We start from the raw sequence: 60948 nt of genomic DNA, 5'->3' as shown, positions 1-60948 counted from the left end.
GCACTCGACAAAACATCAAAAATTAGTTGAAACTTTCAGGGTGCGTTTGATCTGCTAAAAAATAAGGGATTAAATAATACAACAGGACAATTTTTTGTCCTCTAATCAATTTGCCTCTAAAATACCAAAATAACACTTATTCAATATCTTCTTAACCGTTTGTCATATGTTGTTATGTTTTGCACAGTACTTACCTTTTGCAAAAGGGATCCTCAGGTTTAGCTTCCTAGCCTACTGGGTCATCACAAGTTCACAACTATGGAAGTTCAATTCTTTGTCTATTCATACAAAACTAGTAAAACAAAACTTGCCAGCGCGACGTATGTCACATTGTCTCCGATTTAATTATTAAAAAAACTGCCTGAACCTCGAGGTCTGCTCATTTTAATATTTTCTTCTACTGAAAGAATGAAATGACACTAAACATGCAAATATTTAAACACAAATCAAGAACGGAAAATCCCAATTAACCACATAGAGAGATGATTAATTTCTCACATTGCCATGTTAATAGCTTCTAAAAAATTCAAAAAAGGATCAAGGAAGTCATTTTTATCCTTTACATCTACCCTAGGGGTCCCTTCTTTCCCCCTCTTTCCCAATTTCTGTGTCAACAAGCTTCTGCACATACAAGGTCAACCAAAAAATATAGTCTGGAATGAAGATAGAATATACAGCATGCTGACAATTACTAGGTATTCCTGTACTTCAAAATTCTGCTCAAAAAAGTCATTTTGATTTTACACGAAGATGGCCGTTCAGCATATGGAATAAGAAACTTCTACGACCCCATCTCCACCACATCGGTGGTATAACTCGGCGTCTCTTTTTGGTGGGTTTGCCTACAAAAATAATAATCATAATTGTAATCAGGTATTTCAGAGATTCACCAAAAAGGGTAATTCTACTCTCTATTGCCAGTCAGGTGCACAGAATATTTTGTAAAGCAGGGGATGAGATAGCAAATTTCCCCTCCCACAGGTAATCCCGCCAGGTGAAATATATCAAAATAAAACTATTTCAAAACATATAAGAATGCAAAATTTAATGAATACAAATCAAAGACAGTTCCTTACTTTTTTTCCCAAGACAGTACATTTTCCAAAGTGACATCACATTCATAAAGATAGGTTTCAAGGAAGGCCAAAAATTATTCTGAATGTCGAGGACTTCGAAAACAGTTTGCAGGCCAGATTTGGAAGGGAAACTGTTTTCCAGTTCACATACATGACTATCACCCAGTAATACCTGTTCCATTAGAACCCCAGTCAGAAACCAAAAATTATCAACAATAAAAATAGCTCTGATTTATTATTCTCACAAGTCACAATCATGCAAAAGATTACATATATACATGAAAAATCTAAATGCCTAGTCAACTACACCAGTGTTCCTAAAGGGGTAAAACAAAGGAAATGAAAGAGGCACACCCAAGCAGGGATATCACTATAGATAATGAACGGCAGAGGAATTCACCTTGATTACTGCAGTTGCAGAAGATGATATAGAACGAAGATTATAGCTGCAATAAAATGTAATTACATCAGCTTGAAGCAAAATGCAGAGCCTAATTCAATACTGAACAGTTAAGAAAGGTATGAGCCACAAACCCCCCCTCAAGAATAACAAGCATTTTTCCACCAGAAAGGGCATTCAACATGTGTGTCATCTGTGCATAGCCAGAAGGAGTAATCTGCATGATCGATGAAAATCTCAATGTGAACGCAATAGCATGCTGATTTATTATGGACACATTAGGTTGTTTCAATTTTGGTGAATTTTTTAATCCTCAGTAAAACTAAGCAGAAGATTATGCCAAAAAATATCAAACAGGAGATTAAGTTCTGTATATGGTGAATTGATGTAATTTATTGCATAGTCCTGCCGACAATTTTATTTCAGTGAAGTGATTCAAAAAAAGGCCACTAAGAAGATAAAGATCGAGTTAAAATTCTTACATCACAGCCTCCTAGGGGATCACCTCTAGCAGCATCAAATCCTGCTGATATTATGGTAAAATCTGGAGCAAATTCGGAAGCTGAAAAGGAATAACATTCAATAAAAATGTTTCAAGCAGAGAATATCTTGCCTATATTAAAAAATACAACCAAAAAGGAGAATAGACAATCATATGAAACAAACGCATTATATAATTTATTCCTCTACTTTTTTGGTGAAATTATTTATTCCTCTTAGATGTCGCATTTTGATTTCAACAGCTGATGTTATACTCGTGCAAAAATTTGTTTTATGTGTTCCCAAGGAATAAATGAAAAACAAAATGTCTGAACTTGAAGTTGTTTTAATTGATCATTTACTCACTTCCTAAAAGGCATGGTTCTGAAATTATTGATCAACATATTCTTAGGACATTTAGATTACAATTGATCAACATAGTCTAGCACTAGAAATAAAATACAAACATCAGTAGCCACAATACATACTAACCTATAGGAAGTACAACATGCTGAAATGCAAAAATGTAATCATTATCACCAACACCACCTCGACTCCACGGAATATTCACACAGAAACCTTCTGCACCCATATAACCAACCTGAAAAGACAGATGAACTTATGAGTACTATTAGTTATCAGAATTTAAATATGTTCGACAGAATTCCTTCTGCACCCAAGATAGAAGTGCTGCAACCAAACTGCAGAATAGCAAAAGATAGAAGAGACGAACTAAATACCCATTTGACCAAAAGTACATGGCAATAAGTCAATAACAACTAAACCATCACCCGGACATAAGTTCGAATCTTCAATAGTAAGCATCTCAGAGAAAAAGTATAGACATATCTTCCAGTAGTTTACACATGATACTAAACTCTATTTGGCCAATTCCTGCCTATGAAACTCTTAAATCATATCTACACAGGACAAAACTAAAGCATAACCCAAGCCCTTTTTGTCAAGATAACCCAAGCTAAATTCCTCGATGAAATATTTATCTCTACCTGTTTTAGTTTCTTTAAAAAATCACCCTTTAAAAAATATTTCCAGTAATACCAGACCAAAATGCTGGCTGAGTTGGCCATCAGCAGCAGTTTAATTTGAAAATCTGCAATCAAATACCTCATGAGCACCTCCAGTACCAGGATAAAACGCTCCACCCTCATGCCTATGCAATGATATATACAAGACCTACAGAATAGACAATACTCGTAAGCATCATTAAATTGGAGAGAAAGTAGCTTAGCCTCATAAAAGCTTAAACTAATTAAAAAATATAAAAAAAATAAGGAGAGCAAAATAAATGCAGCTCACTGAATTGTTTTGCTCAAATATTTCCTGTGTGCCATTTCCATGATGAACATCCTGCAATGATCAGGAAGTATAATCAACTACTACTTAAATACATAGTGAACGATTTGCTGATTTTTTTTTTAAAAAAAAAAACATAGTGAATGTCTTGGTCAACACTGCCTTCAGAAATCGCATGATTACAGAGATAGATGAGTAAAGACATTACCCAATCTAAAATGAGCACCTTCTTAGCCCCTGCAGCCTGAGCCGCCAATGCTGCCACTGCAGCATTATTGTGAAGGCAAAACCCCATCACATCTTTTACACCGGCATGATGACCAGGAGGTCTAACCTGTTTTAGTTAGGAACAAAAATTAACTACAGCAAACCTTAAATTGTTTGAATTTTAATGATAGTTATCAATGGCAACTCAATGATTCGTACCAAAGCAAATCCATTTTTGGCACGTCCAGAAACAATTGCCGATGCCAGATCAGCACATAACCCAGCTGCCAACCTAGCAGCACATGCTGAATGCTCATTGGCGTATGTGTCAGAAGTGAAGTAACTGAAATCGTACAAGGACCATTGATCATGATAAAGATATATTGCCAATGTAAAACAATAGTATTAAAATCTAAAAACTGAAGCATTTCATGAAATCCAGTAAACAGGACCGGCCAGAATAAAGGATGTATTAAAAACAACATATCTATTAAAAATGTATCTGTACAAAAGGAAGATAAAACAAAATATAATTAGAAATAGATTTACACACCTAGACATTAACTTGCTTGTAACTTCCACAGATTCAATATGCTCCGAAGAATGAACCTTCAATTCCAATATCTTAAATGGTTAGAATTGTGTGATGATCCAACAGTTACCTTTGCGATCTATAAAAGGAAAACTAGACAAAGGCAGAAACTGGAAAGTGGTGACAAAAGTTGTCCTAGCAGCATAATCACCTAATGACAAGATGCAGCTGGAACTGGATGAACTACCAATACTAAAACAGTGATTATTGATGTTTAATAAAAAAAAAAAGGGCATGACGCATTCGTGTTTTATAACATATTTAAGTAAAAGAAAAAAGTCAGTTTTGCCTCCTAAAACAATGTTCAGTATATATCATTAGTAAGTATGTGCCATTGACCTACATTTGTTTGGGGATCTCTCATTAAAAAAGCAATGAAATAGGTGGAAATCTGTGTGCGCGACACAAATTTATACAAAGTATAGGGAATTCAATTACCATCATAAGTTCTTCTTGAGTGATTTCTCTAGCAGGAATTGAACAGCATCTTCCTGGAAATATACCTACATGACTCAAATTTTACGAATTAATGCACTTGATCAATATGACTATTTATCAAAGAAAAATGAAAATGGGAAGGATATCAGTAGTAGGGCTAAGTGGTAAATTTTGATAATCACCAAAAATGAATGAAAATATCAAATATTAGGATAGAAATATACCAGCTCTGGCAAGACTGGCAGCAATTGCTCGAAGTCGATCTGGCCTTTCAGGGTGCGGATGCGGTTTCATTTCAACCTACTCAAACCAACAACCACGAGAATATATATTATCTCACATAAACAATCTTGAAATTCCTACCAAAGAAAAACACAGATCACAGTGCATGCATAAGACGCATCAAAATTAAAAGCTACAGAGGTTGCTAGTGGCTACAGTAGTGAAACTGTTGTAGTGTGTAGCGAAGACCATGGACCAAGCAAACGAGCCTTTTCTGATTTGGAAAAGACAAAGAAAAAAAAAAGAACAGAGCTGAATAACGGATGGTATCCATACACAGGTTATGAGAAGACCCAGGTCGATGTTAGTCAAAAGTTATAATATAAGGAAATAATTTTGCAACACATACAGAAACGTGTCAAAAGAATGATTAAAGTTTACAGCAAAAGTGGTATAATCTTGAAACACTTAAATAATTACTACAAAACAATTCATATACAAATTTAAAAGATAATACATACAAAACATGCTACTTTGGGAATGTTTAAAACGGAAATTAGTTGCGAGTATTAAAATTCCCCACGCTGCCCATAAATGCACTAGTGTAGGTGGGTGAGTACTGGATGTTCCTCTTTTCCAGTTCAACATTTTCAAAGCATACAAAATAAAGACATGAAAACACTGGTATTTCATTGAAAATAAAAAAATTATTTGTGATTGGATATTTTGCCGAAACGAAAATGCTTATATGTGCTAGTATGATAGTAATAATGAATAGCATCAATTTTGAAAGGGGGTAGGTATAAAGGGAATCAACAAAACAAGTAGAACCATACTTCTGCATGCAACAACATTCTTTCATCAAAGCCAATTGCCGTAGAACTGTTTGCTGCAGATTCCAGTGGGTCAATATCTACAAAATAAAAGGTAAAACTGAAATAATTTTGAAGTTTGATACCACACTGGGGAAAAATCAAAGTACAACAATATGAGAATGTTTGCTGTAAAAATCTGACTAAGAAGCTACAGATAAAAATCTGACTAGTATTGTTCTGAGCATTTTCATACATTGTAATTTCTTAAATTGATGTTTGCTGTAATACTAAAAAAAAGTCATATGAATCTATATAAAGTTGCTAGGGTCAAGAGTTTTCTGATAAACAAATGGTTTACTACAAGGAGACCAGTCCTTTGAAAGCTGAGTACCAAACCTCCTTGTTTGTTCTTTTCTCTACTAATTTAATTTGAGTGCTACTGAAAAATAAATAAATAGGGTTGAGCAATCGCAGAGTGATTATAAATTTTAATGAATCAACATATAAAATTAACATCTATCTATCCCTGATTCTGACAGTTTAAAATTAACATTCAGACGTAATGAAGACATCCAATTGACAAGATTCATCTTTGAAAGTAATATTAATTATAAAATCTAAAATATGTACGGAATACCATTGAGTCGACTATAACTATATGACACAATCCTTCTTCAAAAAAAAACTATATGACAGAATCATTAGCAGGCAAATTCACCTCTCAGTCCTTTTATGGTTGGCCGGATCTCATTGAGATCTTCATCTGGTGCAAAGGGAGATGCAAAATGCCCAAGGCTCAGGATTTTAGAATCTTTATGCTCCCCACATATCTGTAAATAGAAGATATCACTAAATAATTATTCACAAAATTAAAGAATAATGTGTAATAATGATACGAGATGAATAATACCACCAAATCCAGTTTACACCCATATATCACGATTGATAACTATCCATAAAAGAATAAGATTTCATAAATAAAAAATCAAAATTTAAGCATACAATGCTAAAGGAAAATTACAAACATACTCTGCAACAAACATCATCGTTTATGTTATCCACAGTACAATTTTTACACAACCACTTGATGACTTCGAGACACTTCTGCAACTGAGACGGATCCCAATCACCGTCCTCGTCATCATCCTCATCAAACAGCTCTTGGTTTTCATACAAGTCCTGAAAAGTTAGTTCCTTCTGCAACCTGGCCCTTTTCTGCAGCTAAGCAAACAACACTGTCAATCTCAGTCAAGGTTCTACAAAATGGTCCATGACCACAATTGTGGACACAACCCGAGGGTTGCGAAGCTTAAACAACTACTCCCTCCAGAATGAAATATAGCAAAAAGAGTATCTGAATTTTAAACCAGATGCATCAAGTTTTCAGATACCGTTTTACTTATATTTAATTCCAAGCATTAGCTGCAATACAATTGACAACAATTTTCCACAACATCAAAGATTGTGATCCAATTACATTGCAATTTAAACCTAGGTCTCGTTCACAATCACACATCAAAACAGCATATATATAACCATCATATCGTACAATATACACAAAACCAATAATTAAGCGTTTGAGCGGAAACATGCGGCATTAGGCTGTACCTTGGCCTCAGCAACTTCATCACTAGCATCTGAAACCGAGCTCTCACCAACTTCATAAGCTTGATTGTGAACACTTATCTCAGCTTCCCTACTCTTTACAGAATTCATTTCAACAACTACAACAACCATGAGAACAGTCAAAAACCCTAGAAATTTGAAGAAATTCGTCAATGTGAGTCAACGTCACCACAATTTTTCACAGCGATTCAAATTCAGTTCACACATTTTTGGGGGGAAACGCAGCATTTTATTTTTTTTTTGTGCTTATTTATTATCGAACTGGAGCTATAACAGAAAAATTTAATCAAGAAATCAAGAAAAAGAAAAGAGTACTTTAATATTAATTAATAATCAAGATAATCAAGAAGCATAAGAAAGCGATTGCAAGTGTGTGGAAAATGGAGAGAGAAAGTGGTTAGTGAAAAAACAGTTGATAACGAGATCTATCCATAATTGTTGCTCGGAGAGAGAGAGAGATAGAGAGAGAGAGTTACCGGTTAACGGTGTGTAGGCCACACCAAGCAGAGACGGAGTGTGGAAAAGTCACCGGAGAACGTTTAGGGGTCGAAATGGGGTTTTGTTTTGGTTTTTGGTCGAAATATAACGGGATTGTAAACTCTTTTATAGTAGTAATTTAGTAACTTACAGCTCAGCAAAACAAGGTGCAAAGAAATTAAGGACAGCTAGGGCCTAGGGGTTCCCGATCATGACCCAGCCCGTTTAACCCATTAATTTTTTAGATTTACTTTTATCACTTTATTTATTTATTTTCTCGCGTATCATGTGAATTTACTAAAATATCTTTATTCGTTACTTAGGTAGTACATCCCCGAAAAAATATCATACCTTTATAATATCCGCTATTCGGACGGTATTTTTTAAAAAATTCTCATTTTTATAACGTCATTTATTTAAGTAACGAAAGGGTAAAATGGGAAACGCGTAGGGCGTCATTTACTTAACACCCGACCTTTATTTATTTTTTACGGATTGAGTTGAGATTTTTAATTTAATGCTTTAAGTTGGTTATCTTGTCTAATCTGCCTAAAAAACAGGACGGAGAGGGCAGAGTTTGCCCATGGGTATTTTAGATTTTTTTTCCTTACGCTTGAGATGAAAATGGAGGAAAGGGTTAAATTTTACGGGGGAGTTCAATCCAACTTTTTTTCTCTTTACATTTTAGAACAAAAAAAAAAGAAAGAGTTAAACTATATATATATTGATAATAGAGTTAAACTATATTTCCTTTGTGTTGTTTTCATTCTCAATCAAATTTACTTTTGACACTTATTAAATAATTGAATTTATTTTGATATTTTTTTAATGTTGGTGTTTGATTTTATTTTGAGACTTGTTTAGTGTTGTTGAACTTTATTTTGAAGAGTAACAATTTTCTTACATGTTTTGAAGAATAACATTGATATTGGGATAATGTAGCGAAATCAAATCAAATCAACTAACAATAGTTTACATGAAGCAATTTGGTTTCATGTTGATTTTTTTTTAATCATTACTCTTCACTATGTTATTTGTGTTCTTAATTTTTATACTATAAGTAGTAAACGGAGTAGTTTTTTTCTATTATGCGTTGTTCAAAAATATTTTTTTCATAAAAAAATAAAATATTGTAAATAATACGGTAAATCTATAAGTAGTAAAGGGAGCGGCTTGACTTTTGAACTCGAACACCTAAATTGACCACCCCATCCCACCCTGCTTTTGTACGGGCTTGAACGAGATGAAACTATATATACAGGGCGGGCTGCCCGCTTTGCCACACCTAACAGCCTCCAAATTACTTCGCTTACCCCTTCACTCCTTCTATACTCGCATTTTGTAAACATGTCTAAATCAATGTTACGGATGATGGATTGATTCAAGTGGTAAGAGATTTAAGAGTTATAATCATCTCTATTATTCTCTGTAAAGGAGAATATCTTGATTTGAGATTTAGACCCTTTAAGTGAGTGGGTGACAATCTCGAACTTTGACTCTTTTAGTATGAAGAAAATTTAATAAGGAGAAAAAAAACTTTTTTGTGTCCCAAATTTTTTTCCATGAAAATTAATTATTGTTAAATGGTCGTTCATACTTCATACTAACCTAAAAAAAATTAAATCAATGTTTTTATAATAACAGTTTTAATATTTGTAGTTTAATTACTTGATCTGGTTGTATTTGACTTGAGATTTAGGAGTGTGCTCATTTTTAGGGCCCGATTGGTTCGAGGTAGATAGAGGGGAGGAGAGGTGAGAGGGGTAATCTTGACAAAAAAATTTCTTTTTATTAAATCATTTTTTTTTTTAAAAAAAAAACGTTTTTTATTCTTGAAAAAAAGAAATAAAATTTAAAAACAATTTTTTTAAAAATGTTCCCTCACAATTTAAAATGTTCTATGAATTTAAAATATTCATTTTGCCAATTTAAAACGTTTTTTTAACCAATCAAATTTCTCTAATAATTGAGATTTTTTGTTTTTGTTTTTTAATTTTTTTTTCAAAAATATTATTATTTTTTTTTTAAAATGATTTAATAAGAAATATTTTTTGTCAAAATTACCTTCATCACCTCCCCTCTATCTATCTCGAACCAATCGAGCCCTTAAGATTTCAGGTTTGATTCTCTCCGGTGTTAATTTATATGAGCTAATTTAGTTTTTTTAAAAAAATCTAAAATATAACTTTAGACTAAAATTTTATTCGTAAAATATTTGTAGTTTATAGATTCGTGGATTTTTAAATTTGAAAACCAATTTTTAAAATGAAAAGAATCTAAATTTTTTTTTTTTGGTAGAAGAAAAGAATCTAAATTTAATTAATGATAAAAATAATTCCTGATCTTTACCATCTTTACCCTTTTCCCTCTCGTTACTTCTCTCAACTGCGGCTGCTCCATTCCCTCCTCCGTTCTGCTTCTTCTCCTCACCGCACTCTGTTTCAGAGCTCGCCTCCGTTTCAGGTAACTGCCTTCGACTCAAAAATCCTTCACTGAACGTTTTCATTACTGGAAACTTATTTTTTGGCGTGTATCAATCGTGTATAAACAAGATTTTAATACGAAAACGAAAAAGGGGGTGCAAAGTTAAAATGGGATGGGGCCTTGGTTTGGCAGAGCAATAACTGATCATGACGGGGAAGTGTGTGTTTGGTTGTTATAATTATTATGTGCACTCACCAGGTGTTTGTGAAAATGCCTCAATGAGGTTAATTCTTGATTGGAATTTTCATTTTCAACTTTTGCTCCATAACTATATAAATAATAACTATATGTATTGATTTTGTTAGTGTTAGAATAATGTGACTTTAAGTGGTTAATAAACTCCACTAAAAGATGAATTGTTTGGGAGAATGTGAGTTTACTTCTGCAAATGGGGATCCCCACAGGGGCGAGGGAGAAAATTCCCCCTAGACTAGAGGTAGTTCGGGGCGGCAATCATACCCCGTTCCTTAGTTTGTTACTAAAATATAACTTACCTGTGTGTGTGTATTATTTTATTTATATCTTTACACTCTTATTTTTAAAAAAAGAAAAATACATAATCGGTATGTATGTAATTTTAGTACGAGATTGAACTTGAAACCCTAGAGTAGACACACTTGCAGCACCGCACACACCTCCTCCATTCGCAACATATGTGTATAATAGTAGAATACGTAACAGTGCTGAAGCAAGTAAAGGATCTTTGGAGAAAACTCGAGAACAACTACTATTTGCTCTAGTCCAATCCATCACAACTAACAACATCAATTTTTCTGTGTACCTGTCTTTCAAATCCCAGCTCTGCTACCTATTGCTAAGTGCTAATGCATAGTAGTAAGGCTGATCCATTTTACTTTGTTCTCTGTTTTTCTACTGCTCAGTACCATTGCTAATACTGTTGCTACTTTTTTTTAGAGCTATTGTTTTGGGTTTTACTTCATTCTCTGTTTCATTGTATATCAATGCTATTAACTTATTTGTATACCGGCTTATTTTCAATTCTCTTATGAATCATGATGATGGGTTCTCAGTTTCCACGGGGATCCGTGGGGATCTGCAGGGAGGAAAAACTCCCCATGGGGGGAGCGGGGACAGGGATTGGTAATGGTACTTGTTTGGGTGGCAGGGGAGTACTCCCCTCCCCCGCCCCGTTGATATCCCTAACTTATTTTTGTCTACTTTCTTTTCTATTTCTCTGAAACCTTACTATATAAAACATCCACTCTCTTTCTCACATTTTACATTCTCTTAAATCTCTTTCTCACCTGTCACCTCTGTTCTCTTCTTCCTTTTTGTCTCACCAACCCAACATAGTGGCAATGTTGTTGGACGAGAGCAAGTTCGACGTGCAATTGAAACTGTGGGCCCTTCGAATACCCTGCCAACTTTGCAGGGTTGCCACTCGAATCCTAAACGGGTATCTCTCTCTATCTCTATCTCTCCCCATTCTTTCCATGCTATTAGCTGCGCCATTTTTTTTAATTTCACTCTTCTTGATTGTGCAGTTACGTGCTTGATAAGCCCCGAGTTAAACCTATCACTGATGACCCAACTTGTGACAAAAACCGCTACCTTATACTCTCTGAGAAAGTTCAGAATCAGGGTAATGATTATTTTGCTTCTTTGGAGTTTTTTTTTTTTTCTTTTTCTTTTTTTCTCATTATAATATAATAATGCATTATAGTTTCATTGGACTTTCTTATCTGTGAATTGATTTTGGTTTCGGTATGTTTCAGATTTATCTGATATTCCCAAGCAAAAGCTTGATGAGCTTAAGGACTTGTGTGAGATTGAAGTTTTGCCCTATTCGTTGACACTGGGTTATTCATACTGGAATGCAGGTGTGTTCCATTGTTTTCTTGAAGTACACTGAAGAAACTGTCTTTTAACATTATTTCTGGAAGCTGACTAAGCACCTATCTTTTTCCTGTGTCATAATCATCAGACTCTTACCCATAACTGCGTGCTTAATTGCCTATTACAACACACACACACACACACACATGTGGTGGCACTTAGAGTACACCCATTTTTTATTGGTGTATTGGGGCTCAACATGTTTTAAGTTACAACTGGAGCATCAGCACACCAATACAAATAGGTGTATTGTAAGTGGACTCTGATTCACCCAATACTTTCCACCTCCTTGGTACACAAATAGAGATGCATTGCTTCTTTCTGGTCTGATTTGTTATTGAACCCTGATTTCTCCATGTTTTGTTAATGTTTTATTGCAACATTCATATGTCAGTTTAGGTAGATGCATTCTTTTCCAATAATTCATTTGTTTCTCACATTATGCTTTCCTCTGCCCTACAAATGTTTACAACTGTCTGGCAAATTATGTCTGTAGATCATGTGCTGAAGCAGATACTGCCTGATGGAGTGGAAGTGCCTTCATCTTTTGAAACAATAGTTAAGTATTTAGAAGTTAAATAATTATTTTGAGTGGTACTGAGTCTGGTATATGACCTGTATTGTTTTATTTTATTCGTTCTGGTTTCACTTTTGATAACTGCTATAATCCGTTTTACACAGTTTCATTGATTTGATGCATATGCTCCATTAATCGTTAATATTGATTCCTTCAGAGAAAAGTATTGAGCTTTTCAATTTTGTTAACAATTGAATGTTTGGTCCGCTACTGATTATGAACTCACATCTGTCCTACTTACACAGGTCACATTGCCCACTTAAACCTACATGATGAATTACTTCCCTTCAAGGATGTTATTGCGAAGGTTATTTATGATGTATGTATGACTACTTTAAGTGTTTGAATTTTATCTCCTTATTCCCAAAAAGAGCTGTTACTGTATTGTTAGTGGCTTGCTGGTACTTGGTGGTGTTGTTTAATTGCTAATGCTAGATACAAAGATGTGATGAATGATGATAGTCTTCACTAAACAGTGTCTTTTTAATTTTTGTTAGTTTGGAACAGTCAGCATTTCATCATCTTTTGTTTGGCATATGAATATAATTATTGGCACAACATGAAAAAAAAAATCTTTACATCACTGCTTATGACTTTTCTTACTGACCTGGCTTTGTTAATGCTATATAAACTCTGAAATTTAGTCAATGAAATCTTTGATCATGTTAGACCTCACACAACTACTACGTTGAGGGGGAAGGAGAGGAATTTAGACTATAAAGGGTTGTAGGAAACTTGCCTATGTGACAAGGAGTGTGGGAAAAGGAGTTTAATTCTTTAGGAATAAGGATAGAAGGGAGAGAGTTAGGGAAAAATTGAGTAAGGTGGATAAGTTTCCAATGGGTTAAGAATTAAGATATTTGAGCATCCACTTTTAGAACCCAGTAAAATCAGAAAGTAAAATATAGCAGAGAATTGAGACAATGATGGTGCAAGACTGATTTATTTGATATTGCAATAAATTTATAGCAGGATTACAATCTTAACTGCCACAGAACTGGGCTTCTATGGAGGGCTAATGATCTCCATTCATAATTCTAGATGATCCCTTCTTGGATACCCTACACAGTTCTCTCTCTGTTTATTCATGCATCACAGCCTAACAGAATTAGTTACATCAGTTATCTCTCCTAGTTGCCAGCTTATATTCCCTTTACGACCCTTTAGTGGCTTGGCTACTTTGCCTCTCCTTGAATACACCTTCCATGTTCTTGGGCCGTGGCGCAGTGTTTAGGCCATTAGACACTCATTGGACTCAATCCCATGAGATGGGTCGCTGACATCGACAGAATTTCCTCAGTCTTTTTGCTGTATTTTTAGAGGGCTACCTTTGCCTGTAAGGAGTTTAGTCACCCTATTTTCTACTCTTAACTCTGAGTTTCTGTTTGCTCCATTTGATGCTGACGCCTTATTTTAGTACTGTTGTTCTGGTATTCAATTAAATCACGTTTGAAACTAAATGAATGAGGGTATGTTATTATGTATGTATTTATGTTTGAATGCACTTTGCTACAAAAGTGCCCATTGCAAGATTAATTCACAAATTCTATCATTTTACTGTTGAACATACACTTTTATACATGTTTTGCCTAGTAATTTTAATGTTTTTCCCTATTATGCAGAAAAATTACCCAAGAATCAAAACTATTGTTAACAAAGTTGGAAACATCACAAATGAATTCCGCGTTCCAGAATTTGAAATTTTAGCAGGAGAGCATGATATGATTACAGAAGTGAAGCAATATGGTGCCACTTTTAAGCTTGATTACAGTCTGGTTTATTGGAATTCCAGATTGGAACATGAACACAAAAGGTTGGTTTCAATGTTCCAAGCGGGAGAAATCATATGTGACATGTTTGCTGGTATAGGTCCTTTTGCCATTCCTGCCGCACAGAAAGGATGCTTAGTCTATGCAAATGATTTAAATCCAAATAGCATTCACTATCTGAGGATTAATGCCAAAATCAATAAGGTTGATGATCAAATTTGTTCTTACAACATGGATGCTAGAAAGTTCATATCCCAGCTAATGGAAGTGCCAAATTCTGGGAATAAAACAGAAAATGATGTTCCCATTTCCGACGCTTGTTACACATGCAAGATACAAGACAACACTGAGCCAAATTCAGAAGATATACAAGGTTCAGCAGAGAATGCTGCTAAGTCTACAATTCCCGTCAAAAGATCTTGTGGCAGTTCTCATGAAGGTATTCTACTGACTACAATAACACATCAGGCTGCTACCTGATCTTTTAGCTTGTAATAGTATCCTACAATTCAGTTCTGGATTTGAAAGACAAAAAACCTTTTGTCTACCATGCAAAAATGAATACAACTTTGATAATGATACTCTCGAAGGTTGAAAGTAAAACTTACTATTATTTTTGTTTGACAGGAAATGAAAAGGGGCATGGTACTGACATCCTTGAAGGTGGTGGCAAAAAAGGAAGCAAAAACAAGAGAAGGAAAGAGTCTGAAATCTCTGTCACAAAAACTTGGGAACATATTGACCATGTAGTGATGAACCTACCAGCATCTGCTATTCAGTTTCTAGGTACAATGCCATTAGATTTGGTGTTACTAATTTCTTTTACAAATTATTTGGCCATTTATTACCTAGGCGAGACTGTTATTTTCTTAGGATTTAAACATGTTCTCTACCTGCTTTTTGGGTTAACGGGTGACTATGTTTTAATCAAGTTTGTGAGAGGGATGGATCCATTTGCCGTTTCTCTGAGGTCTAACATTTTTTAATGAACCGGCTATTATAATCTAAACCATGATTCATTCAGGACATTATTTGTTCACATGGTTAAATGCATGAATATAGTCTTTTACTGACTCTTTTGCTATTTTTAAGATATATACATAGATATCTGACACGTATATGCCCTGTCAGATGCATTCAGGGGACTGATCCAGAGGAAATATTGGAAAGGACATCTACCATTGATCCACTGCTATTGCTTCATCAGGGCAACTGAAACTCCTGAATCTATAATAGCTGTGAGTTCATTCTGCTGACGGTGTTTCATTTTTTGTTTTATTTTTCCTGTTATGGTTAGAATATACTTTACTAACTTCTGGCATTAGTTTATTATAAAACTTCCGTGCAAGCTATTTGGATATGAATTGGATACTGATAAATTGTGTACTTTATTTGTTCATACTTTATTTGTTCAGTTTCAGCAATTAACTGTTCTTTATCTTGCAGGTAGCAGAATCTGCTTTAAAAGCTACTATACTAGACTCAAAATTTCATAGGGTTAGGGATGTAGCTCCAAATAAGGTATCATCAGTAACTCAATTTAATATTTAGATCGCTTTGGCAACTCTTATTATTCTTTTAGTTGATTTGTAGAACATGTATAATTAACTATTTATGGCTCTTGCTTTTTATTTACTGTGCAGGCAATGTTTTGTTTAAGCTTCAGGTTGCCAGAAGCATGCTTTTGCGAAGAAGATAGTCAATAATATTATCCTTAGTGATGCTGCTGAAGAGAAATGACCTTTTTTCTTCATTCTTCAACCTTTATTTTCATGTGTCTTAACAGGTATTCATTGTTCTTCAGGTGTAATTGGATACTTAGTTAGATCAACCGAAAACAGTTATGCATGTTCCTTTGGATATGAACTTTTTCTTTTTGTTAAATCTATTTTCCTTTTTATTATAAGATAAATTTATAAATGTTTAACAACTAGTTTGTAATATTTTGAAAAAATGAGTGGTGGAGTAATCTATAATGACGTCACATTCTTTTTTTCGGCAAAAAGGAACATACTATAATAGTATATCACAAATACTAAAATCTCACAGTTATAAATATGGATATGATTTTGAACAGTGTCCTCAAAATGGTGTAATTTTGGTTGGTTTAGAAATAAAGTGTTGTTAAAAGAAAGGATAAAAAGGTGACAGGACATGGTGGATTACTACGATTTACAACTAGATTAGTAGTTTATGTTGTGGTTTATCTATTTTACTTATTTAATCAATAGTAGTACTAGGTAGTAACACCAATCAAAGTTTAATAGGGAAACTTAGAATACCTTATTTGATGATTTTCTTTGTGATCCCTTCATATGAGAGTAATGAAGCTTTACAATTAAATTTCCTATATTTGGGAAATGGATGGTGATGAGAGGTACTATTAAGTGCTTTTATTAAAGCAAAAAGCTATGCTTTGCAATTTGCATATAAAGGCATTAAGAAAGGATAAAGATACACGTAAATTGAAGGTGGAAAGTTACAGTTTTGACGACTCATGTCCTTCTTCTATTCTTAGTCAATTAGAGTCAATGCTTTGTCTACGACCTAAGTTTTCTGTGTTCCCATTTTGCATACATTTATTTACAAGCTTCCACTTTGAAAGCAATGGCACTACATTTGAGTACGTGAGCAGATAAAAACACAAATAATACGAATGCTAAATTGGACTGTTCAGCCAAATTACTCATGTCTTAGTCAATTCAACTTTGCCACAATATGAGAATGAAAATTGTAGCTTTGAAATCGACATTTCATATTATTTATTTTGGTATGAAATCGAAGTATTTGAATAACTTCTCATATTAGTATATTACTCCCTCCGATCGTATATATAAAGAACATTTTGAAGCAAAAAAATTGGTCATTTTTATAAGAAATACTCTTTAAATTTATTCTTTATTAAATAGATAACACCTTGTATACCCTTATTAAATTGTACTACAAAATGCAGCCTATTACAATGTTATGCATTAATTACACAAACACAAACACATTCTCAAGGTTAGTTTTGGAATAACATATAACATTTTTTTATTTTTAATAAAAAAAATAAGTCTCCTTAATATTTGTGTTTTTCTCAATGTGTTCCTTATATATAAGACCGGAGGGAGTATCTTAGTCCCTAACTTGGGAGATATACCTTTCAACCGATGTTGAAGTTTAACTTTAGTATATGAGTTTATCTTCTGTACAATTTCAGTTAAAAATGAATGGAGGTAGTATTATTTAATAAAATTTGAAATGAATATGATTTTTCATATTCATTAAATAACATGACAATACATTATCAAATTAATGTATTGTTCTTTTTTTTTTTTGCGTAAAAAAAACTAACTTGCTTAAACCGTAAATTAATATTTGGATTTCACACGGTTACACTCACTCACTCACAAAACTATGATACAAGAGAATAACCAAAAATTTGTAATACTAATTTAGTTTTTCACCTAATAATAAGTTCAAAATTTGTTATAATATAATATTGGTCTGAATTTAATAATTGAAATAATCAAATATACTACTTTATCTTTGATTAGATCATTAATCATTCACTTTATTTTCAAAAGATCATTCATTCATTTTCAATCAGTCAACTTGTTATAAAATACTATCGTATGTTTATCTGAACAGAATTTAATTATTTATGGCCTAAATGCCTTCTGATGTACTAGCAAAAACTCCTTTTACTTAAGATTAAGCAGTTCACAAAAAAAAAACTAATTAAGACTAAGATTATGATGATGATAATACAAGAGCTTAACACTAATGCAAAACAATGCTGTCATTGCCTGTCATATATAACTGAACTAAGGAACGAATCTTTGTGTCAATCTTCTGCTTTTTATGTTTTTTTATTATTTAATTTATATATACTTTTTATCTTTCTTTTTTTTTTTTTTGACTAAATATATACTTTTTATCTTATTATTCTTAAAAAGAAAAAAAAAAGAGTCCAATTTTAAGTCCTTGTTTTTTATTTTTTATTTTCCTTATTTGTGTAAGACATGCACTCAGAAAAGATAACAAACTCTAGCATCTATAAATTCTTGTTCCACAAATCACACATTCCCTTTTCTTTTCCTTCCATTGTTTTTGTTCACTCCCATTTCTTTGGATTCTGTTCTTTCACTATTCTTGAAACTTAGAAAGAAAAAAAATGGCACAAGAAAATGCAAGTCATCATCATCTAATGACATTATTCTTCATCATTATCTTCTTAAGTATGGCTTCATGTTGTTATGGAGTTGGAATCAATTGGGGAAACATGGCAACTCACCAACTTCCTCCAAAGAAAGTTGTTAACATGCTTCAAGAGAATGGTTTTGATAAACTCAAACTTTTTGATGCTGATGAATGGGTTATGGCAGCTTTATTAGGGACTGATATTGAGGTTATGTTAGCAATTCCAAATAATATGTTGCAAGAATTTAGCATGAATCCTAAAGCTGCTGAATCTTGGGTTTATGAAAATGTCACCACTTATTTGTACCCTGGTGGATTAAATATCAAGTTAAGCACTTTTTTATTCATTTTTCACATTATATTACATGCACATTATATCTTGCATTTTCTTTGGTACTGTCTTTCATATTTCTTGGTCAAATTCTTGATCATATTCCAAAGTTTTCATGCAAATCATCATTAATCACCACTTTGTGTCAATGATTTTTTTACTTTTTATGTTGATACTATACTTTTTTCAATGCCATATTCTTTCTATAACGTTGTGCATCTATTTAGCTTTTTGATACTATACTTTTTGAATATCACTTTTAATTCCTTGTTTTTTCTAAGATTTTGAAAATTTTGAATATCACTTCTAAGATTTTGAAAATGTTTGACTTTTAATTTCTTGTTTTTGATACGACGATGATTGATTTTTTTACACTGTCGATATATGAGTCAAATTGTTGTTCTATAAGTACTTGATATTTTCGATGTATATCACTGACGATGATTGTTTATGATATCAATTTTGCAGATACATTGCTGTTGGTAATGAACCTTTCCTTAAGGAATATAATGGAACCTATCTACTATACACTCTACCAGCTCTAAAGAATATACAAACATCTCTCAACAAAGCAGGACTTGGTTTAAGCATCAAAGCAACAGTTCCATTCAATGCTGATGTTTATTATTCACCAGAGACAAATCTAGTTCCATCCGCTGGCGATTTCAGGCCAGAAGTCCGCGACTTAACCATCGAAATAATTAATTACTTATACACAAACAACGCGCCATTTACAGTCAACATATATCCATTCTTAAGTCTATATGGAAATGATCATTTCCCTTTTGATTTCGCGTTTTTCGATGGAAACAATAAGCCTTTAATGGATGGTAATTTACTTTACACAAATGTATTTGATGCAAATCTTGATACACTTTTATATGCTTTAGAAAAAGCAGGATATCCTGATATGAAAATTGTGATTGGAGAAGTCGGTTGGCCAACAGATGGTGACAAAAATGCAAATATTCAAAATGCAAAAAGATTCAACAATGGTTTACTTAAACATTGTTTAAGTGGTAACGGTACACCGAAAAGGAAAGGTATAATCGACGTTTATTTATTCAGTTTAATCGACGAAAATGCTAAAAGTATTGCTCCTGGCAACTTTGAAAGACATTGGGGAATTTTCGAGTTTGACGGAAAACCAAAATATGAATTGGATTTAAAAGGTTTGGAAAGTGATAAAGGTCTAGTAGCTGTTGAAGGTGTGAAATATTTGGAAAAACAATGGTGTATATTAGATCCTGATGTTACTGATTTGCATTATTTGGCTAATAGTATTGATTATGCATGTAGCTTATCAGATTGTACTGCATTAGGATATGGTTCATCTTGTAATGGTTTAAGTCTTCAAGGGAATGCTTCTTATGCATTTAATATGTATTATCAAGTGCATAATCAGAAGGATTGGGATTGTGATTTTTCTGGTTTAGCTATTTTGACAGATCAGGATCCATCAGAAAAAGGGTGTCAATTTCCTATCATGATTTCTCATGGTACTTGTTTGGTGCTTCACAAAGGACTTTTATTAGCCTTTGGTGTAATTATTTTTGTTGTATTTTTTTTACTATAGTTGACAGATAATTCATGAGTACTAAAAATTGTGTCATGGTAGATTTGTAGTATATATTTTTTTGGAAAGAAAAAAGATTAGATCCATAATCCATGTTGTAAAGTTTTTGCTACTTTTTTCTTGCTTTTAATTTTTTAGCATATAATACTTTGACTTAGGACTCTACTTAACTTAGCTAGGTGAGTTAAGTTCAAGTGGCTTTTGTTTAGATTAATATATGTTGCTTGCAGCTGATGTAATGTTCCAAACTGTCAATACAATAACTTATGAAAATGCTAATGAGGTTCCATTTCATAGTCTAAAATTGAAATACTTGATAAATAATTTCTTTATTTAGACTTCTTAAACAGTGATTTTAGTTATGTTCAACGGTTCGGAAAAATCCAAATCACCGCGCAATTCAAAAGTAGTTTGGGTTGGGAGGTTTTCTTTGTTCGGTCTCAATCCGTATAAATCCAAACAAGTTTGGTTTGGACAATGGCTATATTACAATATGAACCTGCACGCGTTACATATAGCTGCGAATTTCGTGTTTCACAAACAAACCAAATATTTGGAGATCAATTGTCATCTTGTTCGCGAAAAGGCTCAAGCGAATATGATGTATCATCTTCTGACCATTTTCTTCAGCAAAGCTTTGTATCCAAAGCCTTTCTCTATATTAACTTCCAAGTTGGGCATGGTTGACATATACCAAGCTCCAACTTGAAGGAACTGAGTCGCATTCAATCACTTTCAACTCAAAATGTGCTTAATCATAGTTACAAGGACAATCCCTTAATTGTGCATTGTTATTTTTAACCCTCTAAGCTAGATTCCTACTATTTTCAGCAACAAAAGAAATCACTCTTATATTCCTCTTGGTGTTACTTGTCCACTACTTTAGATTTGTTCTATATTACCGACGAGAGACATTCTTACCTGGACACAAAGTTATAGGTATAAGATTTGGGCACACACACATCACTCAAAAAATTAAAAGAAAAATAAAAATAAAATAGTCACATCAATTAATATAATTTTAATCATTTTTCATTAATTTTTTTTCTTCATGTTTGTGTGACTAACACCTCAAATTTATGATTGTGCTTAATTAAATATTTCGCTACGGATGAAATGTAAGTGTAGCTTTATTGGCCTTTAAAAAAAAATGTAGCTATTGTTAATTTACATCTTGTGTAAGTGTATCTTACTAAGCTAAGTTAATAATGTGTGCATTTTGTGTCACTTGTAGGTTGAGGAAATAGTTGAGAAGCTATGTGAATCAACTACAAGTTTTTAAGCAAAAAGTTGGCTTCATTCATTTACAAGAATATCTCTGTCAAATGACAGTAATTAGGATCAAAATATCTTGAGAGTTTGTTGTTATGCCCCTTTTCATGAAAAGCAACTGAAATATATTTACTTATTCATCAATAGTGAATACTACTAATAATTTATGGGGACAACTGATTTCTTCTTAAGTGGTTATCAGTTAACATTAGGGATGAAAAAATACAAAAAGTAATGTATGAATATATTCTTATATAAAATTCGCCAAGGGCATAGACAAATAGTTTAATGCACCAACTATTTTAAAAGTTGGACCGATGATTGAAATCACTCTTATATTTTAACAGTTGGACAATGATTGAGATCACTCTTATCTTCCTCTTGGTACTTGCCCACTACTTCGGATTTGTTTTTTATGGTTGATGAAATGTAAGTGTAGCATTATGGAAATGGATTCCCTGCAGTCATTATTTGACTGCAGGTTAATCTCAGTCATTCATTTTAAAATTTGGACCACCAAAATTTTGATCTAAAGGCTAGAAATGCATGACTGCATGGTCATTTGAATGCATAGAATTCAGATCCGTACCTTTATTGTTAATTTATATCTTGTTATTGATGGAAATATTCACTTATCCACATGCAACATATTGTTAGTAATCATTAAAATAAAATAAAATGACTATATCAAAAAATAAAATAAAATAAAATAAAATGTAACTATCAACATTTTATTTCCTCAAGGAATCTTGTTAATGAATGGAGACAATCTATTCCCCATTATAATAGATCTCAATCGTTGATATGAGATCAGACAGTTCAAAGTTTAAACTCAATTTCACATAATAAAACAATCTCAATCATCAATTTGAAATCGATACTCAAATTTATTACACCGTAATACCGTAACGAGAAATTTAATTCAATTATTATGTGTACTAAAGAAAACTTTCAACTAAGAGCTTAAACAAAAAAAAAATATGATTACATTATTTTTTTTAAGGATAGATTTGAAAAAAATTGATAATAGATTTTTTTCATAGATATTTTTTGTGTAGTAAAATAATAAAAAAATTGGGGGAAGTGAAATCATTTGGAGCATAACAGTAACACTGTAACAGTGAATACATTCCTTCAAAAAAAAAAAAGTAACAGTGAAGACATGTACTTCGAGTGAGGTGGATTTAAGCCGTTAATAATATATATCCAACGGTAACGTATTAGAGACGGGGTAGCTAGTTTATTTCAAAAAATATAACGGCATCACCATCATGTGATTGAAATACTCTCACGAGAAAACAAACATCATAACGGACAAATCAACATTTTTTGAATTCAAAAAACACTCTCTTCATATTTACATCACTCACACTCTCATTCATCTCAATTCACTCACAATGGCATCCCTAACACCAGGCTTAATCCTCAAACTCCTCCAAGCAATGAACACCGATACACGCGTCACCGGCGACCACCGTTCTCCACTTCTCCAGCTGATCGGAATAGTACCTGCTTTAGCCGGTTCAGATCTCTTCTCCAACCAAGGCTTCTATCTTAACCTCTCAGATTCCCTCAATTCCACTTATGTCCTTCTCTCTCACCCTGACACTGACCTAATCCTCAATAACCGTCTTCAATTAGGTCAATTCCTCTACGTCGATCGATTCCATTTCAACTCTCCTCTTCCTATCGTAACCAACATTCGTCCTCTCACCACTCGTCACCCTTTTGTCGGAACACCGGAGCCACTCGTCGCTCGCATTTCATCAACTTCTCGTCATTTCACCATTCAACCTCTTTCAGATTCTGATGATCCTCTTTCTCTTTACCTCTCCACCAACACTACACAGTCTCCGATTTCAACCAATCAAATTCATCATCAACAGCAGCAGCAACAGAAACAGCAACAGCAACAGAAATTGAACAATGCTAGACAGCCACTTGCTAACAGAGAGAATTTACCTGCAAGATTTTCATCTCCGGCAACTGCCAAGAGATCGCAATCTACTGGAAAGTTTGGTAAAGTTTCTGCTGAGAGGGATCCTTCTCCTGCTGGAAAAGGGAAGAGATCTAGTTCACCTGTGCCATCGAAATGTGTGGTTCCGAGTTTGGTTTCGGCTAAGGATGAAAATCGGAGGGTTTCGCGTGAGGCTGCGATTATTGTTCCGTCTAGGTATAGACAACCGTCTCCTACTGCGAGGAAACAGCCTTCACCTAATCCGAGAAGAGCTTCGATTTCTCCCGGGAGGAGGTTGTCTGGTGGTATTAAGTTTTCGCCGGCTGTGGGGGATGCTTCTGGGAGGAAGAAGATGGTGGCTGGAATCCCTAAGATTTCTGATTCATTGATGGGATCGGCTAAGACGGCGAGGAAGAATTGGGATGAGCAGAATGTTGAAGGTGAAAGCATAGAAAAGAATGTTGCTGCTGCTTCTAAAACTAGGGTTGATTCTCAATCAAGCATAAAAACTCAGGTAAATATATAAGTAGAATAGCAAATTTAAATGGTAATTTTTGTATATATGGCATGATCAATGAATGATGAGTCAAATTAGGAAAATTACTGCTGCAATTTAGTTCTAAAGTATATCAAATTAGTAACCACTTGATGGCAGAACTAATTTCGATCCAAATTGATTGTTTATTTGAAAGAAAGAAAGAAAAACAAAAAGTATATCAAATTGATTGTTTATTTGAAAATATGAATTTAGATTGAGCTAAGAATGGAAACTTAAACACAGTTAATGTGACTTCACTGATTTGTATTGAACTGATACTATATTTGTATTTTGCCAGGCTGCAATGTCAAGGAGATTGAGCGATGTGAAAAGTCAAAAATCTGATAATAATGATTCTTCATCTGTGGATGAGAATAGTATAGTCTCTTCTCCTCAAAGAAGTTTGGAGCTAGAGAAATCCAAGTTGGTAGATCTTGGCATTACAATTCATGAGAAGAAATGGACAGATGGAAGTGTTGCTCTTGATGCAGTGTCTGCCAATCTTTCGAAGCTTGGAAAGGTATGAATTTTAGAAACATAACATTGACTTTTAGTGTGGTCATGATATGGAATCAGGGCATAAGCTTAATAAAACAGATTGTGTACATGTAAGATATTGAACTGTGAAATGTGAATGCACCTTCTTGGTTAATTATTGGTTTGAATTTTGATGGCTAATTTGACTAAAAACAGATTGTGTACCTGTAAGATAACCATTATTTTGGTTAATTTGATTTGAATTTAGATGGCAATTTGATTAAATGAGATAATTTATTGTGAACTGAATTCAGGAAGCAATGCAGAGGAAAGCTCTTGCTTCTGCAGCTGCTGCTGCAGCATTAGAAGAGGCCAATGTTACTGAATGCATAATAAGAAATTTAAGGTATTGAGTTTGACCCGATTTTTTATATTGGAACTGAGTCTGTTTTATACTCCGAAGTTAGGTTTATGGGCATTTTTTATTTTTAACCTTCAATTGAATGGTCCATTTTCAATTAAAGAATTTCAAATTCATATCTTGTTCATTTACTTCTTCTTTAATGGTAACATGAATAGTACTTACTTTTTTGTTCTTTTTGTATGTATCAGCATGTTTTCAGACCTTTGTTCTGTGTCCAAAGCGAAAAATCCTTTGCCAACCATGGACAAATTCTTTGTCATCTATGAAGATGTTCTAAGATCAATCGCAATGGCTGAATCTGTTGCTGACAGTCACAAGTTTGCTACATCTGATGACAACATTCACACAGAGCAATCAAAATCACTCTCCCTGTGGGTTGATGCTGCTTTGGCCACTGATCTTGAGATAGTATCCCTTCTTACTGAAACTGGCACAGATACTACATCAGCGCTTCAGAAAAGTCTGTCAAAACGACACTCTCTTAGCACACCTAAGAGTCATCTAAATGTTTTGTCATCTCCACAATCTAGTCCAAGTGGTGATGTGTGGACAAGAGGAAATGGAATGAAAGAAACACTAGAGCTTGGAAGGAATTTGCTATCGGAAATGCAAATGTGGTTTCTACGCTTCGTTGAAGAGTCTCTTGAAGCAGGATTTAAAGTGTTTGGAGAGAGTGCTGGTGGTGGGAACAAGACATTGCCTCTGGATGGTGGCTCCATTGCTATTGTTTTATCACATTTGAAGCGCGTAAATGCATGGCTGGACCGTGTGGTTTCTAAAGGGAATCATTCATTGACTGATAAGATTGAGAAATTGAAGAGGAAAATCTATGGTTTTGTTATCCAACATGTGGGATCTACTTTTGATAATTCAGCTTCATCCTGAAATTTTATTTTATTTTTTTGTTTTTTACTTTGAGTTTGGATGTTGAAATTGTGATGAAAGGAAGAGCTTCTTCTATCTTCAAAAAATCTGCTTTGCATGGGAAAGTGATTAGGGGATCACTGTAAATTCCAATATCATCAATGATGTTGCATTGAACAAACAATGATGACTGAATGATTAAATTTAAAGCTTGTTTGTCATTATATTATACAATGTTGCATGCTTTCTGTTGTCAAAAACCAAAATTACAATTTTTAGGCTTCTTTTCCTTGAGAAACTAGTGATGTATCTATTAATTTACACCTATTGATTTTATTTTTATACAATGTTTGAAATACACATGATTATTAAAGTAATTTTTCTAATCAAACATGATTAAGTCAATCCTCCAAAAATGCATAAAAATAAGAGTGTGCAATCTTCAAATCTACTGCAACTAATTTGCCTAAGATTATATCATTGCATGCTATCGTAAATGTTTAGTGCATTGACTGGAATCATTGAATATACACTACAGTGTAATTAAAATAAGAGGTAGTAAGTATTAAAAAAAATAAGAGGTAGTAATTTTTATTTTTTTAAATCAGATTTTAAAATAGGGGAAATAGTCATTTTAGTCCCTCAATGTGCAATTTGCTGTCATTTTGGTCCCCCACTAAGGAAAAACTATTGAATAGTCTCTGAATCTGCATTATGTTAGTCAGTTTGATCCCTGCTGTTAAGTTTGACCGTTAACTTAACAAAAAAACTGACGTGACATTTTTTTGGACACACGTCAGCTTGCTGAGTTGGCACGAGGGACGGGGAAACGACCATTTTGGTTCCCGAATGTGCAACTCGCTGTCATTATGGTCCTTGACTCAAGAAAAAAAATACAAAATAGTCCTTAACTCTGCAATTCGTTTATCACTTTAGTCTCTTGCGTTAAAAATTGTTGTTAACTTTATAAAAAAGCTGAAGTGACGTTTTTTAGAAACACATGACATGCAGATTTAACACATTTGTGTGACAACTAGATGAATGATGTGACCAGAGACTAAAATGACATTACTTTTAATTTTCTCTTCATTTCTTTATCTTCTTCCTTCCATTTTTCTTCATTTTCTTCGTACATTTATGAATAAAGCCCATAATTTTAAACCCAATTTTTAAAGGAAAATCATTGGCACCTATTCATTTACCTAAAAATCATATATAAACTACTTCATCCGTTCCTTTCTATTTTTTGTTTTTTATCACTGTACATATGTCAATACATAATTTTGATCACTAATAACTTTTATTATCTATTATAAAAAATTATGAAAATTTTATATTTTGAGAATATTCGTCGAAACAAATTGAATAATATTTTATTTGCTAACATTTGGTTTTTATATATATTAATAAAAATTTATGGTCAAAGTAGATTATATGAATAGTGTACATTAATCTAAAACGACAAATAAAAAGAACGGAGGAGTAGTATCTAATTTCATAGAATTTGCATAACAACAAAATTTGAAACAAGGAATTGATCGTTAGTTGGTTTAGTGGTGATTGTTGCTGAACTTGGTAGGGAGGGGGCCGGAACCACTTGATGTCAGAATTAATCCCGAACCAGATAAAACTGGTGGTGAAAGCCAACAAAAAAATTGAAAGAAGAAGAAGTAAAAAGGGTTGTTGTTAGGTTATTTAATGTATGAAGAAGGTAAAGAAAAATGAGAGGAAGAAGATAAATAAATGCAGAAAAAAATTATGCATAACAACAAAATTTGAAAGAAGAAAAAACGAAATGAGTTGTTGTTAGATTATTGAATGTATGAAGAAGATGAAGAAGAATGGGAGGAAGAAGATAAATAAATGAAGAGAAAAAAAATAATGTTATTTTAGTCCCTGACCACATCATCCATTCAGCTATCACACGAATGTGTTAACTCTGCGTGTCATGTGTCACTGAAAAAATGTCACATAAGCTTTTTTATAAAGTTAACGACAATTTTTAACATTAGGGACCAAAGTGACTAATGGATTGCAGGGTCAAAGACTATTTTATATTTTTTCTTGGGTCATGGACCATAGTGACAGATAGTTGCACATTTAGGGACCAAAATGTGTTTCCCCGTCCCTAGTGCCAACTAAGCATGATGATGTGTGCCCAAAAAAATGTCACGTCAGCTTTTTTGTTGAGTTAACGGCCAAACTTAACAGCAAGTAGGGGTGCTCAAATCCAAACTAATCCAAATAAAAACCGAAAACCGATCCAAAAAAATCGAAAACCGCAAAAAACCGAAATTTTTTAGATGTGTTTGGATGTTCTTTTGTGAAAACCGCTGGATCGGATCGGATTTCGGATTGATTTCTTAAAACCGATCCAAACCGAACCAAACCGCATACATATATTTTAATATTTGTTTATCTTTTTATATATATATATATATATATATATATATATATATATATATATATATATATATTGCATTAACTTTTTTTTTTCATTTTAAATTTTGTTAATACTATAGGTTAGTTTAATTTAATCTATTTTAAATTTTGTTAATACTACATGTTAGTTTAATTTAATCTATTTTTTTTACTTTTTATATGTTTCGAATATAATTGGTAATTGTCATTCCAAAATATTAATTTCCAATATATTATATGTTATATTTTACATCAAATTTAATATTTATTTTGTAAAAAAATGTCAAACTATTATTTTGTAGCGTTTTTTATAATATTTATATTTATTAAAAAAAATTACAATTTATAATTTGGATATCCAAAAACCGATCCAAATTAACCCGCATAATATTGGATCGAATTGGATCGGATTTTTTTTATTTGTCATCCAAAACCGAACCAAACCGCAAATGAATTTATTTTTGGATCGGATAAATTTTTGCCTCAAAACCGATCCAAACCGAACCGCGAGCACCCCTAACAGCAAGGACTAAACTGACTAACGAAATGCAGATTTAAGGACTATTTAGTAGTTTTTCCTCAGTGAGGGACCAGAATGACAACGAGTTACACATTGAGTACCAAAATGACTATTTCCCCTTTAAAATAAAGAGTTCAAGTTTAACTCGTTGAATAAACATGATCCAATAAAAATAGTTGCAGACTATGCCAAAGTAAAAACTAGAGGACGAGTAAAATTTAAATTAACTCAAGGATACCAATTACATGTTACAACATCACATATATTATTTCAATCTTTATTGTTAAATCTTGTTATAATTCGTTGCTTCAATATTCTAACACGGTTGTTTTGGAGTCAAGTGTTCTAGATGCTATCCAAAAGCTTTGAAAAAACGATGTTCCGTCCAAAGTTAATATTTTTGGCTAGAAATTGCTTATAGAGAAGCTACATACGTGGGCGGTTTCATCATAGATGTATATTGAATAATCCGCATGATTTTTCTTGTATTTTTTGTTATATGCATACGGAATACTGTTCTCATCTATTCTTCAATTGCTCTTTTGTTAAAGGTGTGTGGGAAACTATCTATAGATGGTTAGGACAGAGTTTACCGGCAAGTTTGGAAGGTTGGAATCACTTTTTATCCTTTGGTTCTTTGGTTAAATCAAAAAAAGGTAATCGAATTCGTCATTTGATTTGGCTGGCCACTACATGGTGCCTATGGAAGCTTAGAAATAATGTTGTTTTTAATGGAGCCTTCCCGGATGCTTCCAAACTTATAGATGATATTAAAAAAAAATATTGGTTTTGGTTTATGCGTCGTTTTGGCCGTAAGTCCTCTCTCTCTTTTTCTGAATGGTGTATAGAACCTATTGTATGTCTTCAAAGCATACTATAATTTGATTTATATTGTAAGGGATTGAGTATCCCTTTATACTTCGTTATAATATATTGTTTGCTTATAAAAAAAACATACCGTATATTATTTCAATCCAATCCACTTTGATAAGTAGTAGTCTATATATTAATGGAGACAAATTTTAATGCGGAATATGTTCGGATTTCAATTCTCTAAAGTCATAGTTTCCTAAATTTTTTACATTTAAGCAAAACTTTAGGGTATTTTGTTCTTTACAACATACATAAATGCACCTAGATATGCAATATTTTCCCTCTCTCACCATTAAAGATTGTTGTAAAACGTTCGATTAATGTATGTGAATAAATCAACATATTGTGTTTTTTACATGTAAATCAACATTATTATTAAATACATTTCACAATACTCATATCAATTATCATAAAATATACATAAATTATGCATTAAACAAATAAAAGTACTAGTATTACTAACTTTTTTTTTTGGCATGTAAGTTTGTGAATTTTCTAACCACTAGGCTATTTGACAACAAAAAAAATTATCATATTTTAACTCATTTGACTTGGTCTAGTGGTGTCAGATTTGATTCTTCCTAATATCAGTTTCGGTGGGTTAGTTCATAGACAGTTAACAAACTTTGGATTCAAACGGAATCTCCACAAGTGGACGGTGGAATTGGTTTCATCGAATTAATCATCCTTAGGCCAAATACAAGATTTTTTTTTTTATTTTAAATGTTGCCAATAGAAAGATAGATGTGCATCCGACAATATTAGCCACTCTATAAAAAAAAAACGTTTTTACATATAGAGTCACACATTTTAAGTGTGAAAAAATTTAAAAATTTGAAATTTGAACCACGATCCTCCAACAATATACCTTATAGCTACCGGCTTACGAATCTACACTTTTGAAATAATAATAATTTTGAATAGATAAATGACAGATTAAACAGGCTGGACCGGGGCGGTGGATCAGTTTTTTTTTTTGTCAAGTAGTCTGGCGGCTAAAATTTCACCTTTTAAAATTTAATAAATGAGAATACAGGGTTCGATCCCCTTCCCTACAATAATTTTTAATGACCCTGTCAATTGAGCTATGCTCACGATCACAACTAACATTTTTTCCATAGGCCTATAAAGTATTTTTTTACCTTTAATAAAAAAATATAAAAAAATTGTTTTTAACATGTATGACATTTATGTTTGTAAAAAAATAAAAAGGCTTAAATGCAGTTTTAGCCCCCCTGTTTTGAAAATTGTGGAATTTTACCCCCTTATTTTAAAATGCGGAATTTTACCCCCCGTATTTTATAATTTGTTGGATTTTGCCCCCACCAAAATTCTGCACAAAATATGTTTCTGAGCCTCAAGTTCAAAGCTTCGCATAGAACTCAATTTGGATCAATAATTTACCAAACTGGTATCGGAACGACCGCAATCTAGTTAATTTTCCATAGAATCAAACTCCACTAAATTTGGAGTTACAGAGAGAGATTAATTACCGTTTTAGTGAAGGTATGTTCAAATTAATTATCGTATGAAACTACAACTGGTATTTTCGTCATGCCTCTCACCTTGTAGCTCATTTTTTTAATACTATTTACATGTATGGAAAGCTAACGAAATTACCCTTGTTAGCATTTCAATTTCGTCGAATTTGGAGTTACGATGCGTTCGGTAGACGATGTTGAATTTTAAGGTCACAAGTAGATTTCTGTAGGATTAGTAATTGGACAGACCTTCACTAAAATGTTAATTAATCTCTCTCTATAACTCCAAATTTAGTGGGGTTTGATTATGTGGAAAGCTAACTCGATTACGGTCGTTTCGGTATCAGTTTTTTGAATTATTGATCCAAATTGAATTCTGTGCGAAGCTTTGAACTTGAGGCTCAGAAGTAGATTTTGTGCAGAATTTTGATGGGTGCAAAATCCAACAAATTATAAAATAGGGGGATAAAATTCCGCATTTTAAAATAGGGAGGTAAAATTCCGCATTTTTCAAAACAGGGGGAGTAAAACTGCATTTAAGCCAAATAAAAATGTATGACATTTATGACATCACAAAGGCAATAGGATTAGTTTAAAGTTCACTTAAAAAGCAAACAAGAGCTAAGCAAATAAGAACAAGCCACATCATCATCAACAATCAGAGTCAAAACGGTGCGTTTAATCATCTCCTACTCTCTCGCCATCATTTTCCTTTCTGCTGCGTACTCCCCACCTAAACTTGATCATCGTTTGCTTCGATTCATTCCCAATCCCCCCACATGCACACAAATCCCCAATTCCAATACCCTAAAATCGACACACACAACATTGAATGAACAAATTCATCATCACCAAAGTTACTTAGGGTTCGACTAAATCGAACAACAACAACACAGAACTGGGTGCGAATCAGTCTCGGCTTCACGGAAGCCCCGCGGCTTCATCGTCGCAGGGACTCTGGTTCTATCTCCGTTATCACAATGCGCCACGTGTCCACACTCTCGCTCATCTTCCCACCGTTGAATCCGTAAGCCGTTACGCTTCCGATCTTAACCGTCCTGTTCCTCTTCCTCCTCCTGTTATTATGGATAACTCCGCTAATTTCTCCTCCGCCGTTGCTAATCATTCCACTCCTGCGCCGATTGAAGAACCCGAATATCTAGCTCGATATCTTGTCGTTAAACACTCCTGGCGTGGTCGCTATAAGCGGATTCTTTGCATTTCTAGCGTTTCTGTTATTACTCTTGATCCTTCTACGCTTGCGGTTACCAACTTTTATGATGTTGCTACTGATTTTGAAGGCGCTGCTCCTGTTCTCGGTCGCGATGAGAATTCTAATGAGTTTAATATCAGTGTAAGGACTGATGGACGTGGAAAATTTAAAGCTATGAAGTTCTCGTCGAGATATAGGGCAAGTATTTTGACGGAGTTGCATAGGATTAGGTGGAATCGGTTGGCACCGGTTGCTGAGTTTCCTGTGCTTCATCTTCGTCGTCGCGCTTCTCAGTGGGTTCCTTTTGTAAGTTCAAGATATCCTATTAGGTTTATTTGTATTTTTTCATTTAGCTGTTATTCTTTTTATTTTCTCTAAGTAATAGAGAGAGCATAATTAATACTTAATTATGCCTATATTGTGATGATTAAGAGTATGATACTGTTTATTCCTTGTTTGTGTTTTGCATGTGTTGTTCTTTTGTTCATTTCTGATTAAAAAAAGGAGATAATGATTTTATGTTGTGTTAATCTGAATAGGAAAGTTGTTATAATTATTAAGGTTTTCAAGATGATGAGGACAAGAGGGTTATCTTTTAAAAATAGTAAAAATAATGGCCAATTGTTTGTGGTATATTGTGTGATGAAATTCTTATAAATAAAGAGAGGTGTGAGCTACTAACTAATGTCTGACTGGTTGCGTTGACAGAAATTGAGAGTAACTTACGCTGGCGTTGAACTTATTGATGCTAAATCTGGTGAACTTCGCTGGTGCTTGGATTTTAGAGACATGGATTCACCTTCAATTGTTCTTCTCTCTGATGCTTTCGGAAAGAAAAATGTTGATCATGGGAGTGGATTTGTTCTTTGTCCCTTATATGGAAGGAAATCAAAAGCCTTCCAAGCTACTTCTGGGTGCACAACGTCAGCTATTATCTCAAATTTGGTATGTATGACTTTGTTCAAGCTTGGAATTTTATTCAGCTAGATATTATTTTCTGAAATTCGGCCATCTTTTCCAACGGAAGCATTCATAAGATGGTTTAACTGTGGTCATGGATAATGTTGGAAAATGTTGCTATTTTGATATCATGAGTAATAACAGTGCATATATTTTATTGCAGACAAAAACTGCAAAATCCACTGTGGGGCTGTCCTTGTCTGTGGAAACTTCTCAAACTCTCACCGTTTCTGAGTATATCAAACAAAGGGGTAGCTTGTTATAACCCTAGTTTATGTACTTCGCACATTCAAATTTGTTACTTTTCTGTAATGAATATCATAACTTTAAATTACTAAATGTTGACGCAGCAAAAGAAGGACTTGGAGCAGAAGATACCCCGTTGGGTGGTTGGTCTGTAACACGGCTGCGTTCTGCTGCCCATGGAACTCTAAATGTTCCGGGGTTGAGCTTAGGAGTTGGCCCAAAAGGTGGACTAGGTGATCATGGTGATGCTGTATCTCGTCAACTCATTCTTACAAAGGTTTCACTCGTGGAAAGGCGTCCTGAGAACTATGAAGTAAGTGATGAGTTTATTAAGTCATTTTGTGGACAACTTGTGCTAAATGCATTGAAAAATATCTATCTTTGTATAACAACCATTGATACATGCCAATTGAATTTCTTGGATGAGAAATTAAGCAATGACAGACAACTGTTTTCTTGATTTAAATACATGTCACACACATTGGTGGTTTTTTGGAGTTCTTGGCCTTGGTGACTTAAATAGACGTCTACAGAACCTACACATTTAGAGTGTGTTTGTTTCAAGGGTTACAAATTTATTCCTTTGAAATGTATTATTCTCATATATCGTACAATTTATAAAATGTATTCCTGGATATTATTTATTTCTTGTAACCTTGATTTCACATTATTTTTCCACTTTCTATTTCCATATGAAGGGTGTGGGAAACTTATATTCCCATGGGAACGGAAACTTACCTAACATCTTTGATAGTAACAGTGTTGTTAGGAATATTATTCACAGGAATTATATCATATCCAGGAAACAAACAGCCCCTTGGGGTGTAACTTTTATGATATAACTTTTTTCTTCTTCTAAGAAAAGAACTAAATCCTTAAAGATATATATGTTTGTTATGGTAACAGTAAGCAAGTAGAATCATGTCATTTCCGAGGTAAAATACACTGTTAGGAAATTGCATTCACCTTGAACACTTTATGCATCTATAGGAGAATGTGCAAATGAAATTATGTATTCATCAATAGTTTCATTCAGATTTAATGCGTTAATTTCAGATTAATGCATTCATATCGTGATGCAAGCTAATTCTTAACAGAAGGGTTAATGCAAATGTTGAGAATTTTTACTAGATGTATGCAGGCTGTTACTGTTCGTCCTTTATCTTCGGTGTGTGCTCTTGTTCGGTTTGCTGAAGAACCCCAGATGTTTGCAATTGAATTCAGTGATGGATGCCCCATCCATGTAAGTCTTTTTTATGCTACTCTAGTTGTACATTCTTATCGTATAAACTTTCTCATGCATATGCCATGAATTGTAGGTTTACGCAAGCACATCTCGTGATAGCTTACTTGCAGCAGTTCGTGATGCGTTGCAAACAGAAGTAGGTATTCTTGGTTAAGAATTTTTCTATGATTGTATTGTACGTGTACTTTGAATCACAGTGACATACATGTGTCTTGCAATAGTTGTTTATATTCACTTTGAACCATTTTATGAACTGGAGGAAATTATGTTTAATATATTGAAAAGAAAGTGTCACATGCATGTTTGACTTATGATGTTTTTTACAGGGTCAATGTGCCATACCTGTCTTGCCAAGACTAACAATGCCTGGTCACCGTATTGATCCTCCCTGTGGGAGAGTTTATTTGCAATATGGTCAACAAAAGCCTGTTGCTGATGCAGAAAGTGCATCCATGCATTTGAAACATTTAGCAGCTTCTGCCAAAGATGCCGTTGCTGAAGGTGGTTCCATTCCTGGATCTAGGGCTAAACTATGGCGTAGAATAAGGGAGTTCAATGCTTGTATACCTTATAGTGGGGTGCCTTCAAACATTGAAGTACCAGAAGTTACTTTGATGGCATTGATTACTATGCTTCCTGCTGCGCCGAATCTTCCTCCAGAGTCTCCTCCACTGCCACCCCCTTCTCCTAAAGCTGCAGCTACTGTGATGGGTTTTATTGCATGTTTACGTAGACTACTTTCTTCAAGAAGTGCAGCTTCACATGTGATGTCTTTTCCAGCAGCAGTTGGAAGGATGATGGGTTTACTCAGAAATGGTTCAGAAGGTGTAGCTTCCGAGGCTGCAGGGCTTGTTGCTGTACTCATTGGTGGTGGACCTGGTGATGCGAGTGTAATCGATTCTAAAGGAGAGTGGCATGCTACAATTATGCATAACAAGTCAGTATTGTTTGCTAATCATAGTTATATCATTATCCTTGTCAACAGATTAAAACCCATATCAGTATCGCCATTGCTGTCAATGGCTCTTGTTGAAGTGCTTGAAGCTATGATTTGTGATCCGCATGGAGAGACTACCCAATATACTGTTTTTGTCGAGTTGTTACGCCAAGTTGCTGGGTTGAAGCGCCGCTTGTTTGCGCTGTTTGGTCACCCTGCTGAAAGTGTTAGAGAAACGGTAGCTGTGATAATGCGATCAATTGCAGAAGAAGATGCTATTGCTGCAGAGTCAATGCGAGATGCTTCTCTACGTGATGGTGCTTTGTTGAGGCACTTACTACATGCATTTTTTCTTCCTGCTGGTGAGCGCCGTGAAGTTAGTAGACAACTTGTTGCTCTTTGGGCAGATTCCTATCAACCAGCTTTGGAGCTATTATCTCGAATTCTACCTCCGGGCCTTGTTGCTTATTTGCACACACGTTCGGATGGAGTTCTTTCTGAAGACACTAGTCAAGAAGAGTCATCAACTAGGAGAAGAAAAAGACGCTTACTTCAGCAGAGGAAAGGTCGCACTGGGAGAGGATCGACCTCCCAAGAACAATCTTTCCCTTCCGCTAATAACTTCGATGTTTCTGATTCAGGTAGGCAGACAGGGGTTGCTGTTGGTAGAGGCTCAGATAACTATCCTAACACTTCTGTTGACCCAAGCTCTGTACAGGCATCAAGTTTTCAATCTAATATAGTTCATTCTAGTGAAAATTTTGCCGATGGATCTACTGCAGAAGCCCAAAATGGGTTTTCAACTGTTGTAGCTTCAAATATTGTGGCATCAGAAAACTCAAACGAAGCTCCTGATTTTTCAAATTCAGTTGATCCTGACAGCAGTGCAGTTGGTTTGCAGAATGCAGGCATTCCAGCTCCTGCTCAAGTTGTTGTGGAGAACACCCCTGTAGGATCTGGTCGGCTTTTATGTAATTGGCCTGAATTTTGGCGAGCTTTTGATCTTGATCACAATCGGGCAGACTTGATTTGGAATGAGCGCACCAGGCAGGAGTTGAGAGAATCGTTGCAAGCTGAAGTTCATAAGCTAGATGTTGAGAAAGAGCGTACTGAAGATATTGTTCCAGGGGGTGCTACCCTTGAAATGATGTCAGGGGTTGAGAGTGTACCACAGATATCTTGGAACTACTCTGAATACGCTGTCCGTTACCCAAGCTTGTCGAAAGAAGTTTGTGTGGGTCAGTATTATCTGCGTTTACTGCTTGAGAGTGGCAGTGGGGGCAGGGCACAAGACTTCCCATTGCGTGATCCGGTTGCTTTCTTTAGAGCCCTTTACCATCGTTTTTTGTGTGATGCGGACACAGGGCTTACCGTAGATGGCGCTGTTCCCGATGAATTAGGTGCATCTGATGATTGGTGTGACATGGGTAGGTTAGATGGTTTTGGTGGAGGTGGTGGATCATCAGTGAGAGAGCTTTGTGCAAGGGCAATGACAATTGTATATGAGCAGCATAACAAGACCATAGGCCCTTTTGAAGGTACAGCTCACATCACTGTTCTCTTGGATAGGACAGATGACAGAGCCTTGAGGCACCGGCTTCTTTTACTTCTGAAGGTTTGTGTCGATTGAATTTACTTGTTCCTTGCTCTGTCCTTTTGTGTTGCCCTTCCCTCTAGTTTTATTACTTTCTATGAGTAAGGGATGAAGGATTGCTCTGCTTTTGAATTTCATGCTAATATTTGCGCCTTTTTCTCTAGGTACTAATATTTTGGCAGGTTGTTGAGCCAAAAGAAAAATGCATTTTAAAATTTGACCTTCAATGTTGCTATTTGTGATAGGATCTGTTGTCAATTGTGGGTTTTAAAAATTCTTGAGTAAACTACAAATTCTGCTGATTGATAGTTTTAAATAACTATGGTTTACTCAATTTCAGGCATTGATGAAGGTTTTATCAAATGTAGAGGCTTGTGTTCTGGTCGGAGGTTGTGTTTTAGCTGTTGATCTGATTACAGTTGTACATGAAACCTCAGAGAGGACATCTATTCCCTTGCAATCAAATTTGATAGCAGCTAGTGCTTTTATGGAACCACTTAAGGAATGGATGTATATTGGCAAAGATGGTTCTCAAGTTGGGCCTATGGAAAAAGATGCTATTAGAAGGTTATGGTCCAAGAAGGATATTGATTGGACAACAAGATTTTGGGCTTCTGGGATGCTAGATTGGAAGAAGTTGCGTGATATTCGTGAGCTTCGTTGGGCACTTGCAAGTAGAGTTCCTGTCATTACCCCGCCTCAGGTAGATCATGTTCTTCCTGGAAGATATATTGTTATTCATATAAATATAATATAATTTCTTCTGTTCTTGTTTTCTATTGCCTAATGTTTTTTTCTTCCCCTATGTTTGATGATCACTCTTAAATTTGTCCGGTCTTCTTTGTTAGCTTAAAAGGCATAGAGAACACAGTTGGGAATGTACTAACGATGAAAGAACACAGTTATGTTCTTAAAATCAATGTCTCGCTGGAAAGTGTTCTTATGCTAAGAATTTGTTGTGTAGAAATTAGAAAACATTTTTTGACATTATTCCATTTATTTTCTTGGCAACCCTTTGATAGATAGAATATAAATATTTTATTCAGGTTGGGGACACAGCTTTGTCCATATTGCATAGCATGGTGTCTGCGCATTCAGATTTAGATGATGCTGGAGAGATTGTTACTCCAACTCCTAGAGTAAAAAGAATATTGTCTAGTCCACGCTGCCTTCCACATATTGCACAGGTAATACAAATTGTTTCTTATTAATCAGCCAATAGCCATGTAGGAAAATAGTATTTGTTTTCTCTTGCATCCTTTTAATTAGTCTAACTCAAAATCATTTTCGTTTGATTCTTTGATTATTGATTGTCTTATTCTTGTTCCCTATATCATTCTTAATCAAGTTGTTTGATATGTGAAATTATTTTGTTGATAGTCGTTTTTTCTACATATCCTAATAACTTCTCTGTTTTGGGTGGGCATGGTGAACACAGTCCATTCTTTCTGGGGAACCAAGTATAGTTGAGGCAGCTGCTGCTTTGCTGAAGGCTATTGTTACCCGCAATCCCAAAGCCATGATACGTCTATACAGCACTGGTGCATTTTATTTTGCGCTAGCTTATCCTGGGTCTAATCTACTTTCGATTGGAAAGCTCTTTTCTGTTACCCATGTCCATCAAGCATTTCATGGTGGTGAAGAGGCTGCAGTTTCTTCTTCATTGCCTTTGGCAAAACGTAGTGTTCTTGGTGGACTTCTCCCTGAATCACTGCTGTATGTACTGGAGCGTAGTGGTCCAGCGGCATTTGCGGCTGCAATGGTTTCTGATTCGGACACTCCGGAGATAATATGGACTCATAAAATGAGGGCAGAAAATCTAATTCGTCAGGTATTCTAGACTTTTTATAGCCACTATGAAGCACTTTTTCCCTTTAATTTTTTGTATGAATATATTCACTCACTTTCTCAACATAGTTGGAATGTCATAGTTATCATGTGATGCCTATGCACGCTAATGTTTTATAAAAAAAAAATATTCACTCACTTTCTATTATGATATTCACATGATGGAATTGCATCCATGATCCTTTGCTCTTTATCAGGTTTTGCAGCATCTTGGTGATTTTCCACAGAAGCTGTCACAGCATTGCCATGTTTTATACGACTATGCCCCCATGCCTCCAGTGACATACCCTGAGCTGAGAGATGAAATGTGGTGTCACCGCTATTACCTCAGGAACCTGTGTGATGAGATCCGTTTTCCAAATTGGCCAATTGTTGAACACGTGGAATTTCTGCAGTCATTACTTGTTATGTGGCGTGAAGAGTTGACAAGAAAGCCCATGGACCTTTCTGAAGAAGAAGCTTGCAAAATCCTTGAGATATCCTTGGAGGATGTATCTAGTGATGATGTAAAGAAGAGGAGTTCTTTCGAGACTGCGGACGAAGCATCTAGCTTATCGAAGCAGATTGAGAACATTGATGAAGAAAAATTGAAGCGGCAATACCGGAAACTTGCAATGAAATATCATCCTGACAAAAATCCTGAAGGAAGGGAGAGATTTCTTGCTATACAGAAGGCCTATGAGCGTCTCCAGGTAGAATTAAGTTTCCATGTTATGCACAGGCTTCTTTGGGATCTTGTTTCAGATAATGTTATTAAGACATGTGGTTATAACGGGTCTCAGTTACCCTAAATTCCTAGTATCTCAGTTTTTTTAAAAATAATATAAAGACCTATGTACTCTTTTAAGTACTTTATTTATGAAATCAAGTATCCCATGCATACAAATCCATATACTTGTTTTGGTGCATGTTTATATCCCAAAGGATTTTATTTTATTGGTCATTTGCAAAAAGAAATACATATCTGCCTTTTATAATTTGTTTGCTTAATGTGACCAAAACATAGGCAACCATGCAAGGTTTACAAGGTCCTCAGCCTTGGAGGTTATTGCTTTTATTAAAGGGACAGTGCATTTTATACAGAAGATATGGAGGCATATTAGAGCCGTTCAAATATGCTGGCTATCCCATGTTGCTGAGTGCCGTTACCGTTGACAAGGATGATAACAATTTTCTTTCTCCAGACAGAGCACCTCTCCTCGTTGCTGCCTCAGAGCTCGTCTGGCTAACGTAAGATTTCTATGTCTTTTCTTGTGGTAATAGTTTTTAAACACTTCATGGTCATTTCTGGTTTTTTATTAAATTTTAATGTTATCAGGTGTGCTTCTTCTTCATTGAATGGTGAGGAGCTGGTACGAGATGGAGGCATAAATCTTCTTGGAACTCTTCTTTCCCGCTGCATGGGTGTTGTTCAGCCAACTACACTTGGAAATGAACCATCTGCCATAATTGTTACGAACATCATGCGAACATTTGCAGTTCTTAGTCAATTTGAGGCTGCCAGAGTTGAGATACTTGAGTTTTCTGGATTAATCGAGGACATCGTGCATTGCACTGAATTTGAGCTTGTACCTGCAGCAGTTGATGCTGCTTTACAGACAATTGCCAGTGTTTCTGTTTCCTCTGAATTGCAGAATGCTTTATTGAAGGCTGGTGTTTTATGGTATGTCTTCTTCAACTTGTTTTATTATTTAATGTATGTGTTTTATTATCGAGTTCCTTTTTCAAAAAATAAATTAAGCACTTGTCTATGATGTTAATAGCGGCGCTATAGCGGGATAGCGTAGCGGCAGACCCCTCCCCGCCATGCTATAGGTCCGCTTTCCGCTATTTAGAGAAGCGAAAATAGCGGCCGCTATTTGCAGGTGAATAGCGTTTTCGTAGCAGATCCATAGGGGTATCTGTCCGCTATTGCCTTTTGGGAGAAAAAATTGACGAGAACCCTAATTTTTAGAAATAAATCATAAAGTTAGGGGTATTTTAGGCTTTTCCCCACCTCTTTGGTGCCCTAAGTTCTCATATCAAGTGATTACTTTTCTCTGTGCGTTGTTTCTTCTTTCAACGTTTCTCAAATACTTCAACGATCTTCTCCTTCAACGCTCGCTTTAAAAGTATGATGGAATGTTATTTTGTCTTTTATTTAGAACCTATTTTGATCGTAAATGACAATATTTAGTATAATTACTGGGATTTATGTATGTTGTTGGAATTTATGTTTACTTTGTACATGGATTTTTGGTCTTCACAATAGCGGTCATCCGGCGCTACGTGCCGCTATCTGAGATTAACAACATAGGCACTTGTAAAGTGTTAGAATATAAGAAAATATCTTTGATATTATATTAAAGGGGTAAATGCTTATTTACCCCCTGCAAAATTAGAGATTTTTCGTTTACCCCCTGCACGAATTTTTTTCTGTTTACCCCTTAGATGGACAAGTGGGCATCTGAGTGTGCATCTTTGCTGACGTGGGAAGTGGGATGCACACGTGGAAAACATTAAATTTATATTTATTTTTAAAAATCCACGTCAATTAATTTTATTTTATTTTTAAAAATATTTTTTTAAGAAAAAGATTCTTAAAGCTTTAAGAATTTTTATTTCAAAAAAAAATATTATTTGTTTTAAAAAAATAATATTAACTGACGTGGATTTTTTAAAATAAATATAAATTTAATGTATTCCCACATGTGCATGCCACGTCAGCAAAGATGCACAGTCAGATGCCCACTTGTCCATCTAGGGGGCAACATGGAAAAATCTTGACATTGCAGGGGGGGTAAACAGAAAAAAAAAATTCACGCAGGGGGTAAACGAAAAATCTCAAATTTTGCAGGGGTAAATAGGCATTTACCCTATATTAAAGTATCTTACATTATTTTCTGGGAGCAGTTTATAATCTTAGATGATCTTATATTATCTCTTGGGATTAGATTTTATATTACTTATTATTATTATTGGCTCTTTATTTAGGATTGAGTCTATGTATCTATAAATAGAGATTAGCATTTCAATTTTTTGTATTATGTCAATATCAAACATATTTTACTAGGCTTTAACATTAAGTAAACCTTTTTTGTTTTTGCAATTTACCCTACTTTTGTTTGATGAAAAACAAAAAAATTTGAATGACCTTTGCTCTACAAACTGCAGCCGTTAGTTTCCGCCATCAGACATAGCGGTTTGTTCAAATTCTGCAATGAAATAGTGCTGTAGCATTTATTTGACAACATTTTGTACTAAATAATATCATGGAACAATAGCGATTTGTTCAAATTCTGCTATGCTATAGCTGCTATTTAACAACAATGCTTCATATCATCATTTCATGAAACATTTCTATCTCTCTTTACAACGTTCAATGTAAAAAGTAATTAATTTGAAAAATTTAAGACTTAAAAAAATAAGTGTTTTTTTTTTTAATGTATAGTCGTTTTTATCAATTTTACCAAAAATCATGTCATCTTTGATTGGTCCACAGCTTTTTGGTTACAAGTCCACAAATGATAATAGGGTGTAAAATTACACGTCAATGATATTGTGATTTTTTTTTTGAATGGCAACGATATTGTGAATTAAAAATAGATACAAAGCTATGCATACAAAATTTGATTACTATATTATAATGGACTAATTTACAATACATATTTACTTCTCATTGGAGGAGTGTGTAAATTTAAGCATAAGATGGGTGGAAAAATTTAATTCAAGCATTTTGCAAGAGAGGGGAGTGTAATTTTTCCTAATGTGTATTATATAAGAGGGGAGAAGAATGTTTATTTTGACATAAGATGGGAGGGTTGTGTAATTTACGTTCTCTCCGGGGAGAAATATAATTTCTCATTTTTTAAATTATTAAATATAATTTAAGCTTCTAATTTTAGATGATTTGTATTTTTAAACAGTTATTTGTATTGTGGGATGGTATAAATTATTTATAATCTTTGTTTAGAGTGCTACGTTGGATGAGATATCTGTGTTTATAAATGAGAGGTATCCCTACAAGCCAATTTTGTAGGGTTCAGTTAGACACATTCCAAATTTTAATATTGGTATCATAGCCAATTTTGTAGGGTTGATCCGTCAGGCCACTCGGGTCATGCACTAGATCTCCCGTTCTCTGCATGAGATATGAACCGATAATGTGTTTATAAATGGGGGGAACCCTAGCAGCTGTCTCAGTATAGGTTTTAGGGAATTAGGGGTTGGCTGCTTTGCACCGCAATCCAAGATAGCTAACTGTGTTATTAAAATTGGCTTTTCAAAGACGCTCTGGCACCGACCCACTTCTAATGTGCGTGTAGGAAGATTAATCTACCTAATAATTGCACTCGACCCTCTTCCTGCCTTGAACCCAAGATAGCACCCTTCTCTTAGCATTGTTACATACTTACATTTACTTCTCTATGCATCTCAGTTAATATCAGTTAACTAACCCTTTCCATCATGTAGTGACTTTTCAAGTCGTTGGTTAGCTAATGAGTTTTAGCTTCTGTATGTTTACAGTAATTATTTGTGGTATATAAAGAAAATTTTCTATCCTAGGCGGTTATGTCAATATTTTTTGTACTTATCTATTTAATATGGTCTTCAATAGGTACCTTTTGCCATTGCTGCTTCAGTATGACTCAACTGCAGAAGAATCTGGTGCAACTGAATCACACGGTGTTGGTGCTAGTGTTCAAATTGCAAAAAACATGCATGCCGTAAGAGCATCTGAGGCTTTGTCAAGACTCAGTGGTTTGTATGGCGATGGGAGTTTAATACCTTACAATCAGGCAGCTGCTGATGCTCTTAAAGTTTTGCTAACTCCTAAGCTTTCTAGCATGTTAAAAGATCAAATTCCCAAAGATTTACTTTCAAAATTAAACGCAAACCTGGAGTCACCAGAGGTGAACTTCTTAATCCACTACTTCTACTTGCCCTGTTGGTTAAAAATAATACTGTGTGGATGTCCGCTGAACAGTATGTTGCTTTTGTATGGATAGTAGTAATCTGCTACTTGACCTGAAAACTTGTTATAAAAAATATATCTGTTTGGATATCCATGAGTATATATTTTTTTTTAAAATGCATCAAAAAATTATATTTTTTTGTGATTATGTAAAATTTCTCACTCATATTTTAACAACATAAAAGAGTATTAACACAAAATATTAATACATGGCACTCTCACTTTGACAACATTAATTATGAACCAATACCTGCGGGTATGGATACCATTACTAACGTCTCTGTATCCATTAATTGGCTGATTTTACCTGCGGGGTACCCGCTCCATGCCTGTGGCGGATTTTATCCGCGGGTACAATTTTTTTGCCATTCCTATTGGAAACTTATTTTCTGATTTATTATATACTATTGTTGATACAAAATGACATGAATACTTTTCTTTCTCTGGCACATTTTTAATTGACATTGCATAGGTTATCTGAACTTGCTATATGTGCCGCATCTGTTGGTAAAGAAAATATGTTTAGTCTGTAGTGGCTAGGTTCTTAGTTTATTTCCATTTTAATCAATCAGCAGGAGTTACTGTATAGAATGTCAGATTAACAAAGAAAGAACTTCAGATTTAGTCTGTAGAGCTGACATTTTTTGGAGTGTAAAGATGATATATTTAACAAATACAGTTAGAAAGATTCAAAGATAATATGAACTGAATGAAAGAATACAGGGAAAATACATGGGATGTTATTCTGTGAATCGTGGTCAATGTGACCAGAGGCTACAACTGAGGACATTCAAGAGTACTTCTGCTCTCCTATCAGTTTCTCCGTTACTTCTTAACTGCCTTACAATCTAGCTCCCCTCTTCTATTTATAGGCTATTTAGTTACATTGCTATTTCCCTCTCATTATATATATATATATATATATATATATATATATATATATATATATATATATATATATATATATATATATATATATATATATATATATATATATATATATATATATATATATATATATATATATATATATATATATATATATATATATATTGCATAGAGAACTTCGGAGAAATATTTAGAGCCAAAGAAATTTTGAAAATAAATGAATGGGAAATTAGAGGTGAAGTTTTTAATTGAACAAGCCTATATTTTACTTGGGCACACAGCGTTTGAAATTAAAAAATATATAAAATAAAGTTTCTAAAATATTCCCGTCATATGGTTAAAGTAGTGTAAACAGTTCCCCCACCTACATCTATTCTTCCTCACCCCACTCCCTCTTCAAATGAAGACAAAATACAGGAAAATGTACCTGACATTGTATTGTAGATATACTTAGCACACATCAGTTTATATGGTTCTTTACTATTTCTTCTATCATCTAGCCATTAGTTTTCCTCCTGTTCATTGAATAGGTTTTGTTTACTAGCTAATTGTGGTGTTCAATGCTGTGAAGTTCTATAGATGATTAGACAATAATACGAGACAGTCTCTCTTCCCATTTTAATTGGTCTATCATTTGAATTCTGTGCAGATTATCTGGAACTCTTCAACACGGGCAGAGCTGCTGAAATTTGTGGATCAGCAACGCGCAGCTCAAGGTCCTGATGGTTCATATGATATTAAAGACTCACACGACTTTGTCTATGAAGCACTATCAAAAGAATTGTTCATTGGCAATGTTTACTTGAGAGTCTACAACGATCAGCCAGACTTCGAAATTAGTGAACCAGAAGCTTTTTGTGTTGCTCTAGTTGATTTTATATCCTGGCTTCTGCACAATCAATGTGTTGAAGAGGTTAATCATAATGTTGAAGAGACCACTAGTTTCACTGAGACTCCCGAGCATCTAAATCTAAATGAGGTCGTTGATGGATCTGTCAATGAACATCAGATCCTGAATAGTTCCAGTATAATGCCGGATGAACAATCTGTAGTGAAGGAAAAGCCTGAGTTGATTAAAAATCTCCGTTCTGCACTGATCTCACTTCAGGTTGATTTCTAACTATCTTATTTTATATTGAAATATTTCTTATTCAGCATGGCTCTGACCAATCTTATTTATTTTCTGCAGAACCTTCTGACAAGCAATCCAAACTTAGCATCCATATTTTCTAATAAAGACAAGTTGCTGCCTCTTTTTGAATGCTTTTCTGTGCCCGAAACATCAGACAGTAATATTCCTCAACTTTGCCTAGGAGTGCTGTCACTCTTGACAGCACATGCTCCCTGCTTGCAGGCCATGGTTGCAGATGGGTCTAGTCTTCTGCTTTTATTACAAATGCTTCACTCAGCTCCCAGTTGTCGTGAAGGCTCTCTCCATGTTCTCTATGCATTGGCAACCACACCGGAACTGGCCTGGGCAGCTGCTAAGCATGGTGGTGTTGTCTACATTCTTCAATTGCTCTTGCCTTTGAAGGGTAGGAAACTTCTATTTCTTAGTTGGTCTTATTTATTTGTCTCATTTGTAGAATCTATTTCTAGATTTATACATATTGTTAATAGACATGATTCCATGCAGAAGAAATTCCACTCCAACAAAGAGCTATGGCAGCTGCATTGTTGGGGAAACTCGTTAGCCAACCAATGCATGGACCAAGAGTTGCGATAACACTTGCAAGGTTCCTTCCAGATGGCCTTGTATCCATAATTAGGGATGGACCTGGTGAAGCTGTTGTAGTTGCCCTTGAACAGACTACTGAGACACCAGAACTTGTATGGACGCCGGCAATGGCAGCTTCCCTATCTGCACAGATTTCTACTATGGCATCAGAGCTATATCGTGAGCAGATGAAAGGTCGTGTTGTTGATTGGGATGTACTTGAGCAAGCATCTGGACAGCAGGAAATGAGAGACGAGCCACAGGTATCACCTAATATTCTTTATGTATAGAATCATTTTCTGTTGAAATATTGTACAGAATTGTATATTATTTTGTGAATTGACTCATTTTTTGTGGGTGTGCAGGTTGGGGGCATCTATGTCCGTCTGTTTCTGAAAGATCCCAAATTCCCTCTGAGAAACCCTAAAAGATTCTTGGAAGGTTTACTAGATCAGTACTTGTCATCTATTGCTGCTACTCATTATGAGGCACAGACTGTTGACCCAGAGCTTCCTTTGCTTCTTTCGGCTGCCTTGGTTTCATTACTGCGTGTGCACCCTGCATTAGCTGACCATGTTGGGTATCTTGGATATGTACCTAAACTAGTTGGTGCAGTTGCATTTGAAGGACGACGAGAAACAATGTCAACAGGTGAGATAAATAACGGGAAGCATGCAGATAAAACAAATGGCCCGGATAATGAATCAGAGAACACACAAACTCCTCAAGAACGTGTGCGCCTGAGTTGTTTGCGTGTCTTGCATCAACTGGCGGCTAGTACCACATGTGCTGAAGCCATGGCAGCAACCAGTGTAGGATCACCTCAGGTATCCAACAAGACATTCTATTTCAACTGGTTAATTTACAATCCATTTATCCAAAGTATTTGTTTATTAACTGTGGTAGTGGCCCCTATATATCACTCGCATTGATCCTAAACTGTCTTTGAACGAACAGAAGGTTTATTGGTTTTATTTTAACATTTCTTCCAGGTTGTTCCACTACTAATGAAAGCTATAGGGTGGCAAGGTGGAAGCATTCTAGCTCTTGAGACCTTAAAGCGTGTTGTGGTTGCTGGCAACCGAGCCAGGGATGCTCTTGTTGCACAAGGACTTAAGTAAGGACCTTGTATATTTACAATTTAATCCACTTTTAATTAATTCAATATTTTATGCCTTTGAAATCCAAATTCATAAAAAGAATTTCACATTAGCTCCAGACAGCTGCCAAAAGATGTGATTGAAATAGATAACTCTGGGTATCAGTTTCAACTGTAGGTCTGTTTTTTTGTATTTGCTGACTTCTATGAAAAAATTGCTACAAGTCATCCGGCTTCCCCAAGTCTGCTGGAAATTGTTATTGTTTAGGATCACAGTATGCCTCGAATGTTTGTCTGGTTTTCAATATTTTAACTATTGTTTATAATGAGATTGTTCGAAGATTTTATGATTGTATTTGATTGAAGGAAAAGGCCATCTAAAAATGTTGAAAAACAAATGCACCTATTAGGGAGATCTTGAATGGATTTGGATCCCCATAATCACTTTATTAAGATTTCTTTAATAATAATGTGGTACTGTCTACCATGTATTTTTGAATCAATGGATCTGTGGAACTGTTGGATCAGATCCGCCATGTTTATCTGCAGTGTCCTACCATATTACCAAGGGACACATGGTTAGTTTGTTGCTCTTTGGACAACTCTTCCTGCTGCATCTGATTATATAATCTCTTGCAAGGGGCAACTATAAGATATCCTCTTGGGATGTCGACATTGACTGCTTGAAAAATTGATAAATGACATCAAATAATTTTTATATTGTTATAATATATCTTTGAAACTTTATCATGTAATATTATGATCTAGAAGACCTGCTGTGATTGATTTTGAATCATTGTCATTTTTCACTGCAATGAGTAATATTTATGCTGTTAGATGAAATTACTTTGAGCTTGAGAGATGAATATTTTGTATAATAATGCTTATAGGGATGCAATGATGAAGATTGTTTTATGTCAGTAGAATTACACACGCTCTAGATACTAAAATTTTCCAAACAATGCAGAGTGGGTCTTGTTGATGTACTTCTTGGTCTTCTTGATTGGAGGGCCGGGGGAAGGAATGGATTTTGCTCCCAGATGAAGTGGAATGAATCTGAAGCATCTATTGGCAGGGTGCTTGCAATTGAGGTTGGTATCTCAGTTTTTATACATCTACTTGAGTTTGAGTTCCTCTCTTTTACATATTTTCTTCTTTATCAACATTTGCTACATCTATTTTAGGCACCTCTTTTTTCTTTTTAAAACAAAATTATACTTGTCTTTCTGGAAGTCCTTTGGTCTGCTTATCATTAAGAAATGTATCTGGTGATTTATTAGTGGTTTTTGACCCGTTCACATTTTGCTTGTATGTCTGACTTTCCAAGGAACGGACATTTTGTTTCAAATTTCCCATGTTTCAATTTTCTAACATCTTGAAATTTAAGAAACTTATTGTAGTTTTGGTTATTTATAAAAAAAAAAGTGATCTAGCTTGATTAATTTGTACTAATTTTCTGTTGGATTCAATTATTGCTGACTAGTTATACTTGCATGCTGAATCAGGTTCTGCATGCGTTTGCTACTGAAGGAGCCCATTGTACTAAAGTGCGGGAAATATTGAATAATTCAGATGTGAGTCTTCTCAATACATCTTGTTTAGCAGTAGTAATATTTATATATGGTTGTTTACTTGTTTATGTTTTCACTTTCGCATTTTTAGTACTTTAAATGTTGCTTATGCATTTTTCTGTTTGTAATTTGTGGTCCAGGTTTGGAGTGCATACAAAGACCAGAAGCACGATCTCTTTCTTCCTTCCAATGCTCAATCTGCAGCAGCTGGCATTGCTGGTCTCATTGAAAATTCATCATCGAGACTCACATACGCCCTTACAGCTCCTCCACCACAATCTACTACTTCTAGACCTCCCCCATCATCCACGTCTGACTTTAGCGGAAAGCAGGATCAACCTTTGTAGCAAAAAAAGGTATGATGTTTTTAAAATCCAAGCCTATACTTGTAATTCACCTGTATAGTACACTGTACAGTTTTGTTGTCTTCTTGCTCCAAAGAGCAACTAGGAAGCATGTGCAATTTTCTCAAGAGTTTTTTGTTCGAATCAAGAGGGAATCCCCACCTTCCCTCCTTTTTCCCCTGTAAATTGGATTATGTATTAATTGATTTGCTACAAAATAGTGAGGTCATTTTGTGCATTCCATGAAAGTTGACTTTTATTTGTTCTTCCACACGATCTCTTTGGCGCCCACCTTATTTTTAAAAATTAAAACTTGTTTGCTTCAGATTTTCATCATTGCGTGTTGGCCTGCTTACATTATTTCACTTGTATAATCTATTTTTTTTTAATGACTTAAATTATCTATTTAAAGTATATAGGGTGAAATATTTACCAACATGTGGGATGTGGCACATGGTTCTTTAACCACTTGGTCGGGGGTTTGACTGGCGTATATGGAAAAACTGTGTTGGGGGAGGTCAAATTTTTAAATGAATCTCAGTGAGCTTGACCCTCCAAGTTGCACGAAGATATTTACTAAAAAAATTGTTTTAAATAACACTTTGTGATCATGAAAACATAGACGAACTCGATGTCTTCATCAAAATTCTAATTTCTTGTTTTAAGATAATAACATCTGTATTAAACTCTTGTAAAAAAAAACTTCTTTATTAAACTAAAAACGATTAATACAATATTGTACGCTTTTTTGTCAATGATATTAATGCAATAAAATAATGAAATTTTGAACTAATGATATTAATACAATAACATAATTAAAAACATGCTCATGATTGGGTTGGATAGCATGAGTTTGTCATCCTCCCCTTTTTTACTTTCATTTTTCCTCTCATCTACTATAGTTTTGAACTGTTTTTAAATATACTATATTAAATAGTTGGATCACTAAATGTAACATTATTGCATTTATAATTTTAAAGCATTACTAGCTGGACACCCGTGCGTCCGCACGGGAGTCGCGGCGTTGCTGCTCCTCACTTGCTAACATGAAATAATAATTTACTGGAAAGTAATTCAAAAGATAAAAAAATAAATAAGAAAGGCTATAATATTTGGTAAAAAAAAAAGAAAAAGAACAATGGTAAAACCATCACAAAAAAATCTCATATATCCGTATTAGTATAATATGAATTTTGTTCAAAAAAAATATATAAATATAGATAATGGAGAAATCATGAAAAAATAGGCTACCTTATTAATATATTAGTAAAAACATCGTCTTGTAAAAATAACCAAAAACTTATGTCTGTGTATTCAATATATGAGTATAAATATAGTCCCGTAAAAATTATTAGAAAATAGGCAACCTTATTAATATGTTAGTGAAAATATAGGTCTCACAAAAATCATCAAAATAATTAGGTCACCGTATTAAATATTAAATATGAGTATAACCCGTAAAATTGTAAAAAAAAAAAATAGACAACATAAAAAATAAGTTTTCATGTTAATATATGAGTATAAATATAGGTTCCGCATATATTATAAAAGAACATGCAAGCTTATTAATATGAGTAAAAAACATAGGTCCCACAAACATTACACAAAACATTAGGTCATTGTATTAACATATGATTATAAATATAGATCTCACAAAAAATAGTAAAAAATTGGAAACTTTATAAATAAGAGTAAAATCATATAGCCCTGCAGAAATCAGACAAAAGATTATATCCTTGTGTTAATATATGAGTATAAATATATGTCATGTAGAAATTATGAAAGAATTGACAACCTTATTAATATATTAATAAAAAACATAGGTCTCGTAAAAATCAACAAAATAATTAGGTCCCTGTATTAATATATGATCTATTATAACCCGTAAAATTATAAAAAATTAATTTTTTTTTATTAAATTATGATTAAAAATATAAATCTTGTAGAAATTAAAAACAAAAATAGTTCTGGTATTAATATATGAGTATAAATATACGTGCTACATAAATTATTAAAGAACGGGAAACCTTATTAATAAGAAGAAAAATATAGGTCCCTCAGAATTCACACAAAAGATGATGTCCTCGTATTAATATATGAGTATAACTCGTAAAATTAATAAAAATATATACAACTTTATTAATATATGAGTAAAAATATAAGGCTCGTAGATATAACCAAAAAAATTATGTTCCCATATTAATATGAATATAACCTGTAAATTATTAAAAAAAAAATAGACAACATAATATATTAGTAAAACACAAGTTCCGTGAGACTAAATATAAATTCTGCATAATGTATTGGTCAATCTATTTCAAAAGAATGACCAATGTATTGATGACAAGTGAATTTTTTGTTCCGGTAAAATAAAAGGTAATTTATTTCTCAAAAAATTAATTTGTCCTTATATCAACAACAAAATATCTTCCAAAACAAAACTTCTAAAAAAATGTCATTTATTTTTTAACTTTGTATTTAATTCTTTTTTTTTTAAACTAAAAGTATCATCCGCACAACCCTGCAGAGACCAATCCCCTCGAGATGACTAAGAATTCTTATTGTTTTAGTCTCAACATTTTTTCGGGAGTTTTTCAATTATATTAGTAAAACACAAGTTCCGTGAGACTAAATATAAATTCTGCATAATGTATTGGTCAATCTATTTCAAAAGAATGACCAATATATTCATGACAAGTGAATTTTTTGTTCCGGTAAAATAAAAGGTAATTTATTTCTCAAAAAATTAATTTGTCCTTATATCAACAACAAAATATCTTCCAAAAAAAACTTCTAAAAAAATGTCATTTATTTTTTAACTTTGTATTTAATTTTTTTTTAAAACTAAAAGTATCATCCGCACAACCCTGCAGAGACCAATCCCCTCGAGATGACTAAGAATTCTTATTGTTTTAATTTCAATATTTTTTCGGGAGTTTTTCAAATTTTCTCCCACCATATTCTGATATTAAATTAATTAAATATAGGACAAAACTTAGAAACGGTTTCATTTTTCTCCCACCATATTCTCATATTAAATTAATTAAATATAGGACAAAACTTAGAAACAGTTCTATAGGTACTGTTGATACTGTTCACCAATTAAAATGCGACACCTGAATTAATTTATTCGTCATTAATAATTTATTAAACTCTGTCAGTTCACCATTATCTAAAAGTGAAACTGGGTTTTTAATTTTCACAGTTGTTATCAACATTGATTGTATCATTGAAAGTGAAATCAACAATAACAATAGTATAAACATGCCAATAACCCCCAACCATGGAGAGACTTTGATGAAAGGCCAACAAAGTTAAAAAATCGTTTGAGTCCTCCCATTGTTAAGCCATAAGTTGGGAAGGTGAAAAAGGAACGGATGAATTGAAGGAAAGTGTAGTGGTGATCTCCATCGCTTTACTTTTCTCTTCCACTTGCTCGACGAAATTCGAATTGACAACGTGAATTTTATTAAAATTGAAATTAGTGATATGGAATAAATTAATCCATGTGTCATGTTTCAATTGGTCACGGTAAAAACCATTTCTATGGTTGTACAAAAAAAAAACAGTTTCTATGGAACTGTTTATAAGTTTTGTTCTTAAATATATTTAGTTGAATTAAAAATTAACTTAATTGAATATTGGCTTGAAGTCCATAAATGAATTTGATATTAAAAAAAAAATTCAAAAATATATGTGTAGACAAATATAAAATAAAAGGACAAATATAATATTAATATTTTATTCTTTTTAAGTAATTAGTATTGCTGGCTTATTGATGAAAACTTTCCATATAAAACTTTTCAAAAAATAAAAAAACGGAAACATAAAATAAAAGGACAACTATTTTTGTTTTAAGTAAGATTAAAAAAAAATATGTGTAGACAAATATAGCATTAATATTTTATTTTTTTAAGTAATTAAAAAAATGGATTTGTAGATAAAAAGAAAAAAAAAATGTGGGAGAAGAGGTAATTTAGATTAAAAAATAAATAAAAATAAAGTGATGTAATTTAACTTGGGTTACATACAAAAAATTGGATTTGTAGGTAAAAATAAAAAAAAAGTGTAATCTACCTATATTAACAAAAACGTGGAAAGATGGTCAATGCCCATTTAATAAATATGTATAGGATATATCGATGCCCAGTTAATAATTGATTTTTATTTACTAAAAAATTGAATTTGTATAAAGTGAGGTATTTGAATTTGGGTTACATACAAAAAATTGAATTTTTATATAAAAAGAAAAAAAAACGTGAAAGAAGTAACAAATAAAGTGGAGTTTTGTGGTTATAATTGGTCATTTAACTCATATTGATTATATGTTGGTTCAAAAAATATAACAAATTAATTCATATGGCTTACTGGTAAATGTAATAAGAATTGTATCTTCTTTTCTTATATAGTAGATTAGTAATAGCAAAAGTGAAGTAAATAAAAAATGGAGAGGATCTTAGCGGGGTTTCTTATAAGAGCTTCACAATCACGCCGCTATAATTTCTTTATTTTTTCGATGAATCTCACCTTCAAAACTGAAGTTGAAGAAACAAGCTTGGATAAAATTTTATTGTAGTTACATACTTTGCTAGTCTTGATCATCAATAAAACAAGCGATGCAATATGTCTTATTTCTATAGCCTGTGAACTAAACACTAATGATTTGCATATAGGCAAAAGTGATTTATGGGTGTAGTAGTCCACAATGTATCATGATAAAAAAAAAATATTTTGTAACATGAAAGGACGAATTTTAAATATTATATGTAAAAAATGTGAAAGGATCATTATTATCACCGTTATTAATTAATAATAATAATAGCATTATAACACAACTAATAAACTGTGATTGTATGCTCAAACTTGTATGTATACCAGCATCCCACATGGGAACTATTGGCTGTACAAAATCCTTTTTTTTTTTTATAATAAAAATGACATTATTTCATTCAAATTGATAGAATATATCGAACAATACAATTTCAAAATCGCTAAAAAATGAAAAGGAAGAATCTATGAACATACTCACAACATCTCTTCTTCTTTAAGTGTGTTATAATAACTAGTTTTTTTTTTAATATATATAAACTTATAATGACTAGTGTAATATCCCTTAGTAAATAAAAAATTAGTTTAATGTCCTGTGTCTTAAATTCACGTACTTGCGAACAAATGAGCCACAATATTTGTTTCTCTTGACAATATAATTAGGCTTAAAATTTAGAAAATATTGAAAAGAATCTTTACAAACAAAATAAAATAGCACCAAACTCATAATGGAAATCGAGTACATATGTAATGTAGTCTACAAATAGAGTTGGGAATAGGCCAGGCGGCCTACAGGGACTTTCGGCCTGGCCTGTATAAGCCTGGTCTGGCCTGGCCTGGTTATTAAAAATGTCAGGCTTAGGCTTTGAAAACGGCCTGTTTACATAAATAGGCCAGGCTTAGGCTTCTAAAAAGGCCTACGAAGCCTGATAGGCCGGCCTGTTTATAATAATTATTATTTATATCTTATAAAAAAAATATTATTTATAATAATTATTATTTTTCGTAATCGTATTTGTTATTTTATTAGTGTTTAATTATTGTGTTAATCATATTATTAGCTTTTTCTTAATGTTGTAGAAATTATAAAAATTTAAATGTGAACTTTTTAAGGCCTGTTTAGCCTATTTAAAAAAACTATATAGAGGAGATTTAATGTAACACAGACTTTTAAACAGGCTACAAGGCCAGGCCAGGCTTTTAAAAGGCTCAGGCCAGGCCAAAAAAATTAACATTTGATAGGCCGCAGGTCAGGCTCAGGCCTAAAAAAAAAATCGTAGGCCAGGTTTAGGCCTGTCAAGGCCTGGCCTGTTCCCAACCCTATCTACAATGAATTTATAATTAAGTTCAGTAGACACTCTAGTAATGTTAAAGTGTTAAAGTCTCCGAGCTAAATTCTTGCTTCCTTTAAACCCTAAGTTTTTGCTTCATGTGGTGGTTGCAATCCATGGAGCTTGTTGTCTTTGGTATAATTCCCCCCCCCCCCCCCCCCCCCCCCCCCCCCCCCCTCCTCAAATTGACTTATAAGGGAGTAGCATCTAATTCTAAATTGATTTTAAGATATAAATTTTTAAATAGCTCAATTGAGTTAGTCTGATGGTATTGGCTTAAAATTTAGAAGTGTGTTAATTTTTTTTCTTAAAAAAAAATTATTTTTACATGAATATATCTAAATATATGTTAAATGTACATAATTTGTGTAATCTCAAAATTATATAAAAAAAATATTAATTATATAATTCGTGTAAACAAAAATAAAAGTCAAGATAAACAAATTTGTGTGGGATAGTAGAACCACCATTGATGTATAATAAATGTATGAGGAAGGGATTATGGGAAAGCACGAGTGAGATGGATACAAGCTACTGACAACGTACGTACGTGTGTTAGAAGTAGATTTGTTTGTGCATGACTTTCCAACTGACAACTGTAAACCACTTTACAGAGACATCCTTCTTAAATTCAAATTATCCGGACGGATAGCCGTTTATTTAAAGAAGCAAGACACAAAGATCAAACTAGTATAGTACTGGTACCACTGTTTGTGTTTGTGTTTTCGGATAGGATGGCAAAATGGAAATTAATACTCACCGTCTTTACTTTACTTTGCACAAAAGTTAAATACTCCCTCCGTCCCAAAAAAAATGACCCATTTTGAATATATGCACTATTCATATATATTGTTTTGACCATATTTTTCTACTAATAAATAAAAATAAATATTAACATATAAGATGTTGTTAGATTCGTCTCGATGAGTATTTTCAAAATATCAATTTTTTATAATTTTTACTATTATACAATTAAAGATATTAGTCGCCAAAGTTATGCATTGACATGCGTGTTTCGGTCAACTGGGTCATTCTTTTTGGGACGGAGGGAGTATGTTTTTGGTGATCGATCATTAGTTAGTTTAATGGTGATTGATGTTGAACTTAATAAAGAAGATCACGGTTTGATTTCCGCAACTACGATCGGGAGGGGCTGGAACCACTTGATGTCAGAACTGACCCCCAAACCAGATTAAACTGGTGGTGAACCAAAATATATATATGTTTTTGGTCAATTTAAATAATTATTTTCAATGTTTAATTATTATTTAATTTTTATTATATTTTAAATTTTTGAAAAATTATCTTGCACTTAATTTTGATGGTTAAGTTAATATATATTTTAAATGATTTTTTTCAACTGTGATAAATCTTGCACTAAATTTTTTTACCTTTTTATTTATAAGAAAAAAGGAAATCTTGCACTAAATTTTTTAACCTTTTTATTTATAAGAAAAAAGGTCAACAAAACTAAAATAAAAAAAGAAAATGGATTACGACATTGCAGGGGCGGACCCAGCTATAAATTTCTAGTGGGGCTAAAAATTTAGGCATTATAATTTTTTTTCATCCCAATAATAATTTCAGTTAAACAACAAACAATATGTGAAATTACTACTAATACAACATGTATATAAAAAAAAAACCGGAAAATATTTATTCAAAAAAATAAACCAACAAACTATATCTAAAAAGCCACAAAATTTCTATTCGAAAAAAAAAAGAACTACTAATTTATTGAATATATGTTAAATGCATATCACTTGTTTAATTCAATCAACTTATATCTTATTAATTTTTATTCCAATTTTACCTGTATTTAATTTTTATTCCAATTTTACAGTATTATGTTACTTGAAAAAATTAAGTATTAATTAAACTTTTTTTTATGTCATGTCATATTTATATGCTAGTTCAATTGCTAATTTTACCCAATTCTATAAATTCAATTAGTTCAATTGCTAATTTTACCCAATTCTATAAATTCAACTAGTGGTCCACTATATTTTTACCTAATTCTATAAATTCAATTTTACCCAATTTTTTATACATATGATTATAAAATTAAACTATATCACTTAAAATAATAATTCATGTATAACCAAAACCTTAAAATCATCAATAATAGACTATGAACTAATATTTGCACTAATACTTAAACTAATATGTATACGAGAGACTTACAGTTATCAATAATAAACTCTAAACTAATATTTACATTAATATTTGTACGAATATGTATAAAAAAGACTTAAAATTATTTATAAAATTTTTATTTTTTATTTTTAGAAAAATTTGGACCGGACTGGTGTGGCTATAGCCACACCAAGCCTTGAACAGGTCCGTCCCTGCGACATTGCATGTGCTTCTCCACATTGAGTTTATATATCTCATTCCGATTTAAATGGAAACGTCTAGAGTGCAGTAAAATATGTTCATCTTTCAAGTTTTAGATTTAGAAGACTCAAAGGTCAAACGCTCAACCAACACGACACTAGACAAAAATGTTGGTTTACCTGTGCCCAAACCTTTTGATACCAAAACTTGGGTTCAATAAACACCTTATTTTATTTTATATTTTTGTCCTAGGGTATATTCAATAACATAAATAAATAAGTTAGTTTATAAACATGTTTTATAAAATTAGAAGTGTTTGGTAACAAGAATTTTTCACTAATTTATACGTTTATTATTTTTATTTTTTTAAATAGCGTTTGTTTGAGTTTATAAATTAGTTTTTTACTTTTCATCTCAATTTTAACTTTATTATTTTTATTTTTTTAATTTATTTTTTAAATAAAAACTACTCACACACAAAAATAATTATCCACTCACATAAAATAATCATGTATTTTTATGTCATTTTGTACTTACAACAATTAAATTTATCAAACACTTTAATTTCATTCTACAAACTTTTCAACTATTAGTTAAAAGTTAACTTATTATCTATCAGCTAGCTCATAGCTTAATTTACAAAACAGAGTTTTAAATAATGCGGTATATACCATATAAAACTTGAACGAATGTGTTTAATCCAATAATATCAATATTGTCATTTAAGTTAAAATTTATGTACATAATTTTTTTTTAAAATTTTATTCTTCAGTTCAAATTACAAATCTAACCCTTTTTATATCGAGAACATCAACCACAAATGCGAAACATCAACCACAAATAGAATGAGAAAGTTACATTTTTCAAGCTCATTCTTGAAATAAATTTGTTAAGTTAATAAGAAAAGGATGTAAATGACGTAATTATTTTTGGAAAACGAAGTACTAATCTATTATAATCAATTTCATAATTATAATATAATAATATAATTAGATTTATAACAGAAAAGAAAAGTACACAATTTGAATGACGGCTGAGGAAATATAGTTCACCGAATTGCTGCTAATTGGAAATATATAGTTCGCCACATATCTAATCTAAAATAAATAATTGGAAGAAAATTTTGATTTTGTTTTCTATGCTTTCTAGAAAATGGATGTTGATTGTAGGAATAAAAAGAAAATAAAAGATGGATTTTGACCACGAAGAAAATCTCACATAGTAGTGACATTATGGACACCCACGTCCTTTGCTTTTAATAACTACAATAAATAGGGGATGTGTCTGCAATTACCTTCCACACCTTCGACTTCTTTTTTTTCCCTTCACCTTCCAAAACTCTAAATTAATGATAGATATCCCTAATTATAAGACTCTGCTTGATCACTGCACAAACGTCAATGCACAATTTTGATCACTAGTATTTTTAATTGTCTATTAATAAAAAATATAAAAATTTAATATTTTGAAAATACTCATCAAAACAAATTGAACAATATCTTATTTCAATATTTACATTTATATATTATTAAAAAATACGGTCAAAACAAGGTAAATAAATAGTACATTTTTGTCAAACGGTGTCTTATAATTAAAGACGGAGGTAGTATAACATTAGATGTTGTGAATTTTCGATAGTTCAATTAGTATAAACATTAGATGTAATATATATAAATTGTGATTTTAACTTTGATACACTCACTTAACCAAAAAAAGAGGTTGTGAATCTTGGATAAAATAGTTAAAAGAGCTATGTATAACAATGTCGCGTCTTTTGGACTGAAATTGTAGGATGAGTTAAGCTCAATACTACATTTGTCGACCCAATACCACATCTATGCATGGTCTCACAATCTCATAAGGTAAGTTTCATTTTAGCGTCTCTCACTCACCTCAAACTTTTTTTTTAACAAACTAAAATGAGATATGCATATATAGAAAAAGTAGTCTCCTCAGTCACTCACCTCAAACTTATAGCGACTTGAACGTCATAATATTTGCAGGTATACCTCCTCTATCGGTGTTATCTCCACCTTAGATCCCAAACTCTGACTTGGAGCATACCGTCCACCAGTTCATTCTCATACTCATATTTCGAGTTATGTTCATAACATTTCTACTATTTTTTAGTAAGTTTCGCTAAAATTAACTTTTAAAAATATAAATGTAAATAATTTTCTTGTTAAAAAAAATGTAAAATATTTTTTTAAAATATATATATATATATATATCATAACAAAATCACTAGTTTGTTAAAATAATAACAACTCTTAATTTTAATACATCAACAATATAGATGCTTGTATTTAAAATATGGGGATATGGAATAACAACACGTGGTCTTGGAAACTCAATTGGATGACATCACTTGATGATGCAGATATTCAGTCTTTCAATGAATTGCATCAATTGCTTGAACATGTTCGACCTAACAGAGCTTTTAGCGACAGATGAAGATGGTCATCAAATACTGATGGTTCTTTTTCGGTTCGATCAGCGTACATGGTTTTGCAGGACAGACGTGTAGGTACTACCCTGGATACACATACAGTGACAGCATTGAAAAGATTATGAAAGAACAATGTTCCATCAAAAGATAGCGTTTCAGTTGGCGGTTGTTACTTGAAAAATTACCAACTCGGGAGGCTTTATTCGCAAAGGTATTATCACGAATAATCATGAGAGAAGTTACGTATTTTGCTTCAAAGAGGTAGAGGACATACAACACATTTTTTCACTTGCTGCATTACTTCCCAAATTTGGCAGAAAATATTTGTTTGGTTTGGCACTAATGTCATCCATTTTAAGGACGTTATAAGTCATTTCTCTTTGTTTGGTGAATTAGCAAAAAACAATCATAGC

The 60948-nt window shown here is 33.3% G+C and overlaps 5 protein-coding genes across 13 annotated transcripts; 4 read left to right on the top strand and 1 right to left on the bottom strand.

The window, feature by feature from the left end:
- Positions 1–451: 451 nt before the first annotated feature.
- LOC123921108 (histone deacetylase 15) lies at positions 452–7782 on the bottom strand. 8 transcript variants are annotated; one of them, XM_045973512.1, is made up of 18 exons: positions 7647–7782; positions 7138–7268; positions 6574–6765; positions 6263–6374; positions 5566–5642; positions 4732–4807; positions 4508–4572; positions 4031–4086; positions 3697–3820; positions 3479–3604; positions 3274–3324; positions 3082–3150; positions 2449–2557; positions 1959–2038; positions 1611–1693; positions 1477–1522; positions 1077–1248; positions 452–842 (listed from the first exon to the last, which is right to left on the bottom strand). In XM_045973512.1, the coding sequence occupies exons 2-18, from the start codon at positions 7258–7260 to the stop codon at positions 730–732; spliced, it is 1674 nt and encodes a 557-aa protein (XP_045829468.1). In that variant the 5' UTR covers positions 7261–7268; positions 7647–7782; the 3' UTR covers positions 452–729. The 8 variants fall into 8 exon arrangements, with proteins under 8 accessions (XP_045829468.1, XP_045829470.1, XP_045829471.1 ...); XM_045973514.1 differs by having other exon boundaries at positions 6574–6759; XM_045973515.1 differs by having other exon boundaries at positions 7153–7268.
- Positions 7783–9981: 2199 nt separating this feature from the next.
- Positions 9982–16339, top strand: LOC123921699 (tRNA (guanine(37)-N1)-methyltransferase 2). Its single transcript, XM_045974348.1, has 11 exons — positions 9982–10110; positions 11446–11548; positions 11637–11734; positions 11868–11972; positions 12485–12547; positions 12811–12884; positions 14188–14773; positions 14962–15120; positions 15466–15572; positions 15781–15855; positions 15978–16339. Exons 2-11 carry the CDS (start codon positions 11451–11453, stop codon positions 16038–16040), a joined length of 1428 nt encoding a protein of 475 aa, XP_045830304.1. The 5' UTR covers positions 9982–10110; positions 11446–11450; the 3' UTR covers positions 16041–16339.
- Positions 16340–18358: 2019 nt separating this feature from the next.
- Positions 18359–20720, top strand: LOC123921698 (glucan endo-1,3-beta-glucosidase 8-like). Its single transcript, XM_045974346.1, has 2 exons — positions 18359–18846; positions 19319–20720. The coding sequence occupies exons 1-2, from the start codon at positions 18494–18496 to the stop codon at positions 20424–20426; spliced, it is 1461 nt and encodes a 486-aa protein (XP_045830302.1). The 5' UTR covers positions 18359–18493; the 3' UTR covers positions 20427–20720.
- A 2268-nt stretch (positions 20721–22988) lies between these two features.
- On the top strand, positions 22989–26187 carry LOC123921697. The gene is made up of 4 exons (XM_045974345.1): positions 22989–24169; positions 24492–24713; positions 24985–25076; positions 25283–26187. Exons 1-4 carry the CDS (start codon positions 23096–23098, stop codon positions 25977–25979), a joined length of 2085 nt encoding a protein of 694 aa, XP_045830301.1. The 5' UTR covers positions 22989–23095; the 3' UTR covers positions 25980–26187.
- A 5689-nt stretch (positions 26188–31876) lies between these two features.
- LOC123921696 (dnaJ homolog subfamily C GRV2) lies at positions 31877–50108 on the top strand. 2 transcript variants are annotated; one of them, XM_045974343.1, is made up of 22 exons: positions 31877–32772; positions 33175–33411; positions 33590–33677; positions 33777–33985; positions 34814–34915; positions 34992–35054; positions 35245–37470; positions 37790–38152; positions 38496–38636; positions 38888–39280; positions 39495–39989; positions 40304–40527; positions 40616–40960; positions 43895–44189; positions 45789–46247; positions 46329–46674; positions 46776–47119; positions 47222–47683; positions 47849–47973; positions 48923–49046; positions 49461–49529; positions 49667–50108. In XM_045974343.1, the coding sequence occupies exons 1-22, from the start codon at positions 32338–32340 to the stop codon at positions 49871–49873; spliced, it is 7752 nt and encodes a 2583-aa protein (XP_045830299.1). In that variant the 5' UTR covers positions 31877–32337; the 3' UTR covers positions 49874–50108. The 2 variants fall into 2 exon arrangements, with proteins under 2 accessions (XP_045830299.1, XP_045830300.1); XM_045974344.1 differs by lacking the exons at positions 31877–32772; positions 33175–33411; positions 33590–33677 and having other exon boundaries at positions 33781–33985; positions 34804–34915.
- Positions 50109–60948: the final 10840 nt, after the last annotated feature.

The sequence above is a fragment of the Trifolium pratense genome, linkage group LG4, assembly GCF_020283565.1.
Source record: "Trifolium pratense cultivar HEN17-A07 linkage group LG4, ARS_RC_1.1, whole genome shotgun sequence".
Taxonomy (NCBI): domain Eukaryota; kingdom Viridiplantae; phylum Streptophyta; class Magnoliopsida; order Fabales; family Fabaceae; genus Trifolium; species Trifolium pratense.
Note: the sequence above shows the minus strand (reverse complement) of the source record. Positions and strands in the feature narration are given on the sequence as shown.

Excerpts from the sequence above, each read along its gene's own strand:
- LOC123921698 (XM_045974346.1), top strand. The coding sequence starts at position 18,494 with ATGGCACAAGAAAATGCAAGTCATCATCATCTAATGACATTATTCTTC. Across the intron at positions 18,847-19,318 it reads CCTGGTGGATTAAATATCAA|ATACATTGCTGTTGGTAATG; the intron begins GTTAAGCACTTT and ends TCAATTTTGCAG.
- LOC123921696 (XM_045974343.1), top strand. The coding sequence starts at position 32,338 with ATGGATAACTCCGCTAATTTCTCCTCCGCCGTTGCTAATCATTCCACT. Across the intron at positions 40,528-40,615 it reads TCAGAGCTCGTCTGGCTAAC|GTGTGCTTCTTCTTCATTGA; the intron begins GTAAGATTTCTA and ends TAATGTTATCAG. Across the intron at positions 47,684-47,848 it reads CCAGTGTAGGATCACCTCAG|GTTGTTCCACTACTAATGAA; the intron begins GTATCCAACAAG and ends CATTTCTTCCAG.
- LOC123921108 (XM_045973508.1), bottom strand. The coding sequence starts at position 7,281 with ATGGTTGTTGTAGTTGTTGAAATGAATTCTGTAAAGAGTAGGGAAGCT. Across the intron at positions 5,643-6,262 it reads AACCATAAAAGGACTGAGAG|ATATTGACCCACTGGAATCT; the intron begins GTGAATTTGCCT and ends TTTATTTTGTAG. Across the intron at positions 1,523-1,610 it reads CTTGTTATTCTTGAGGGGGG|CTATAATCTTCGTTCTATAT; the intron begins GTTTGTGGCTCA and ends ATTTTATTGCAG.
- LOC123921697 (XM_045974345.1), top strand. The coding sequence starts at position 23,096 with ATGGCATCCCTAACACCAGGCTTAATCCTCAAACTCCTCCAAGCAATG. Across the intron at positions 24,170-24,491 it reads AATCAAGCATAAAAACTCAG|GCTGCAATGTCAAGGAGATT; the intron begins GTAAATATATAA and ends GTATTTTGCCAG. Across the intron at positions 25,077-25,282 it reads TGCATAATAAGAAATTTAAG|CATGTTTTCAGACCTTTGTT; the intron begins GTATTGAGTTTG and ends TGTATGTATCAG.
- LOC123921699 (XM_045974348.1), top strand. The coding sequence starts at position 11,451 with ATGTTGTTGGACGAGAGCAAGTTCGACGTGCAATTGAAACTGTGGGCC. Across the intron at positions 15,573-15,780 it reads CTCCTGAATCTATAATAGCT|GTAGCAGAATCTGCTTTAAA; the intron begins GTGAGTTCATTC and ends TTTATCTTGCAG. Across the intron at positions 15,856-15,977 it reads GGGATGTAGCTCCAAATAAG|GCAATGTTTTGTTTAAGCTT; the intron begins GTATCATCAGTA and ends TTTACTGTGCAG.